The following is a 72,089-nucleotide window of genomic DNA, read 5'->3' as shown; positions in this document are numbered from 1 at the left end:
CTCTGTAGCCCTCATGTTGCTCAGAATCTTGCCACCTACACACAATACAAGTGGAATTTCAGAGATGTATTTAGTTTTTCAGGCTTTTTGCAGCCATTAGAATTTGGACATGCAATGTCTTTGATCATAGAATATAGAACTCTTTGACTTGGAAGGGACCTTAAAGATAATTTCCTTCCAATACCTCTGCCATGGGCAGGGAGAGTTTCCACTAGACCAGGTGTCTCAATCCCCAACCAACCTGGCCTTGAACACTTTCAGGAATAGAACATTCACAGCTTTTCTAGGAAATTTATTCCAGTACCCTCACAGTAAAATATTTCTTCCTAACATCTGCCTAAAACTACACTCTTTTAGTTTAAAAACATTGCCCCTTGTCTTATCACTATATGTCCTTGTGACAAGTCCCTCCAGCATTCTTGTAGATTCCCTTAAGGTGGTGGAAGGGTGCTGTAAGGTCTCCTTGGAACCTGCTCTTTTCCAGGCTGAACTACCCCAACTCCCTCAGCCTCTCCTCACAGATGAGGAGTTCCAGCCCTCTGATCATCTTTCGTGATCCTCCACTGATCTTGCTTCAGCAGGTTCACATCCTTCTTACGCTGGGCAACCCAGAGCTGGATGCAGCACTCTAGGTGGGGTCTCAGGAGAAAAGGAAAGGGAGAAGAACATCTCCCTCACTCTGCTAGCCATGCTACTTTTGATGCAGCCCAGGACATGATTGCCTTTCTAGGCTGAAAACGCACTGCCAGCTCATATTGAGCCTCTCATCAACCAACACCCACAAGTCCATCTTCTCTGGGCTTCTCTCAATCCATTCTCTACTTAGAATGTATTTGACCTTGGAATTGCTCTGACCCAGATGCAGCACTTTGCACTTTGTCTTGTTCAGCTTAATGAAGTCCATGGGCCAACTTCTGCCAGTCAAGGTCCACCTGGACGGCATCCGTTCTCTCCAGCATCTCAACCAGACCACACACTTCGGTGTCATCAGCAAACTTGCACTCAATCCCACTCTCTGTGCTGCTGAAAAAGATATTAAACAGCATTGGTCCCAATACTGATCCCTGAGAAGCAATGGCTTCAAATCACATGGAATTATGATAAGGGGAAGAACTTTGGATGTATTCTCAGTCTCGTGTCCTTAGCTACTCTGAGTGAGCACAGTTTTCTTAAATTATGTGAAACTCTACCAGTAACACTATTCTATGGATGGTTCAGTGCTTAGAGAGATGACCCAATTTGCCCCAAACTTTTCCCGATATACAAAATTATGAAGATATATTTAAAAACAGGAATCAACTTCTCCTTCAGGAACATTTCAGACCGGCCATTTTCAGATTGAAAAATTGAGCTCAGAATTGCTCTAACTCAGAATTGCTAGAATATCCACTTGATATATGGGAAAGTCTGGTATAAACTCCAGTTTTAATTGCAGTTGGAAGTTGGTACAAGACTGTGGGCTATTTTGCAGTATATGTCCTTCATTCCTTTTTGTAGCAGTTCTACTTTTAGTAAAGATATATGCCTGTGTATGTCTATTATCAAATAAAAAGGAGAGACATTATCCCAAGATATTTAGAAAATTTCCAGCATTCTGTTATGATTTTGGGTACATGCCACAATCGGTAAAATGTATTTTACTTTCTTCATCAAGCATACTTTTTTCACATGAATTCTAAGGAGAAAGAATGTCTTGAGCCTGAGGAAAAATCTTTAATTGGATTTTGTTCATTTAGTATTAAAAAAATGGACAATGGCCAAAACATTATATATAGAGAATGACCATTTTTAATGTCTGTAATTTTCAGAGACTTTGCCAAGGTATTGGCAGCAATATAGAATGCTTTGAAGCAAGGCCGCTATTAAAAATACAGTTGTTGGAAACATTTGGTAGTGATTAGATTGTTACCAGCATTTGAAGCCTAAATGAAGGAGAAAATACAGTAACAAGATGAACAACCCTGAGAAAGGATTTCTTCCTAAACTGAAATCATTAAAGTCTGAAACCTACCTTTTCAAGGTCCTTCATTGTAATCCATTATCTTTCATTCTCCTTTGTACTACAAAACTGTCAGTTTGATGATATATTACACATAACAATGTCATTACATTGGCATAACATGACAACTGGGACTCATTTGAACTTTTAGAAATTTCTAATTCCTAAAATAAATTATGAACTGAAGACATTTCAGACACAGAAAATAAGTCACTTGTTAGAAAGAATAAGGTTCTCCATACGTTTTGGAGAGTTACACTTTTCAGAGACATTTTCCTTTCTCAGTTTTTTTTTCCCCTTAATGCATATAATAAACTTATCAGGAAATATAATCCATAGATATCCTTAAACTTCTTGTCTTTAGGATTACTGAAGTAATGAGTCCTCCTGTAGACGACAACTCATCTACATCAAATCTCACCACATTTTAATTAAATTTCCTGGAACAAAAATAAAAATTTTGCCATAATTTTGATCAGAAAAATTGTTAACTGATCCCTTAACTGTTCATACTTTAATTTTTTTCTTACCTTTATAAATTTTGGGTGCTGTTTCTCTCTTCCTCCTCTGTTGAGCTGTTTTGATTCTAGATTTTGGGTATTCAGTGAGACATATAGCAGACAGGAAATAGCAGACAAAGGAGTTTGGGGTCAATTGCAACCAGATGTATGCAGCCTCATTGCTTCCAGCCTGCTCAGCAGCTGAGTATGCAAGCACAACCCTTGAAATGCTGGTGTGTAACCATAGTGCCTTCTGGTCAGTCATGACACTGGACCAACAATTTGCAGCAGTGGAAGAGGCTTATCTAGAATCTTCTAGGCATATTCCCCTACTGAAGGAGAGCCTATGCAGACAAAATATAGTTTCCAAGAAGAAAAGTCAAGGAAGGCTTATCTTTTTGTACTGTTAATGAAGAAGGAATTCTGTGGATCAGTTTCAGGAGGAAGACAGGTTAAGCTCCTCCTCTGAATTGTTTTCTGGAGCAGTATCTTCAACAAGGATATCTTGTCTCTGGAGTTATGCCTGGATGCTCTCTGACATTCAGAAGGCTGAGGGTGTTTATCAGGTTTTTGTATGCTTTGAAAGCTGCAGAACTTCTTTGGAGCTTGCTAGTTGCATGTGGTAGTCTGTTTTGGGACAACACTTGAATGTGGTTGCATAGCTTCAACCACATTTGCTCTCTTGTGAGAAAAGGTGGTCAATGGGTTTCAGAGTAGTGCCCAACTTCAAGTTATTATTCAGGTGTTTGGGTTTATAGGAGATTGAAAACTGAATGTGAAGCTGGAAGTGCAATTGTAGATATTCTTAGGGTCCTCTGCAGCTAGAATTCTGATGCAAACTGTCTGCCTGTTTCTCTTACATGCTACTTTTTAATGAAGTATGCTGTGCATGTGTCCTGTACTGGAACATAAACATCACTGATGACTCTATCAGGAAATGTGTGTTTTCTGCACATTATAATAATGTGACATAAAGGATAGCCAATTCTATTCCAAATGGTTGTGACTGTGCCTCCTACTAGGTCTGGGGTTCTTTTTTAAATTTTTTAATATTATTATTCTTGCTCTGTAGTGTATTGTAAAGTACAGCAGACAAAAGAAGATTCAGATTTTTAGTCTCTTGACTTTACGAATAAATATAAAATGTGTTTTCATTTTGCAGCTGGTATTTTAAAGCATCTCACAGACTTGCATGATGATTCAGCTCAGCTTTACCATTTTGCTGAATTAGCACAGTTAGTAAGGAAATAGTACTTTTTTCAATCAAAGCTCATAGTCTTTCAGATTTTGAGATCTTCTTGAAGTAGCTGTAACATGTATGCAAAAAAGTGAAAATGAGAGGCTTTACAGATGCCTTCAGCTTGAAATTATTTACCTGGTGCTGGAATAGCTTCAACCTACTTTGCCTATAGGCGACTTGTCCTGCAGAAATATTTCCATAGAGAAACCATATTCTGTGTAGTCTCTTCTAATGTTTTCACTTCCATGCTACTTTTTTACAGGTAGCAGCCTATATATTCTGGTAATGTGTGGTTGTATACTCCCTTTTTTGTTTTGTTTTGTTTTTATGGAAAGGGCATATGCAAAAGTTTGGCTAAAGATATTCATTTTCACTTGAGAAGGGATGATCCTAGTATCACTCTGGTGTTTAAGCATGCACTTAGTGCTGATACATTGCCCACTTCACAGTTTAAGGGATATGTGAACAGATGCTCCCGTTGATAGCCTGAAGTATAATGGAGTCTTGTCAGAGTAGGTTGTTATAGAAGTAAATGCATTATATCAAGTGTTTCTTCCATTCTATTCCATGTTACTTGAAACTGAAATAAAAAATGGTATTCCAATAGCATTCTGTTAGGATTAAATATCTTAAAAGTGGACAGAAAAGTATAAAAGACTTTTTTCTTCAAATGCCTGAACAAATATATACAGCCCTGTGGATTCTTTTTAAATGTAAAGGTTGGTACATACAAATTGGAAAGAAGGGTATGTAGAAGGAAAAACAGTGTGTAGAACATTGTGGGAGAAACTGTTCCAAATGAACATCAGGTTGCAGGAGTTTAACTGAACTAGAAGGCTATTTCCTTGTGTTGAGACACTAAAAAAAGTATATCAGTACCATTTTTCAGGGATATAAATTTAAGTTTCTGTCTTCCTAAGGGCAAAAATAAACAAATCTTATATATGTAAACCCAATATTTTTTCTTCGGGTAATTTAAATCTTAAATAGCTATTTAAAGAATATTTATTGCTTCAATTTTGTGACAGGAAAATAAAGAAAAAACAAATGAACAAACTCTCTTGTATTGTGGAAGAATCAGTAATAGTAATATTAATAGTAATAGTAATAAAGTAAATAGTATAATAGTAATAAAGTAAAATTATTAAACATGGACTTCTTTTTATCCACCACTTCCCTTTCATTTATATTCACCCTTCTACTGCTTCTTGGCTTCTTGCAGTTGACATCTTCAGTTGGACATGTAAGTTTTCAGGATCCTGAGTGCATTGACAAGAGCAATATGATGTTAATGGTAACTGCCTTCCCCTCACTGTAGGAGCTGCCTCGGGTCATTTCTTTGTTCTTCTAACACACCATGCAAACTTTGCTCTTTCTTTGCAAGTTTGTAGGTCCATGTTAAAGCTGATTTTACTATATAGAAAGTGTGTTGTACATACTGGGTACTTCGTTCTTTTCTCCTTGTTACTCTGCGTTTCTTTAATTGTCCATAGTTAAGTTTAGAGGTCTAGGCTCTCTAAAGCCAACCGTGGGTCACTTCTCTTACCATCCCACGCCTGGGTTCCTCTACATTCCACACAGTTTTTAACCTGCTTTAAAGCCTCCACTGCCGTGCCAAGCCTGTATTTCTCTGCTTTACACTACTATGTTAGAGCCATGCATATTTTGTTCTACTTGTTGCAAGAGTTTGTATAGGATTATAAACATACTTACCTCCTGATTAAGGTGACCGTTGAATTTATTAAGCTGCTATTTTTTTATATATGTTGCATGTAAAAAAAGTGTTCTGTGTAATATTTGATACCCCATAAAAGCCACGACAAGGATTGATTTTATAAGTTTTCCTTATTTGAAACATCTTAGAAAATAAATAAGGCAAAAACCATGAAGTTTTTCTTCTAAAGGATAGAATTGACCAATTTGTATTTACAAGCCTGTGTATTTACAGTGTACACACCGAAACATAATATTTCCAGTATTTGTCAAGTAACATATATATAAGAAAAAATTGTGTGATTCTTATATTGCACAATGATTCATACAGAGCTGAAATGATTTGAAGTTGAAAAGATGCATTATAATTTTCTAACTCTCTCAATACTCAGTATTGAAATATACATTATTGAAATATACAGTATTGAAATATATTCTATAATCAGGATTGAAAATTCACTATTTTGCTTGCAATTCCACCCATAAGATTAAGAGCCATTTAAGTGGTCCTGGTCATCTATCTCTTTAACAAGAGGGTATAGCCAGAATAATTGCTGTAAGGAGAGATTGTTCTCAGCCCCAAATACAAGAGCTGGAGATTTAGATGGAAATAGCCCATTATTTATACTTTCAGGTTTATCTGAAAACATATGCTGTAATTAGATACTTAAAGACAAGACTGTACTTTAAAACACCACGATCGGTACATGAGTTACTCTTGTTAGTGAGAGAGACATGTCTTAATCTTGAAAGCTTATCTAGATTTCAGTACAGTGATGTGTAACCTGCTGATTCAGAGAGCAGTTGTCTCTGAAACACACTTTCAATATCCACCTAAGTCTTTGAATTGGTTTAAGTCTCTGAACTGGGAGTGGAAGTGAAAAAAGTAAACAAATTTATACACACACACACACACACACACACACACACATATATATATATAGATACTAAACCACTGAGTATTTCCTTTAATTTTTCTGTCATCTAACAGTGGATGGATGATTCATGTGTTTTCCTCAAAAACCATATAAATATGTAGTTAAATGTTTGAGCAGCCTCACTGAATGTAGGAAATAAATTCTTGTTTGCAAAATTTCTGGTGCAGCATGAGAACATACAGACCTTGAGGTTTGAAATCAATTCAGATAAAACATCATATTGTCTTATTTAGAGCTACTGCCTCCCTTTGAAGGTAATAATTTTAAAGCATTAAACTGACTTAGCTTGCTAGCCCTGTTTTTCTGTGACTACACCTTCTTAAAAGAAAGCTTGAAAATCCATTTTTAAAATATTCTAAATGGCACTTAAGTGCACATTCTACTGAATAATTTATTAGTGTTAAGCCCCCTCTCCTAAATAATTTCAAAGACAAAATAGCAAGGACTCTTATGTAGGGGTTTTTATAAAGCTAAAGGGTTCATCATCTCTCCTTCAGCTTCCCCTGGGAATTTTTAGGTTGCAAACAAGCTGGATAAAAATGTTATTAATTACTGAACAAAATTTGAGATCTATAACTGTTTTTATAAAACATATTCAATTTGCTGCTGTATACCAGCAACCACCTGTATGCAATAAAAATAATAAATAAGAAATAACTTTTTAAAAGAGCATATGATGAAGAACTGCTGTAACTACTTATTCTGTTTGACTTTGAGAAGATGTTGAGTAGATGGCTTACATAGCTAATTCTGTTTGCCAGATTTACCAGGTAAGCTAAAGAAAAACATATATTAAAAACTGAGATTTTGGATGGTATAACCTGGTATAGCATTTTATCTTACAACACAACTTCTTGTCCAAACACCTAGATTTCTCCTTAATGCTGCTTTTATGAGTGAATTTAAATCAGTCTTTACTCTACATGCAATGAATTAAATTTTGTACTGAATGCTTGTAGCCAACTCTTTTTTCTGATTTTTGTTAACATTCTGTAGATATTCATATTATTCACATATATCCTTTTCCTTTTTTTTTCTTCTTAAAACAAACAAACAAAACATTAAGTCTCCTAGGATCATGCTTTGCAGAGTAGAAGAGTGAAGGAGGTTTTTGGGTGCTGGGGATTTGTTTTGATTTGTTTTCATTGTGGAGTGCCAGAAAGGCAGTAGGTTGCAGCCAGTCAGATTATATTCTATTACACAATTACCCTGGAAGTCTTAAGTGCCCACTGGGGACCTAAGAGCACTCAATGAAGGAATTGTGTGGAGTTGTGCTGTGGCAGCAAAAAGGAATAAAAGATGCTTTGGATGCTGTAAAGTTAAATTGATCCCCACAGTGACAAGTGCCAGCAATAGATAAGGTCATTGAAAATTTTACCCTTTTACGGGGCAATGAATCTTTGACCCAAGGTGAATCACCCTTCCTCTTTATGCAAACTATAGCTAAATTTAACCTGGGTAATGGAGACACTGACACATCTGTGGTGACAGAAGCTAGTCTTTTCACCTTTTTGCATGTGTATTTCTCAAGTAACAGCCACCTGAAATTGCAAATGCTTCTAAGAATAACTTTTTTCAGTTATGTCCAAAGCATGCTAAAATTTCCTAGGTTGCCATCTGTGAACATGTGTCAAAATCCATATTAATTTTAAATAAAGATGAAGGACTTTGTGGACTAGGCACTAGATTTTGTGAAAACTGTTCAGGAAAACTTGAAAAGTGAAAGTATTTTATCAATATATTTCTTACAAGGAATTCAACACTGCAGGTTATAATTTATATGGTAGAAAACCCCAGCTAATGCTCTTCAGGAGCTAATATTTGATTTTTGTTTAGGCTACAACTGATCTCTCTAACACTTTTGATTTTTCATAGATCAATTTACAAGACATGAACAAAGTATTAAAATCATAGTCTATTGAATGGCTGAACAGATTGCAAGAGAAGAAATAAAATTCAAAAGTCTCTGCCATTAAATATGTTGTGAAAGAAGTTTAATTAATTTTAAGCTAAAAGTACTTTAGAAAAATTAGAAATATTCTTGTTTTTCACTTAATTCATCATTATGGGCCATACTTGGTAAAATATTTTACAGCTAAACTTTATGTATATCTTCAACTCCTTATTCAGCTAAGCACTCTGGCCTTGCCAAATTGAGAGTGTTGGTACCCTGTAGTCCCCAGTCCTGGAAGCTATTTAAATTCTTTATGCTTATTGATTTTATTGAAGGTTGTTCTGTGGCTAGAGTGTGTTTTAGTGTGCTTACAGGAAAACCATGTTGTTAAATTAAAATTGCAGTCCTCTACATTTTTGTTTAAAAGCAGTGTACACAATATTTTATGTCCAGTTTAATAGGTCCAGAGACAGTTTGTGAAGCTCATAGCTGTTCATCAGCAGTTGGATTGTTTCACTTGTTAATGTATTTTGGAGTAGAGCTAAAATAAGTATAGGTGAAGATTCTTCATCTTCCTATATGAATATGTATCTTACCTTGAGCAGGTGCATTTGTGTTTTATGCATTTGAGTCTATCCTGACTTTATGTGAAAATGTCATGTGCTGAGCAATTGTAACGTTGTGCAAGCTTCTAAGAAGTACCCCTAAATAAATATATTCATTAGTATTTTATACTTTGCATTATGATTTTCAAATCTGTATTTAAAATTAGGCCACTCAACCTTCATTTTATTGAAGTAACAGACTATATGATATCATAAAAGTGGTACAAAAATGGCTACAAAAGCCTCTCATATTCTTTATCATGCTCAACATGCTTCTTCTGCCTGTTTCATGGCTTTCTAAATTAGGAGTTTCCACTAGGAAACTTTCTAAATCAGTAGTTTCCACTAGGAAATTAGGTTAAAAAGCTATATCTGACATGAAGAATTTATTTGTTAATATGAATATGCGTTTTTCTGAAAAGCATCATCATTTAAGGGTGGTTTTAATCATGTAGAAGTTTCATTACTGTTTTCATCGGTGGAGGAGATACAGGTTTGACTTTCTTTAACTTTTTCTTGTCATCATTAACAATTTAAAAGTTTCCACATTTTATTATATTTTTGAATGCATAAGTAAATAATTTATAAGTTAAAATGCAAACACAAATTTCAGATCTGCACACAATTGTTCAAAAATATTTTTAAATTACTTGTTATTTTTGCAATAGAGTAATCTAATCACTGTTTCAAAAAAATCACAATAGTCTTCAGGATTTATTGAAATTATGTAGTGAATGAAAGCGTTTGTCATGAACATATGTGCTACATATAAAATACACACTATTCTCTGTTTACATATAACACATATCCTCTGTTTTATGCACACACATATCCTGCTTATGAAGATTTTTGGGTTTTTTTGTTTGTCTATTTGCTTGGTTTTATTTGTTGTATTTGATTGTTGTTTTGTTTGGGGAGCATTGTGGCTATAGATCTGCTTAGTACTTTCTGACTGAGTGAATTAACCATATAGTTGAAAACCAAAATGTTTTTATTTATGAGTTTACATTTTTCTTTTAAACACAGTTACTTTAAACAACTCAACACATGATTTGGACAGTGTTTTAAATTACAGAATTTGATAAATACTATCAAAATCCTTTATTTATATAATATGGCACAAGTGTCAGGATCTATCTTGACTTTTTAGAGAAGGCTAATGTAGAATATATACTGAAAACAGGAAAATATTTTATTTCCTAGTGTAAACCTTATGATGTGGTGGCTGAAGGAAATGATGATTCACTTTATGACAGGGGGGATTAAATTTGTGTAAAACACTTTTGAGATAGACATTTTATATTTTGAAATTTAAAAGTGATTCTCTGTTTTGCATATGACAAATAATATGATGATAAACAGATTAATTCAATGTTGGTACACCTGTGTGTAGAAAGTTTCCTAAATAAATTAAGCTATTTAGGGAATGATCATTTGCCACTGTTCAAGTAGGGGGGGAAAAAGTCTTATGAAAATTAAGGAATGAATTTTTAAAGAATATTGTTAAATCGTGTACTAGGACTAGTATGTAGCTGTAATAAGAATACTTAATAAATTATGTTTGGAGGTTTAAGACAGAGAAAAGACTCGAGAGCACTAGCAGGAAGAGTTTATTTAAGTTTTAGCCATCTTTTTTCAGTTGCTTTCCAAGCCTGCACTTCAGTTGTATGCTGAATTCTCTATGTTCTCTTTCCATCTTTGCTTTGCATCTTCTGAATACCTCAGCTTTGTCCATCCCAAGGTTCACCTAGTCTTTTCTTCTGATTAACTTCTCTTTACAGTCATCAAAGAGAAATCCTTGCCGAGGATCCAAAGGCAAATCCTTGCCTTTTGCAGAAATTATCTGCAAAAGGAATTTTGTCACATGGGAAGTGTTGAGGTAACACTCTTTTGTCCTCAATCTCTTCAAAAGTGAAAATACAGAACCCCCTTTCTTCTGATTGAAAATGTTTTCAAAAATACCTTTGTATACATTAGAATATATTGCTTGAGTAACATTAATACTAAACTGTATGCTTACCAGGTATTACTGATGACTGTCTCTTTTACCTCATTCTCCTTTATAGCTCCTGCTTTCTTTTGCCCCAACTAAATGGGTAGGTTACACTGAACACATGCCAATTTTTCATTTCACCCTGATTTTTTAGTGGGAAATATTCTGTAGAAAACCCCTTCAGAAACCTCTTTCAAATAATGGGTTTGGACGAAACAGCTTTTTCTTTCAGGGGAGCATTCTATGAATGCAATGTAGCTAGAGTATATGGAAATTCCTGTGGAGATTAAAAAAGAAAATAGATTCTCAAGTCTGGTTATGGCCCTTTGGTTCCACTGAGACTCTGTAAATGACTTTATCCAACCATAAATAACCAGAGGAACATTTTCCTGCAGGCACATCTCTGCCACTGATGAGCCATTAGTTTTTCCCCTTCGGGTCCTGTGCTGGTAGGAGGCATGTTGAGAGAGATGTAGCTGACCTTCATGACTCCAGATGAATCCTGTAGTGGCACTGGCTTCATTAAAGACCAGCGTCGCTAGCATTACAGTGGCCATGGAGCAGATTGTCAGATGAAGAATATCTGCTCTCTAAAGACCATCATCATTTCTACTGAGTGAAAACTGTGTAGTTGAGTCGTAGCTTAATTCTGAATACTTCTCTGCACAAGAGTTTGTGGCCCAATCTGTAACTGCACTTAATTCAGTACTTACTTGCTCAGGACATTCTCAGTAAGAAAATCTGCTACTTCAATATTACTCCATGAATGCTTGAACAAAACGAGTTACATTTATTAGCAAAGACTGCTGCCTAATGGAGAGAATCAGGTTTTTTACATAAGAAATCTTTAATGAAAATGGCATTTATGCCTTTGGCTGCCTCATATGAGATTGATTCTGTCCACTTACTTTCCTAAGAGCTTTCTGTCCTTCCAAAACTGTGGTGCAGAGCAGCATATGCTGAAACACTGTGCCAAGTGGCTCACAGCCGAATTTGCTGTTGTTCCTTTTTCCTGTCACAGTACTGAAACAGTCCTCTCCCAGACAAATGAAACCATCTATCAGCATGATTGATTGTGAAGTTCCCCAAATAATAATTCTTTTGAAATATCTTTTCACTAACCAAGGAACACTTTTAATGGAGTGCTAGGTTAATCTGAAGGAGTCTGCTGATAGATTTTGCTTAGCAGTCTTCATTCTCCAGCCTTTCTGAATTTTGTCAGCTGTGCATTTTGCAATGATATTTCAGAAGCTGGACATTCAAGCTATTTTCCCTCTGCTCAAACTATTAATAACCAGTTAATAGTTTGATTTGAAATCTGTATTCCATAATACTGCCTGATCTTTTTGTCATCTGACCATTGACTATCGAAAGGGTGTTAACTTCTACACTGTCAAGACTTTCTCCAGTTAACTGAGTTTTTTCTCATGTAGGGCATCTTTGAAGATACTTAGTGAATCAGATTAGATTAGAATATGTAGTAGTCCCTCAGCAATAGTGTAGTAATAAACCTTATTTTCACCAAAAGTTTAAAGAGCCTTCAAACTGTTGTCTCTGAGAGTAAATTACCTCAGAACTAAAGCTCTGCAACTGTAGACATTTTGGCTGTTTTCTTGGGGGAAAAGATTAATCAGCCTCATAGCACTGCAAATCCATTTTTGTTTGAAGAATAGAAAAATATAAAAGTCAGATGAGCCAAGAGAATCCCTAAAACATAGTTTTGTACCAAGTCAAAGGGTGTGTGTGAAAGAGCAAGATGGTGCAGGGTTCTTTTTGGATCTTGGTAAGAAAGATCTGACAACAAATGGCTCAATAAAATAGCTGTTTTAATAAGATAGGGTAAAAAGAGGAATGCAGACAGCATGTAAATCTCGTATCCCTCCAGAGGCTGGGACTCCTGCTTTCATGCAGCATTGGATTGACCCCAAATATGTTCTTGCATTACACGCTGGGCAGATCTTATTTGTGGATGCAAATCCTCTTTTTGGTCATCCAAACAATTATATAAATCACTATTTGACATACAATGGTTTTCCAGTCTGAATCACTAGAGAGATGCTTTGTTAAGATCTACTACTCCCAGGAACAAGCTAGAAGGAAGCATATAGATCAATACACGCTGGTAGAATTAGTTTTTCTGAAACACAGGTGTTCAAGTCAAAAAGCTACAGTATACAGGAAAATAGTGATTTATTGAAGATTTTATGCATGAGGAGAAAAGCAGTTTTGAATTCCCTATGGTCTAATATTTGAGAGGTTGTGAAAGTAGGGTGTGATTTTACTTCTTTTAGAGACAATGACAAAACTCCCATGATTTATATGTGAAGTAAAATTTGTATAGAAAGGGCTGACAAGCATTCTAAAAACCTGTATTTCTTGAACTTTAAGTCCAAATTTAATTCTTAAGCTTAAAGGCTTCTAGAATTTCTTGATAAAATCCATTACAGAGTGATTCTTTGCTAATGCCTGTTCAATTAGCAAATATGCAAATATGTTCTAGAAAGCAGGTGGACATAATTTCATACTGTGTTGGTGGTTTTTAATATTTATTGTAAATGATACAAAAAATTATCGACCACTAGTTGGGAACAGCTTGTGTTCATAGCAGGTCATGAGGGTCCAGCTTTCATGACCACAGCATATGCTGCACATTGGGGAACTTGCCCAATGACCTTCCATTCCTTGGCACTCTAGTAATTGTGATTGCTGATCTAGTCAGTATCCTACTTATCTTCTGGTCCATTTTAAGCAAAGATTGCTTTGAATGATGACACTGAAAACACGTAGGAGTCTTTTTAAAATTTTTTCTCACAGGATCCTTTCTTGGAAGTGATAGCATATTTCAATAAAAATTTCATAATACTCTAAAATCTTCTGAGCCAAAACCCTTAATTTTTTTCTATAATTTATTGGCTCCCCATGATTGTATTGCATTCTTTTTGGATCCACAACTTGTTCTGCTGAATTTGAAGAAACAGTTGTGAGAGCTGTGATCCTTCTCAGTATCACTGAGTATATTGTCACTACAGGCTGTACTTGCTTGTTTACTGATGGCTATGAGTTCATTTTCATGATTTACATATGGACTCATCTGTGTTGTTTCCTTTCTATACATTCAGAGATACATCATCTCACGTATCTCATCTCAGTTTGTCATCTGCACACAAGCCCCCCTGTGCTAATTGACATGATAAGGATGTGCTACCTACAGAGGAATGACAGGGTTTTTGCTGTGCTGTGCCATATACAAAGCTGATTTTTTTGTGGGTGAAATGCACAACATCACATCTTCCCTTCACAGCTCTTAAAGCTGAAATGACTTTGTCATATATATGAAATATATAATGTATACCTTATATACACAATCATCCTGAAAACCTGAAAACTAGTTTTTACTGATAGATCATGTATGTTAATTAGACCATGGAACCATTAGATAGACACAATAATTAGGAGTCAGAGAAGATTTAGAGAAAATTTTAGATCTTTCTACCCTGTGTAAGTGCATTGAACTCTCAAGAAAAAATGCAGAATATTAATTGAAATTTGATTTGACACAATACTTGAGGCAGTGGTTACTTTTACCAGTTTGAACATCAGATTCTGGAATTGCAAAACTATTATAAATTTGTGGGCTCTTTCAACCTTGCATATATGTAATGACTATTGGTTTTTACAGAATTTCTGAATGAGGAAACACACCATCATGAGGGGTCCTGAGATATTGCAGTTGGTGTGTGATTTATCCCATGTTTGTGCAGAAACAGTTGGCTAATCATTATCTAAAAGCTAGTTCTCCTAAACATTACACAGCCTTTTTCATTTGGTCAGTGCTTGTGGTTCATATTCAGGCAGCTGTTGCTAGAAAATTTTGTTGGTATTCTAAAAAGAAAGCCACAGAATTCACAGAATGTAAGTCTGTAGGAGTGGTAATAAACACCTGAAAAAATTAATATGTTCTAGTAAAAATTTCCATATCATACCACAGCTGTTAATGGAACATCAACATGGAGTTTTCTCTCTAGAAAAACAGGCAAAATTGTCAACCACAAAAGAAATTTTTCCTTCTGTTCTACAGAATTACATGCACCACTTGAATAGATTGATGATGACAAGGGGAGTGCAAGACCTAAGAAGCAGATATTGATTTATCTACTTACCCATAACATCATGCTGACAACCACCATGGTGGCCTTTAGTGGACTCTGTATCATGGCGCTTCCTTCACACCCGTATATCCATTCAGACTGGGGGTGTCTTCTATAAAAGAGTAGAAATTCTTCCAAGAGAAGAGAATTACCAGAGTAAGAATCAGCGTTTGGGGAACCTAACTCTTGATGGGGAGATTCTTTGAGAGCTGATACTCCGATTCAAGGAGTTAATTTTTCTTCACAGTAAAAATGCAAAAGTATGTAAAAGAACCTCATATGAATAGATCATCAGAAGACTGCCAGAGCCTCTTGTCTCTAGAATTAAGAATGTTGTCACATTGAATAGAATGTGTCAGAGCTGTAATTCATAGTCAAATCATTTACAACAAAGAAAGAGGAAATGTTGTCTATGGATGTAAATGATTAGCAGAAGAGCAGTTTTAAGCAAATATATAAATTACATGCAAAGCTTTTAGAAAAAAAAGTTATGAAAACACTTTGTACTTCTGTGTCTAAACTTTTTCTTTGTCTGAAGTGTTTAAATGTCTTCAAATGCTTGCAGTTGTAAAGAGCTTGAGGAAGGGAAAAAGCAATCTAGTGAATTGTTCTATAGCCTATGTTTTGAATAAAGCTTGTTATACATTGGATATTCATTGTGACTGTACTGGATACACTGGGTACTGTCCTACTGCTCAAATAGTGGGATAAATTATTTTATATCATATATTCTTTTATATCATATATTCTAAGTCATATATTCTTGTTTTCTTTTTTAAAAGGTTATCTGCTCAGCCTTGGGGCTTCTATAACCACTATTCAAGAGTGACTGCAATGGATTTGCATATGATATCAACAGAAAATTCATCATATGTCAGTTGATCCAGAAAAATTCAATTTCATTTTCTGTCTTCCATATTTTTCATTGTTCTGCTAGAATGAGTAGAATAGATATATCAAAATTATAAAGTAGTTCTGAATTTTTAAAGACTGGGTGCAAAGAGATGTCTGTTCCCATTACAAATTCAGATAATTTAATAGGTAAATTCCATGTCAATATCAAATAACCAAATTATCTCTTTCAAGAAATTTAATCCTTTTTTCACCATCTGCTATCCGTAAGTGAAAATCTTTCACATAGACTCATGTGAGATAGTCAATAATTGCAACTAGATTGAATTTCTTTAGCTAAGTTTACTTCCAGGTTTCTGTGATTGTAGGTCCAATAGCCTAGGTCTTTCCCTCAAGACCTCCTCCAAAATGACATTGGCAGGTGCCATAGCTTATGGAAAGTGCCTCTTTTTTTGATGTATGATCTGGTCCAGCATTTCTGTGGAGGGTGATTGCCATATCAAAGTATAGAAATCAGTTGAATATTTTGCTTCCTCTATTGCAATAGAATAGAAACTCATTTAAGTTAAATGTATCTATAGATCCCAAACTCTTTATTACTAGTTAAAATGATAACTTTAGAGTTCACCTGACAGCTAAGAAAATATCTTGCTTTTTCCATTTATGCTTCTGTTCAGGAAATACCACACTGACTTTTATAATCCACTTGCATTCAATTTCTGTAGAAATTACAAGGCAATAAAAGAAGTTGTGATATCCTTCTACTGCATTATCTGTAGGCAGTTGCTTAAAATAAATAATTATTTTATTTTACCTGTGGTTCCTGGTGTTTCCTTTTTTCCATAAAGCAGGACAGAAGAGGTCTTCACAGTTTCAGAAGAAAGGCAGAAAGCTTTTGTGCAAATGCAGTGGAATTTTTTCCCTAAGAGTCTGTCTGTTGAGTGAAACTCCTGGAATGCTAGCACATTATTAGAAAGGAGCAAGAGAAGTATACCAGCTAAGTGTTGCAGTAGGACCTGTTGAAGTTCAACAACATCAGGGGAAAAATGAATATTGTTCCTGATGTGCTTGATTGTAATTGTTCAGATTTACCAGCAATATACCAGTTCAATTAATCAAAATAAAATGTGTAAATCCAAGGGAGTAAAAAAAAACACCGAAACTTTGAGCACTACGTAAATGAGAGATAAAAATCAAATGTACAAAGGAATCATTAGAGAAGATATGTTAGAGATCTGGTGGCAGAATATGCAAGATATTCACCGTTCTAAGATATAGGATGCATAGCCTAAGATGAATAATACAACTTCAGTAACATAAAAAATCAAATAGCTGTATTTGTACTGTGACATAAAGACATACATTTCATTCTTATAAAAAAGGATATGGTAGATTATGTGGAAGGTTGTAAATGCCTGCAACTCAGCAGATCTTGACCATGGTAACAGCTTCATAACATACAGTCATAGGCAGGCTTAAAAACTGGCTCAGCTGGTGCTAGCATATGCAGTCAATGGTACCAAAACCTTGAGTGTCTGCAAAATCCAAGCTATGAAAGCAAATTAGAAGAGGCTTTGCTTACAGTGATGTTGTCAACTGAACTTCTAGGTTCTGTAATCTTGCAAGCCCACAAAAAACCAAAGATGATAGAAGCAAATCAGAGCTTGAAATCAACCTGGGCCTTTCAGGAGGCAGTATCACTCTAAACTCTAAATGATTAAGAAAGAATGAAACCCTAAGGCTGTAATTTGTTATTGTTCAAATGGATTCAGAGTTCCCATGTTTATAGCTGAGAACCAGGCTTGGGACTCACAGACCACAATATCAATTTAATAATGTGATTTTGTGTAACCCACAGGAAAAAAAAAACCAACCACCCACAAAGTAGTACAGACATATTATAGAATAAGATGTAGGATATTTTTACAGGTAAAATAATTCCACCCATTGCTGTCACATATAGAAGCTACAAATCTGTTATAAGAAAATCTCTTTTCTTTGAACAAGCACTGTTGAAGTCCTTTTAATTGCAAATGGAGACTTAGGTGAGCAAACTTTGCATATTGGTAGAAGACTGTATTCTTTAAATGGAATTATATTTTTAATATGAAACTTTATAAACATCAGAACAACCATGCAGGAATGCTAGCCAAGGTAAAACACACTGGTCTTCTCAATAATTAATCTTGTTATTTAATGAATAGCACTGGTGGTGGAGTTAGAGAGTTAACCCTAAAGAAATCATAACATGGAAACAGCATGTGAATGATGATCCTTCTATCCTTCTCTCTTTCTCGTCAGTATACTGCCTATGAAATGCTAATATAATTTCAGTACAGAATTTACCAGTATTATTCAGTACAGAATCACAAGAGTGTTGGGAGTATACATAAGACAGAAAAGAAAGATTTGAAGAGGACAGAGATTATCGCCTAAATTCAAAGCTATTTCTCCTGAGTACAGTCATCTGAATATGATATGACTTCTCAAAAAGAATTCTCTGTATATTGTTTTTTATCAGTTTCATTTCCTGTATGGTGATATACAGTAGAAATATGGGAAAAGGTAGGGCTGGCTAACAAAATAAATATTATACTAGTATTTAAAATGTTACTATGATTTCTCATAGCCATTAAAAGTCAGTAAATAACTCATTTAGAGGGTAGGAAATAATGGCATGCCTCTAAGAAATGTTTTTATTAAAGAGAATGTAAAAGCCCTGGAAAATTTTGCTGACATATGCTTTCAGGAATTAACTTTATTTTATTTAACAGCTGTCTTGGCAGAAGGAAGAAAATTTTTAAGTCTGTCGAGCCAAATGACCTATGTGCCTACTTGATGCTCCTCTCTTACCAACCTCTCTGAAGCTGTTCCATTTTTCTCTAAAAGCATGCACTAATTATTATAAATTGTTCTATTAAGTGTTGCAATTTATGGCCAACAGTATTCAAAGTTGAGCTGCAGCAAACAGATACACTATGTGGACAGACAGGTTTTTCTGAGGCTCCTTGACAGGATGTTACCAGGGGAAAGGAGCAAGTGACATAGAGAGAAATGTTCCTGGGCAAATAATATAAGTTCAGTTTGCCTGAGGAAGGAGGAGGGGAGAACCACACCTTTACTACATGAGGTTGTGCAAAGCAGACATCCGCAGAAACTCTCCCACCTCGAGTAGCAGAGCTCACAGAGACTTCAAGAGTTCAATTGTTGGATTTGGATGGAATTCCCAAAGTCAGCTTTGCTACTTTCAGATCTTAAGGTGAATGATGTGACACTTCAAATGTCATCAAGTTTTTAAACATGAGAAAAAAGCTCCACAAAATTAGAAAGAATTAAAAAATAATCCCTTTATTTTCACAAGGAAAAGTAGTGGTGTTTAATTGAGCAGTCCAGTAGAAGAAATTACAACTGACCTTTTTACTTCAACAGGCCTTTGTACTTCAACATTCAATAATATGAAATAAATTAGAAGTGATTTTGAAAAGGACTAATGAGTATATGACTGATTAGGTGGAATTTTATGAATACTACAAGAAAGATAAAATATACTTTATATCCCTCTGGTGATTATAAGTTTGTTGTTTTTTGCTTGCTTTTTGGTTTTTTCCTTTTTTTTTTTCTAGTAAAAGTCCAGGAGGCAAGCATACACTGAAATGAGGAGGTAATTTTCTGAAGTGTCTGTAAGAATCATAAAGGTCATGGTTTTCTTTATTTTTACCCTGGCATTATTGAAAGGTTCACAGAAAATTAGGTATATTTTCAAGGGCTTTATGACCTTTCTTGAAACAATGCCAAATAAGTAGTAATAAAATATTTCTGTAGAACTACCTCCCTTACTATTTTAGGATTCTGTTTTTCTCCAAGTCCCTTTTTGTTGCCACTGGTGGTGCAGCAAGAGATCCATAGCATTGGAATGAATATTACATAAGATCCTTGCAAAACAGATGCCTCTAGAAGTTCTTTTCCATCCTCTCATTATCATGGAAAACAGTCTTTCAACCATCTTTGAAACGCCTCCCAAAAATGTGCTCTAAGCTCATCTACTCGTGTCTGTGAGCCACCTGCATGTACATCTGTACAGGAAATGCTGGTCATATTGGCCATCATTACCAATTGTTCTTCTGTTTTCCATTTCCAAGGACTTAATATTGCACTATTTTCTTTTTCTGTTTACATTGCAAGCAAATATTTGGCTTCGTCATGCTAAAGTGAGCAGTGAAAACCATTCCATATGATTAGTGTTGTTCCACATGGTAGCTGGAATCTATTCAATTTAATGACCTTAACTGGTTTTTCAAGTGGGATTTTTTTTTTAGTCAGGCTGCCTAATTAGATTTCTGGATTAACATTAGCAATTCCCTTCAGGGTGATAGCTGAGGGATTTTTAGTACTGCATTTTGTCTCTGACCTTGGCCACTCTCAATGTGTTTGCATTTTAAACTACCATGCCTGAATATGGGTGGCTTAAGAGATGATCCTGAGCAGCTTCAAGCAGTATTGCACTATATTGAATTACCCTATATAATATGTAGACTGTGTAATATAGCATTACACTATATCACACTAGACACTCTTTTGCCTCATATTGTTCTGTTCCATGGCTAAATTTGACATTACCTGTAAATGTCTAGGAAGCTGGTGGGTCTAAGTATGATAGCTGTTAAGGTTCTCAGGATAGAAAGAGATGAAATGGGCTTTACTGCCTCTAAATTAAAGAGAAGGAAGTGATGACATGGCTGTGAAAACACTGTTAGAAATCTGTTAACAGTAAGACTTTTGATTCCTCTGCAGCCTTTCAGGTTTTGAATGTGTTTTGTGGTGTTCTATTAGTTTTTTTTCTGTTCTGTTTAAGGAATAGGTACTTGGGAGGAAAAATTCCTATTGTTACCTCAAGTATTTACCTTTTACAGTGGATTCAGGTCTTTCTTCATTTTGTCTCACAGTCCTTTGTGTATGGAGCAATAGAGAGGGAAACGAAAATCAAACAATGTGCTAAAGGTTGAAATTGAAATCCTACTTGATAGGATTATAAAATGTGTTGCACGCTGTGTCTGAACAAAACAGGATCACAGAAAAGAAGACAGGTCAACTTGTTGCTTGCTGCAGAAAATTTAGAGGCAATGGAAAAATGTCTATGCATGTAAGTGAAAGCAAGGGACTCAGATTAAGAAGCTGGCAGAATCAGCACTGAAAGAAGCCAAGAAAAACAGATGCCAGATCTAAATACCAATTCTGTAAGGACTGAATCACTTATTCAGCAGCCATACATTGACTGCCTACAATAATTGACATGGGTACAATGCTGTTGTCTGCTTGGGGAAGAGTTTTTGCAAAGTCAGATTGAAATTATTCAGAGAGGTCAAAAATGGCTGTGAAATCATCTCTCTATTTTTTGTTCATACAGATACTATAATGATCCAGATGTTTGCCCTTCTACAAATCATTGAGCAACTCTCTGGGCTATAAACATAGTGTTCAAAACATATTTCACAACTTAGACTACACATTGCTGTCTAATAATTTTAACGTATGTGTGGGTCCAAATACTTTCAAATGTATTTACATTATCTCTTAAATTCATACTTTTTTCAACTTATGGTCTAATAATGAAAGATATTACAGACTGTAAAAACATGGATTCGAGTGATCAATGCTGTATTGCTTAATCCTGTATTGTTTGGAACTTATTGAAAAAGCTGTTGTTGATATGACAAGGCGATTGTTCATGCTCAAAAATGTCAATGTCTTCTTTCAGTTTTGAGTTTGTTGCTAAATTTTGTAAAAGCCTAGGACTTAAGATGTAGGGTCCTTGAAAGCCACCAATTTCATTTCGCTGCTCCTATACAGGACAAATTGTACAACAAAATTTCTGATCACTGTTTGTCTAATCTGTTTCTTAAAGCCTGTAATGAAAGAGACTCTCTGATCACATTCAATAAACCAGTGCTAAACAAAAGAACACTGTGGGAAATGGGCTTTAAACTATCCAAGTTCTGCAGGTAAATAATTATTTAGAGAAGCCTTCACCATACAGTACACACTCTCTTCATTGAACCATGTCTAGTCTTGCTATTTTATGTACATAGATACAGTATGGAAAAAATACATTTAGAGCAGTCAATGGATACATGCTATTAAGCCATAGTATTGCACAAATTAGGAATATAAATAAATTGTGATTGTAATATTTGTGGATTGTGGTTTTTGAAATAAGTTTTGAGGTTTTTTTTTCCTCTTAGAGTTTGACATGCTGAATAATTTTAATAAATACTCCAATGGGTTAGGTTTATTTTAATTAAAAGCTTGTCTGTTTTTTAAGATGGAGGAGCAAATTGTTATAGCTGGTTTTCCATGCGGTGAACTTCATTGATTTTTATTAACTGTATGCTGGTATAGCAACTTAATTTGTACTCTTCAGCATTTAGAAGCAAGGAGGCAGGCAACTCTGAGTTTCCATAATATATACAGTTGGTTGCTGTCAGTGAAGAGGATGTCATTTCATACTGTATAAAGCAAGCGTTGTATAAAGCAAGGCTATAGGTTATTTACTAATTTAATATTAAAGAAATGTCCTCTCATTTTGATCTTAGAATTCAGGAGACACAAATGGAAACAAGTCTTGTCTGCCAATTCAATGCTTAATGTTGAAAGCTGGATTTGTTTTGAAACTGGTGCAGTAGCTCTGTTATCAGAATGAGTATTTTCAGTTACCATAAGGCAGCATCTTAATACCATCATAATTCTCTAACATGAAAGGGGGAAATAAGTATGACATCTTATAAATGAGTGGTAAATATTTGCTCTTAAAAAATGGCTTGTTTACTGAATGTGAAGTGATAAAAGTAAAATGCCAAATAATATTAAGACTTCTGCTTATTATAGATTAATAATTTTCTCTTGGTGCTCTCCTTAAGTGTAAAGATAGCATACTGATCATTACACTAACTTAGTTACTTAGTTTGTGTATATTTGAAAACTTATCCTTGCATTTTCACCTTTATTTGTTGATCTCTTTTGCTGTGAAGGTGTTGCAGAATGCTTCTAGACAGTTATGCTTCAGCTGAGATGTGAATAAAATTCAGTGTCGGATAAGGTGCTTCTGATGTAGAATTTACAAAGTACATTAGGACTACATGAGAGAAAAAAACTGGCAAGACAGATAGCTTGATGCATATGCCCAGCAAGAGATAAATTCTTAAGCAAGGATATATTGTCTAAACAAGCCAGGTATAGCAGACTGCTTCCTGTTGGGAAATAAAACTATGGAAATAAAACTTTTGTTTTAAAAGTGAGAACTTTATTTTTAAAATTTTACTGGCAGAATTTTTCAGAGGCCATCAAATCTTTAAAATATTTCTCTAATATTTGTAGAGATGGACAAGATTCTCCTTTTAGTTACCAATCTAAAATTTATTCTACATAATTCTACATAATTTTTTTCTCTACATAAGAGAATTTGAATCCAAGAATAACTGTTCACAAATTAAAGTGCTGCCAATTTTCAGCTTACAGGTAGAAGAAGAAAAAAAACAGAGCAGAGTGTTATTTCAGCTCAATTGTAAAATTCAGTGCATGTACATCAGGCACTCTTAAAAACTGGGAGTGGTAGGAATAATAGAAAGGGAAAACTTTGTCAGAAGAAACAGAGGGAGGAAATATGGTCACAATAGAGGTTGTGGATAATACACACAAAATGCTATAAATAAATAAATATCCAGTAGGAATATAAGTAAAGCTTGCAGGTTATTAAAAGGGTTTAAAATTCTTAGATTAGTTATTTAGACTATATTATGTTCATGGAGTCAAATAAATTTGAAGACACATTTATGGTTTCACTTGGAGGCATCAGTGAGTGACAGCAGTTATAGAACCTAACACACTTTTAACAGCTGTAGTGGCTCAAGCCAAAGGCTGAGTTGTGTTCTGTATCCCTCAACATCCACAAGTGAATGGCTTGAATAAGGAAGAGCAGGACAAGGTTATAAAATGACACTTCTGTGTAATGCTAATTTCATGCTCCAGCTATTTTCACATTGAAAATCTCCTGAGTCTATGTGGTCCTATTAATTTGCAACCCACTACGAATTTCTCTTCCATAAACCTTTTCAGTCCTCCAATCAACCAACTACATGAACTTCTTGGATGTACATTATTTTTTACAAGGTCTTTGCACCTACTCTTTTCTATCCTGTAATGTATTCCTACTGGCTCAATTTGACACCTCCTCTTTCCTGCACTGGAAAAGGAAATGAACAATTTCTGTCCATCTTACTTCATGCCACTTGTAGCTTTATTATCTTCTATAATTTCTCCTTTCTTTTTTTTCTTTTCCACAAGAAAAAGTGACAAGTCACTTCATAGGTCAGTATACAGAAATCACTGAGACATTTTCTAATGAAATTAAAACATCTATAAAGTGCTGAAGTTTTCAAATGTGTAGGAAAACTTGAAATATAATTAATTGTATTGTGTGAGTACCAATTTAGCACTCACCAAATAAAATAATACAGAGATGTGATATATTCACAGAGATTTAGCTGGATCAATATACTTCTGTTGATTTTATTGGTTGTATGTAGAGTTTTATGTGATAATTTCTGTTCCTTTACCATGCAGAATTGAGCAAGTGATGAAGAGTGCTTTCTCTTTATCTCTCTTTTCCTTTGGTGTTACATAGCTTAACCAGTGCCACAGAACAGAGGCAGTTGACTGTTGAGCTATTCAAATTTCTCATCAGATAAACTGGAATACTTTGTGTTTACTATCTGTGCTCTTCTAAACCATTGTAATAGATTTGTTGTTATCAGAACTTTCTCTATTTTCTTATTTTTGTCTCTTAACTGCAGACCATCTTTTTTTTCCCTGTTTCACACAGTCTCACCTTCTTCTTTTCATACATTTTCACCCTTGTTGGTCTGAGGCTGATTAAGTGATCAGAAATCTTTAGCGATTTACCTCTATGCTATTTAAGACCATCATTATCACTGCTCAGAATGACTCTGAAGAAAAGTTGAACCTACTGTTAAAGCATTATGGGAGGCAATTTTCAAAACCTCTCATTTCTCACTACAAAATCAGATTTTGAAAAAAATCTAAGAGAAGAATTTGACACTGAAAAACCTCCTACCAGCTAAAAACTTTTGTCACTACTGAAGTCCCTTAGCTAGCTGAGAGAAAACTGTACCACAAGTAGTTCATTCAAAGACATGAGAATATGTGTTTCAAGACCAAATTCTAAATATATTCAGTTTCCTATTTCTTCTGAATGCCTGTTCTTGACTAGTGATATTTTTGGGCTTTAGTAACTATTATTTTTAAGACTAGAAACATAATTATTCTTTTTCATATCTTTCCTCTTCTCATGAAATCTAATTCAAGTATTGATTTTTATTGACAAGGTGCTCTCATTGATAAAAAGCTACAGCCTCTATCTGGTTTTGGAGCTCCCTGCTTGCCAAATCTTAGTCCTTGAGAGGTTTCTTTGATACTGCTACATTCTCATTTTTAAAAGACAGTATTCTAAAGAAAAATAGTCTTAATTTGTCTCTCTGGCCTGGCACTGACTGTTTTCTAACTCCAGATACCCATGCAAAGAACAATACTCATTTTCATCTGGGGACAAATATTTCTAGTCAAGAGACACATCAAATCTTCTTCTTCCCTTTTCCTTGTCTTCCTTCCTACAAGAGACATAAAGAACTGCAATGAAAAATAAATGCATGAATAAATAAGCATTCAGAGGATCCAGCAACAAATCACCCAGAAGGAAAGCAATGCAGAGAAGGAAGCTGAAAGAGCCATCATATTTACCAGCAGTCAGTGATCATGGAAAAAAATTACTTGTTTGAGGTAGTCACCCATGGCAAGTACATGGCAAGGACATCTGGAGAAACGTTGTTAGTTTGCTTCTGTGATGATTCCTTCTAAATGCTGAGTTTCACAGATGACCAGTGTGTTAACCAACCTTCATTCTACACCTTCTGATATTTAACCTTGTATATTTTGACACCAGCAACTCTCTTGAGGAAATTATAGAGCTTTTGTAGGAAGATGAAAAGAACTATCTTCCCCCCCACCCCAAGCTGTTGTAACTGAACGTAAGGAAACAAGAACCCAGAACCTGAGACATCTTCACTTTGTGTGGTCTAGAGCTGAGTGCTCTGAACCTCTGACCCTGTGAAGGAGGGGGTTGCCCATTTTGCTGCTGACAGAATGAGAATTAGCTCAGTCTGAGATTGCATCCTAATGCAAATTCCAGAACTGCTTAAACAATTCCTACATTTTTCTGGAATGAATCAGGCAGGGAGACATAGCTTATGAGGTGTCTTATACTTGCCTTTGAGTCACTAGCCTCCGAGATCCAACAATCCACTCCAGAAGATTAGAAATAACCAGTAAGGATTTGTTGAAATTAAAGAAAAATCAGACACATCATCCACGCAGTGTGCAACTAAGAATATGTGAGAACACTTTAATTTTTTTCTTCTCTTTTTCCACTCTCTCTATTCCAGGAAAAGGAAAGGTATGATATGTTGGTCCCAGCTGGCAGGCAATCTCACACCCAGCTACTCCCACACTCCCCCTCCTCAGTAGGACAGGGGAAGACAAGAAAAAACAGGAATGAGAAACATTTTGGATCAATATGGATTCAGGAACATCACTTACTAATCATCATTGTCAGTAAAACAGACTTTATTTGAGATTAATAAATTTATTGTCAATGAAAATAAACATGGAATTACTTATTTGGGTATTGGAAGGAAACGGACAATAAACATTTGCATACTTAGAGAAAACACCTTTCCTCCCCTTTTTTCCAGACTCAGCTTCACTCCAAATTCCTGTTTCCTCCTTATTATTGCCATGATTACACTGATTTCCTACAGTGAGGCAATGCACCATGCAAGGCTGGGGCAGTGTGTGGGTGTGTATGAGTGTTACAGTCAGTATATAGTGGTTTCCTCCAGCCACTCCTTAGTTTTCATTTTCTCTGCTCCTGTTAGGTTCTTTGCACCACTGCAGCAGAGAAAAGTACCTGAGTTTGGATTGAGATAGCTTGACTTGTTCTTTTTTTTTTAAGAAAATATGTCTTCCAGTATGTGCATACTTAGAATTCCAGCCTGGTACTTCTGTGATAAAAATCAACAGGATGTGGCTCATATAGGAACCAGCTATTTTTAGGTAAAATTCCTGAAGTGGGATATAATTTTAAGTCTTCTCTGCATTTTTATTTCTGATGCTGCTTGCTTCAGGCTTGAATGATACATGATTAATAATTGAGCACATCTTATTTATACATTCCTTTACAATAGATGCATGAGAAGAAACCAGAAAATTGCGGGGGTAGGGGAGGAAAAGGCAAAAAATATGTTTCTATGGTAGATCCTGCCAGAAAGACATGAGCCAGTAGTGATGGTAAATTTTATGCCAATCTACACGTGCTTAACTTTTATGCATTACTTTTTACACTCCTTAATTTTCATACATGTCCCACTCACTCTTGCTCAAATGAATCAGCAGAAAGATTGTTGCAACTGCATTAAGGTTAGATTCTCCCAGAATACATGCTGGTTAATGGGGATAAAAGCCAGTTTAAAAATCAATACAAGGTATGTTTCTCCTAAATGAGATTCCAGGTATTCTAATATCTTAGGCTAAGTTTATATTTTTTCTTGGCATGTGACAATTATCTGCCTGTACTTCCAACCAGAGCAAAATAATATTGTCAATTAACTTCATTACAAAATCTAATGAATTTTAAAATAAGAGTCTCACTTACTCTGCCTTAAAGAGCTAGTACTAATGCTCTGCTTGTAATACATTGAAGTAACTACCATATCTACCTTTCTTCCTACTAAGAATTGCTGTCAGTAAACTCATCATAAATAACCAGTGTCTTCCTTTTGAAGATTAAAAACTTCTACTGAGAAGACTATGAAAAAGCATATTGTATTCACTATTCTATTCAAAGGAAATAGGAACTATAGTGCAAAAAAAAAAATTGAAAATTTTGAAACAAGACTTTTTTGGGAGAGTAGTTTAAAAAGCATAGTACAGCATTACAGTCTTAGCAATTGCCATGGTAATTCTTGTGTTCCCAGTCAGAAAAATCTCTGAAATCTCTGCACTGTCCATTTTTTTTGCAGAATGTAATGACGTCCACCTTATTCAGTATCTAGTGTTCAGGGGCAGCTGTATCTATATGTTTCACAGAGATAAGCAGAACTATTCTCCTGGAATAACTTGTACATGGAATTATATGTCTAAGGGTTACTTCATTCCTCACCAGCAGTAGGTGTTTGTTATATTTAGTTTTTAAACATGAAAATTTATATACACAGAGTCATAGAATAATTTTGTTTGGAAAGTATCTGTAAGATCATTGAGTCCAGCCATTAACCTAACAAGTCAAATCTCCTACTAAATCATATCCTTAAAAGAGGAATCTAAATGTCTTTTAAATACCTCTAAGGATGGTGACTCAATCACTTCTCTGTTCCAGTGTTTGACAACCGTTTTGGTGAGGTAATTTTTTCCTATTATCAAAACTAAACCTCCTTCAGCACGAATTGAGATAATTTCCTTTCATCCTGTTGCTTGTGACTTAGTAGAAGAGACTCCCCCTCCCTCCCCCTTACTGCAGGCTCATTCAGGTGCTTGTAGAGAGCAATCAGGTTCTTCCTAAGCCTCCTTTTTTCCAAGCTAAACAAGCCCCACTCCTTTAACTGCTCGTCATCAGACTTGTGCTCCAGACCTTTCACCAGCTTTGTTGCCCTTCCCTGGACATGTTCCAGCACCTCAGCATCTTTCTTGTAGTGTGGGGCCCAAAACTGAACAGAGAGATTTGAGGTGCGGCTTCACCAGTGCCAAATACAGGGGGATGAAATGTTCCTCAGTCCTGCTTGCTACACAACCATAAGCCTTTTAATAAACTCTTCTACTAGATCTGTAGGTTTTATTATTATTTTAAGTGTACAGTTTCACTTAGAATTTTACTATTTATCTTTAGAACTCGTATAGTTAGCTCTTGGGATACAGTGCTTTCAGCCATCACAGCTTCATTTTGAGTTAGATCTTTATCTCTCTGCCACATTCTGGTATCAGTGTTGTCAGGAATAATGAGTTTAAACCTGCAGGTAGTTTTCTTCAGCAGCCTAAAACACAAACATATGTCATGTCATTTTATTACTTTCAGAGTTTATTACATAGCTTGTTTCATATATGTCATAATATATTTTCTGCTTGTTTGCCCATTAACTACTACAATGTTTTTTTCATTGATTCTGACACATTGACCACATTAGCCTTTCTCTGGAATATCTACAGTTAGTACAGAAACAAATTATTCCAATGTTAGGAACTTTGTATGATGGTTCATTAGCAGATCTTGTGTCACCCTCCTGAAAGGGTGGTCTTTTGAAATTCCCCCGGACAGCTACGATTGTTTTAAAACATTTCTGCCACGCCACTTGCTTGGTACCATTTTACAGCTGGGCAGTCAGAACCTTCAAAGATGACCTAGTGGAACAGATTGTACAAGTGTTTCACATCCACTTCAGCAAGGTTGTACAACTTAATATCCTAAATTGTTGAAACAGAATACCAACTACAATAGAGCTATCCACAAGAAAATGGGGACAAACAAAATATTTTAGAATTTTGCAACAGGATTTTTTCAAGTATATCCTCCTTTTTTGACATAGGTAAGGAGAAATCTTTCTGAATAATTCTCAAATATTAATTTTATATAAAAAATTCCTCTTACAGTACAATATGATGTCTTTCTTTTCCTAAGAAAAACCTGATTGTATTTGTCTGGTGAATATACTTGAAGGCCCACATACTTCTGTAAAACTGCCACAGTTTTATTCTGTGTTACATATTTCCAAAAACTACCAAAAGCCTAGTCTGCCGTAAAATATGAGGCTAATATGAAAAAAAAAGCACTGCATTCATATTTCCAGAATAGAATTGACATTATTGCTGACAACTACAGATCAGTAGGAAAAGTGTGAAGAAAACACAGATCTTCCATCTGCTTCATCCATCTGCTGAGAAAAGGAACTGTGTTACCATTAGCAGGTCTGTCTCTACAATTCTGTGTCTTCTATGTACATTTTCATGACAAATGTCTTAAACATCCATATTTTTTACCTCTACAGATAACTGTACTAAATAGCATTTAATTTTAGCTCTAAGTTTGCTATTTTTTCAAACAAAATGCATAATAGAGCATAATTCCCGGATTTCTCCTTAAATTTCCTGACTATAAATCAGTGATTCTTTAAAGCGTCTAATAAAAGAGTCTAGTTCAATATTATGTATACATGATAAATCACATTTAATATTTTTTGACTGAGGATTTTGGCACAGTGTGTCATTTGGCTGGTTTCTATCTGCCTACATTCTATTTCAATGTTGACATTCTTTTCAAAATTGAAAGAAATGAAGTTGGGATGTAAACTTCAGATCAAATAGTATTCTCCAAGTCCATGTATGGAGGTTATTGTTGAGGAGATCAGTTTTGTTGGACTTCTACATTAGAAGTGTCAATCACAAACACAGAGAGTGAGAGAGACTCCTGAAGAATTCTACTAAATATTAATTATTTTTCAATATGCTATATTTTATTTGTCCTATGGGTTGGGAAATTTAGAAAGGAAACAAATTTTCTAGTTACACAAATCCTGTCCAGTGGTGGCAGTAGCCTGTATCCAGCAGCTCCAGGCATTAAGATTTCTAGAATTCATACAAGGTCAGGTATTCTGCCCTTGCACCCAGTGCTCATGTGTAAACTCAGTAGGTCCTGTGGTTCACACAAGAATAACAGCAGCATTACATTCATGATTTCTGCTGCTGCACGGGCATCATAAGTTCCTTCAAAATTTACTCCCTTGCTAAGTCCAGGAAGTATATTGGAAAGGTTAAAGGTAAACTTTAGATCACTATCACTGGAATCACTCCAAGAGCTTTTCTGGTCACCTCCTTTCCTTAGCAACTCCAAATGAGGAAGGTTTTTGTTTGTGATTTTTGGGTTTTTTCCTTTTTTTTTTTTTTGTTAATGCAGGTAGTTCTGACACATAAACAGCTTTAGAATACTACTGGGAGACTTTTAAGACCTGTTATCTTGAATGCTGCGAACCATTCAGTAATAAAACTCAAAAAAACTATCTACAATGCTTATGAATTATATAAACATTGCCTTGCTTTTTAAAATAAAGTTAACTGAGACAAAAAGATTTTTCTGTTAAAAATAGTTTAAAAAGAGGTTTAAGTATAGAAAGTCATTATTCTGCAATATATATCCATCTTCTGAATGCCCTCATGATTAATAATCATAGTAGGACAGAGATGGTGAAAGGGAGACAGCTGAGTCTCTCTGGGGTTGCCATTGTGCGGTTGCAAGAGGTGGACAAACACTTTGCCTGTTCAAAGCCCAAACTGCAAGACCTTCTTTCATATCAGCAGGGAGAGTAATAGTTTTGGAAGAAAATGCTTTGCATTTTGCTGAAGAAATTGCACTCAATTTCATTGTTTTTCACCTTGTTAAAAGGTGAACTACAACTGTTATTTTTTATAGCAGTGATTTGTTTTGTTAGACTCTGTGAAGGTTCTTTGTTGTTGGCTGTTGTAGGGAAACAAAAAGAGTCACACCTCGGTTTTCTCTCTTGCACAGTATTTTACTTAGGAGGTGGAACAACTAGGAACAACTTTCTTCTGTCTTTTTTTCAGTGCTTAGCCCCATTGAGCAGATTAAATATAGGAACAAAACATATCTTGTGCATGAATCACCAAAGAAAAGACATTAAGGTGGTTTCATAAACATGTTGACATTTATTTTTAATAAAATATGGATTACTTCTTTTCTATTAGGATGAAAAAACAACATTTTTAAAACATGAACAAGTGCTGGTTAATATGCAGAAACTAAAGTGTATTGTAGATGATCAGAAAAATTGGAATCTTTTCTTTTTCCAAAGTATGGTTGCCAGTAATTTAAAGGGTCTTTTAAATCATTTGGTATTGAAGACAATCAGCAGCAATAAACATAATCTTCTATCAGAAGTAGCAAAAGAAGTTATAATCTCCTTCCTTCCCAATTTTATATACAAATATATTATATATATAACTTTTCTTAAAAATCTAAGCCCCGTATAGTTTAAAAGGTTATAGTTATACAAGTCATGTTAATAAGGAATTTGTTTCTTCAAAGATTTGAATGAAATAGTTTATTTTAAGCAGCTAGTTTTCAGATGCAATCTTCTCTCTTGTTTTTCAAGTTCATGGCATATAAAAACAAGAAAGGAATTAATAGTCTATTATGTATGTTTTGGCCTCCTTATGAGCTGTCACTCAGTAAATAGTCTCATATACACATAAGACCTCTTTCTGTGCAGTAACATCAATGTAAAGGAGCATTTCAATAACTGAAAAATTAATTTGCTCCCATTTGAAGGCCATTTCAACTATCAGCAAAATAGAGTTGGAAATCAAAATATATATCATCTATATCTATATCTATCTATCTATCTATCTATCTCTCTTTCCCTCTCTCTCTCTCTCTATATATATATTAATATATCTCAAGATATTTTGAGGTGATAGGACACTGTAAACAGTGAGAGTTTAAAATGCTATTAAATGCAAAAATTTGTTTTTTCCGCTAGATTTTTCATAACAAATGTGACATTATTTTGTCCTGTCACCTTGAAAGGAGTAATAAGATATATAGTATTGTTTTAGAAGTTGATTGAAATGTTGGCAAAAAAAAGAATGGCACAAAAAGAATTTAAGTAATGAATTGCAATTAAACTTGAATCTCAGGAAAGCACACATTTGTTTCTTTGCATGTATCTTCTCCAGTTGATTGTAATTCTTGTTACAGACGAATTAAACTTTTCTTCTTACATTTCTTTGGATGAATAACAGTAGAAAAACTATGTATAATCTTTCAGATATGTCAATGTATGTGCAAACTTTATGACTGTGAAATTAAATAGATCAATATTTAGGAAGCTCGGAACAAAAGATTGAAGGCATTTATAGTGAGTTGCATTAATCAATTTACTGTGTGCTTAGCATTGTTTAGCTGAGCTAATCATGTAAGATTAACCTTTAAAAATTTATATTACAAAGTATGATGATCCCAATCTTGGTTCCTAATGCTTTTAGCTCTATAAACAACGTTTGACATTTACCAACAGTAATGTCGTGGAAAAATGTTCCCATATCCTGCAAATGACACAGGTTTGATTATTTATTTTTTTTTAAGGAAGGAATTTAAGCTTGTTAGCTGTGTTGGTTTTGGTTTTTTGGGGGGAGGGGGATTTTGTTGGGTTTTTTTAAATAAGGATTTAAATTATGATATCACTTAAGATCATTAGACTTTAAGATCATTAGAAATGAAAGATCATTAGAAGTTAAAAAAATATCAGGCAAGCACTCAGATTTATTGCACTGGCCATTGTTTCCTCACTTTATTTGAACAAAGAGAAAGTACTTTAAAGAATGAATGTGAAAAAATCTGGTTTTAGCATATGTTCTGGTCTTGAATCACAGTAGCACTGAATTAGATGAAAAAGGATGAACTTCCAAAGAGTCCTGTCATTTTTGCAATGGTGTCTCATGTTTATACCTAGTTCTGATATTTGCCTTCAGGTAGTGCTGTACTGTAAATATTCAATATTGAGAATGAAAAGGAAATAGCAATTACTTCTGATAGATTCAGTGTTTACCATTCAAATTTTCTAGTACATTTCTTAATAGGAGCTCTGAGGAACTGTCAGTCTTAAATTAGTCTGCCAAGATTTTCTAAATCTATGGTCTGAGCCCTTCTCATGCTCCACAAATTTCTTTGCAAAGTTTACCAAATACAATTAAGAGAGAGACTTTCACATATTTTATGCAGCAACTTCTACGCACAAGGTTCCAGAGCTTAAAAGAATATTTAGTAACCATTAGAAAGGAGAATTTTTGTGACAGGCTCTGTTGCAGTACTAATCCCTGGTAGCAGTACCAAAATGCCATGGATCCTTTTTCCATGTAATACAAAGGCGGTCACTGACACCTCATGGGGCTGGAACATATTTCTTTCAGCTTGATGATACATCAGATCTCAAAGTGTGTGAGTGTAGGTGGCATATACCTTGAATACAAAAGCATTTCATACTCACCTATGTTTATTCTTCTATGAAAAGCAAAACCTGCTGGAAAGACCTGAAGAACATCACCATATGCAACGAGGCTTTGGGGACACAAATTGAGAAGCATGAGTCATGTAAAAGACCACCTCAAAACTGAGCTCATTTTGTAAAACGGGTAAGGACATTGAGTTGAGAGATGTTACAACTGCTGGATGCAAATTGCCTTTCTAGATACCCCACTCAACAGGGAGCTTTTCAGGATTTAATTAAGCTCCTTTTATAAAATCTAATTGTGTTAAGTCCAAACAAGAACTGCACCTGGCAGAAAATGGCAGTAGTTTCATTCCTATGCCAAATACTATTCATAACAGAATTCTTAGAAACAAGGGTGTCTACTGTATCTTAACTTCCATTTTGAGAAATTCTAGGAGCTCCAGGTGGATTCCTAATTTGAAGAATAGCTGTTAAGATACAGTTTAAAATTTAAAAATGTAATACCTGCTCCTGTTGCTGCTGCATCTACACAGATTGGCCGAAACTAAAGCTGTGCTCTAGATATGCAACCAGAAGGGCTCAGTCAGCCTCATCTAAAGAATTTGGGTATGTTGTTTCAAGAGGGAAAGGAGGACAATTTCTGTGTCCTATTAGCATCTCGTGAAAAATGTAAAGGCTTTTCAAAAGTCCTGTCCAAAAGACAGATTTCTTTTGTCCTTTTTTTTTTTTTGCTGACACAGTTGTACAATAGCAGATCCCAACATGGCAATGTTTTTGGGCTTGCATCACACTAATCCAAGTGATCTGGAATTCTGCTTTTAATTTCAGCTCGTTCTTTAATCTGAATTCCTAGTACATGGTGATTTATATCCAAGCAGCTAACAGCATAAAGCAAAACACAGTATCAGTTTAACATAGTAACAACTTAAGCAATGTGAGGCTAAACTGTGCTGTCAAATTCCATATGCCATGATGGGTAATCTCTATGTGCATACATGGAATATTCATACAAGATATATGGATACAGTAAGCAATACAGTAATGTGACATTAAGCATTTGGTTCCGGTTAAGACCAATGGAAACTGAAGTTTCCAAGCTCCAAGCAAGAGATTCTCACATAATCCAGTCACAGATATCCATTTCACAAAGAAAACGGAGATTTTTCTCCAGAACCCTCAAAGTTTGGTTCCACAGATGTGTTCAGAAAGCAAGACTTCAAAAAGCTCTGACCTTTGACTTTTTCTCTCCTCTTTGTGTCCTCTTTGATCCACAATATTGGCTTTGATTCAGAACATTTTAATGGGGGCAGTTTTTAATTTCTTTGTCAGTAGCCTAATAAACTGTTATAACTATGGAGAAAAGCTTTCTCAACATACAGCATTCCAAGCGGGTCATAAATTTCATGTTGAAATAAAAGAAATTTTATTTCTACTGATGGTTACACCTGATTTTTTTGTATTATGCCGAACTTCTGCTCTCTTTAATACTATTAAGACTTGTCTAAAACTGAAGAAAGACTGACTACTCCCAGTCAAGCTTATACTACAGAATTTATGGAAAATTAGATCTGCACAAATAGGTTATCCTGTTCTGAAGCATTAGGCTAAGAAAATGATGATTCTATGCCTTTATTTGTTCTTTATCCTTTGAAAGTAATGGGGGAAGACATCAGACTTATGAGCATTTTGAAATAAAATGTTAGGCCTGTAGACCACAGACTGGTGAGATAACAAACATACTTTTAAAATTTCTTCTGCAGTACTTACAAAGTGAGGAGAAATCACACAGCTGACCACACTGCAGCTACTTAATGCTGCTATAAATAGATCATAATAAGCATGTGGTGTATGTGATTGTCTGTGCTGATAAATGAAAGGGTGTGAATTTTTCAGCATCAGTGGAAAGACGGGAAAAAGCAAAAAACCTTCCTGATTGCAGCTGCAAATGGTAGCAATTTTTGCTTCCTGCATTAATGAATGTAATTCATGTAACACATATTACATCATTCAACAGCAAAATTCTCACATTCAGTTCACAGACAAAAAGTATTTTAATTAAGAATATCAATGAGTAATGACAATCCTCTTTCAGAAAAAGCAAAGAAAGACACTTCTTTGGCCATGTAGAAGGAGCTGTGATGCAAATATATTTTATCAGTGTAAGAAATTCACTTTCGTAAAACTCTTTACCAAAGGAACATCCTTAAAGACATGTTCTGGTTTATTTGTCTGTTTTCTGTTTCTAACCTTCCTTTATGTGCAGTATTTGACTGTAAACCTGCATTTTACAGTCTCTAGTGATTGAATCACTTCATCTTCTATAAACATCACAAGTTCAAAGAGCTTTCAGCATCTGAACTCCAACACAACGTACAAACTAAAATAATTCATTGTCTAGAGACCATAACAAATTTTAATGTGCATTTACAGAGTAAACAGAGAGCTGAAGGGGGTCAAACCAGTCAAAGTGAATATATGCATTACAAAATCCACACATTACTGAATTAAAAACTAAAAAGTGGTGTTTTGTCAAAAGAGGAAATAAAGATGTTTCTTGGTGGCACGACATATAGATAATATTAAAAACTGGCTTGCATGAGGACCAAAGTATGTCTACTCTGAAGTTATATCACACAGACTGTAAGCAATTTACAGAATTTAAGTTGGTTTTGCATATACAGGAGTTGCAAAATTAGAGAAAACACACTGAAATATAGAACGCACACACACAAATAAAGGGATGTATATATATAAACCTCCACATAGTCATCAGGGGTTGGCCTAAGTTGGTACTTGCCATTAATGAACAAGAAACAAACAGAAAGACAGGAAAAAAACCTCAAAGGGGGAAAAGAATAATACATTGGAAAGCAAAAAGAAAAAAATCTCAAAAGAAAAATATCTTCATATGTTTTTCAGAAACAACATCCCCTAGTCTGCTGAGCTGCTTAGTAGAATATTCCTATTCCTCATGCAAAAAAAAAAAAAAGAAAAAGAAAAAAAGGACTTTTTGATAAAGTTTGTGTGTATTCTATTTATGTTCAATCACTACAGTTTGTTTCATTATTTGGCCTCTTTTTGCTTCCAGGCTGGAACGGTTCTTTCAGCGTAGGAAACCAAATGTCATCCATGGTTAATTCTGTAAAACTGAGGACTCACAGGCCAACCCCTGAGAAGTCAAGGATGAGGCTTCTCCTTGCCGAAAGAAAAGGAAACTAGGTCTTGCTGTTACAAAACGTTTGATTACATCACACCAGTTCTCTTCAAATAAAATATCAGTGATAAGCCAAAGAAAATAAGATATATCAAGAAAACATGTGGTATCCTCTTCTTTTTTATAATATTTATTTTATTTTATTTATTTAGTAATTTTGTTTGTACTTCCTGAAGAAGGTGCTCCTTGTGTAGAGATTTAGAGTACATTGGGTGCAGAGTGGTGGTTGGAGGTTAGGGTCAACTTTGCTGTCCGCTCCGTGGATTTTACAGGCGATTTGCTCTTTGCTTTAAGAAGAGAAAGTGATATTGGAAAAAGTCAGCACTTTTAGATTAAAGCAAAGCACCCTTCACAAAGCCACAAACAAGAAGCAGGACAGAAAGTCCATGGCTTGTAGCTATCCTCGCACCTGCGGAAGAAGTTATAAGATATTCGCTCATCTTGTAGATTTCCAATGCTCCTTATAAGGCTGTTTTAAACATATACATTTATTTATTTAATTAGCTCGCCAGGTTGGCTCTGGTGCCCATGAATGTCTTGGCATGCACTGCAAACAACAACACATACAAAGTATTTCAGTCCCGGGGAGGTTTTCTTTTGTTTTGATTTGCTTCTTTTTTTTCCCCTTGCCTTTTTAAACAATATTACCCAATGAAACCATAAACAGAGAGGAACAAAACCAAACACCTTCCACCTCAGAGCGTTCTTTACGAAATCATTTCCAGCATCACATCATTGACTTCTAACAAAAAGTCATCTAGTGGCTAAAGAGTGTTTTCTTATAACCAGGGGAGATACAGGCAAATGACTGTGCTATTTACAAGGGGGAAACAGACTGGCAAAAGGTTTGAAATATTTATTTTTTTAAAAATTATATTATCCCAGACTTTGTTTTCTTTTCAAAAAGCTATGAAAACAATGGTCTGTATAATTATTTCTAAACCCACGACTTTAGTATGCTAGCAGAATGAAACCATTCAGGGCTAGACTGAATAAAGTGAAATGTTCACACACCAAGGGCAGGAGTATTTAGTTGTCTTAGATGCCAAGTCTCAGTGCTTGATAACTCCCTGCATCATTTGGAATTACATTCAGAATTTGAAACTAATTACTTGAGGTCAAAACTATAAATGTAATTTGGTAGCACTGTAAGTAGAAGTTCAGCTTATAACAGGTTGATGCATGATTAATAGATTTTATATCTGTGTTGTGTATTTGAAAAGGATAAATACTATTGATGGTTATAGGCATCAGTCCTATAACAGGGTAACAATGGTGTTATAAGCAATCCATAATGATGGACTTGAAATACATTGTTAGGTTTTTTTTAAATCTATTAATCATGTATAAGATATTTTTGTAAAGAACTTAATATTAAACTAAATTATGGATTTCATTCCAGCCTCCAAAAGCACATTTATCTTATCATAAAGAATATATACAATGAAAGCAAAAAGAAATCCAGGAAAGCGCTCAGTTTTTTAAAAGTTTTCAGATGTAACAATGTTCTATGTATCTGCTAACTATAAGAGAAGCAAGAAGTCTTTCTGTTCCTGTCTTTAGTAATTTTTTTCCTTTTTGAAATGGGGATAAAACTAAATCACAGATTTTAGATAAACACTACTTGCTTTGCTAAATATATGGTGTGAGATGTTACATATATAGCAGTTTCCATAAAACACCCCTAGTCCTCTGTCACATACACAAGAATATCTAAGCAATAGTGATATTTCAATTCTACATGTGTGAACTGAATTGCTAAATAAATATTAACTTTTAAATGAAAACTTGTCTCAAAGACATTAATAACATTTTCCAAGAGAAGCCCAAGGGAACTTTGAGCTTAGTTTCTACTGAAAGAAGGCATGATTGGGAAGCCCTACCGTTCTCTTGCCCGTCCGATAACATTACTCATAGTACACTGCCGTAGTTTGCTGTGCTTCTCAGGACACTTGTTCTGTATTACAAACAGGCAGACGCACAAGCAAATTTGCTGCAACTTTTTGCTGTGTGTTGTTCTCACACAGATAGTATTTATGATCCTGAACCCAAGAGTTCAATTTCTGGTTTTAGTTTTACTGCAGCATGACTTTGTTCAATCCCTCTGCAAGAGCTGGCAGTTGACAGGTCTTTATGAAGGCTTTTCTTTCCCTAACATGGTTAGCAAAACGGAGTTAGAATCTTTGTTAGTGTTAGATCATTTCCTGTTATATTGAATTATTTTTACTTGTTTTATTCCATTTAATTTTTTTTAAATTGAACTAAGGAAATATGTCTCAATACAACTCTAAAGAGGTTTTTTGAGACACATTTTGTCTGTACAAAATATATATAATGGAACTTGGAAGAATCTCATGAATGTATTTTAAAAGAGTTTTTATAACAATTAATGATGCTACAATTTGAGAATTTTAAAGCTGTGCAGAAAAGAAAAAGTATAATGTAAAATATGTTTAACTTAAAGTATGTCACAGTGAGAAAAGCAGCACCATATCTGCAGACCAAATATTCTCTGATTTTTGTTTTCATTTTTCTTTTTTCAATAAAACAATGTGTGGAACCCCAAATGAGGGGGTAATATATAATGCATACACATAAACTTTTTATTTAAAATCTTCAGTTTCTGAATAAATCATGACATCCCTCCAATTAATTTCACATGTTCTGCATCCATTTCTTCTCTAAACAGCAAGTTTGTTTATTTTGCAGGGAATTTAGACTAGAGTACATGCAGTAGGTGCAAGCTAAGACAGTTCTAAACATACTGGAAAAAAACTGTAACAGACAGTATCTTCTGCAAGGTTTTGGGAACTGGTTATTAGATCTTAATTTGATTTAATATTTTCTAAAATGCTGTTTAATCCAAACAGAGAAATTTTCAGTCATATATCAGCCCACACAAAATTGACTTGAAATATATAGTGACATATGTGACTATTAGGTGTGCTCTCACCTTTTCAGTGATGCTTTATAAAATAAAATTTAAGTAAAATACTCAGTTTTCATTTTTCTTTTCCAGAGAAGAAGAATTGTATTTTTTCTTTCATGAACCTAAGTATTTGCTTAGATTTTGCAAGAGTCAAAGCTGCAAAGGTAGAACAAGAACACAGCAAAACTGAAAGCAGCTTTTTCATATTTTTTCCTTTTCCTGTTCTGCCATTTTTGTTCATATTTTATTATTTTGTTTTTCATCTTGAAAAAAAAAGTGACAAAAATTATTCATAAATTTCCATTTTAACTTAGAATCTGGAGGTCATAGCATGCTTAAATCAGAGGCTCAATGGCACTGTATCCAAATTCAGGCTTCCATGCAGGTGTGTTTTTAGTCTACCATTCTGACTAGGACTTGAATGGAATCACCTGAACTGTGAGCATGTTAATGTAAGTTAAAAGCTGTCTATCTGACTCTGGAGTTGATGAACTGATTACTCATTATCCCACCTTTTCAAGCATTATTTTCTAATTAATATAATGAGAGCTAAAAGAAATTTTATTGCAGGTCAACAATACTGGGTAAAGCTGAACTGCAATTATGTAATCCTCAAAGACATTCACTCAGAAGAACTGTCATGTAATGTATGTGTGCATTATTTCTACATTATTAGTTAAACTCCACTTGATGTGTGGGTCAGAAATTCTCACCACTCTCACAGTTTCACCTGTCAACCATGGGGATTCAGTTAAATTCTTCTTGTGATATGTAAATCTCCATTAGTTGTCTTTTATTTCCTACTCCTAACATATATCCAAAAGGGCAAATGTCCCCGAAATACTTAGCTTTCTCCTGTAAACAAATGTTATACTGCCAAAGGTATGTGATGAGTTTTTGTGCAACAGCATGAAAGATTAGTTCATGACATTAAACTGTTTGAAAATGTGTTTTATTCGAATTTATTATTTACTTAAATGTTAAGAACACAAAGAAAAAAAAATAGTGATAAATAATTGTGACCCTAGTGTTTAAAATAAGTCTCTGTCACAAATGCTTGTATTTCAAGGCTCATGGTGTATGAACCCCAGAGCTAAACATCAATTTTGCTGTGTTAATGAAATGAATTTTAGAGCATCTAATTATAAAATAAAGCAACCAGAAATTATAAATTCTTAGCAAAATGCAACTCATCAAAAAGGTAGTTACTCATTCCATGCCTGAATGCAAACAGGCATGATCCCTTGCCTTCACTAAGATATTGATCAGACAAAATTTGTGTATGACACATGGGATTTGGGGATGCAAGCAGGGATGGTTGAATAATTTTGCCCATTTATTTTCACAACTGGATGAAACATTGAATTGTGAATAAAGCAGCTGCCTCAGGAACTACAATTTTAGCATCTTCTATTCTATGTAAGAATACCTTACATGGTAAACCACCCTGGGTCTCAAACAATTTGCATCTGCCAAAATTGAAGTTTAGCAAGTTTGGCATTCCTTGTGCTTTGTAAGGTTTAGGATTTCTCTGGGATGTAATAGCATCCAGCATTCTGAGCCTCAATAGCTGTCAGAGCCTCGGAAAATTGTCTCCTTACAGTTGTGTGTACAATGCACAGTGTATTCTCATACAAATAACAGAAGAAATTTGAAAGTTCAACAGCATTTCTTTAGTACTTTACTAAACTTTACTTTACTATATAGGTTTAGTTAGGGTATCCCAGAGTTTCCTTTAAGCAGTAACCCACTGATCACAACATTACTAAGACTAATGCCTTAGTAGAGTCCTGGCTTTGTGCTGACCAGTACAGGGGAAATACAGCCAGTCACACAAAAGTTCATCCCAGATTCTCTGTACAGATTACATTAGGCCAAAATATCAACACATATATTTCAGAGAAATATATTTGGGCTGTGCTGGGTATGAGCTAATTTTGTTGTTCTACTGATTTCTGAAATTACAGAGCTGTTGAAACCTTGGAAGCTTAATTTTTCAGGAATTTGCGCTGAGGTTTTCCACCTTTAAATGCCTAAATGCCTGGTTTTGCAACATTTAGCTTTGCTTAATACTGTTAGATTTGAAATTGAAGCCAGTTGAACCCAGACAAAATCATAATTTTGTATTATTTCCAGGAAAAGTAAGTAGAAGTTCATGTGATACCTGCCTTAATTTTACTGGGGACATAAATGAACCATAAGATTACTTGGAGGATATGTGCAGTTTTATTTCCATAAAGACAGGTAAAACCAAGTATAACTGATTTTATGTTTTGATGTTTTATTTGAATATGTCTCACACAGGTTTTCAACAAATAGATTCTTCCCCTCTGGCCTACGAATTGCTATCATTCTTATTCCTCTGAATTGCATAAATTGCAATTGTGTATATCTCCTCTATAGTGGTGGGATAAATATACCCACACACAGGAAGAAATTTTCTAATCCACAAATGTAAAATCCCCTTTCCTTCTTTGGGGGAATGACTTCTCAACTGTGTTTTAGGTCTCAGTCATCTGTGTTTAATTTTGGGGAGCTGAATGACTGAACAAAGATGAGCAGTAAGTATAATTCATATTCAATGGAGACCCTTTTTTTACTTTTACTCCATCTTTCTCCACTGGCTGTACAGTAATCAGCTTAAAATAATGTGATTTGCTCATCACATACTGCAGAGGGCAAATGAATTTGTCTCACATACCAGAAGAAATTTAGAACAGGTTACATATTGAATTTCCCTGAAGTCTTCTTAGACTTTGCATTCAGCATGTAGCTCTGTTTATCTATGTCTATTCCTTTTCTGTTAGTGATGCCCAGATGAGAAAGAGAAATGGGATTCTAGATGGATGCTTAATACTTAGGTTTTACTAGATAAGGCACACAGAGGTGTTCAGTCTTGTAATGGGGCAAAAAGAAGTTACAACTTTCCAACCCTAAACAGAGGAGAGAGTTCTTCCAGAAATTTGAGCCATAGTAACTTCTGGAGCCCTTTGTGGGCTAAGGTAGGTCACAGCCTTTACCTTGCTGCCAGCTACACCTCAGGTCATGTTCTATGCAAACTTGAGATGGAAATACTTAGAAGAGAAAAAAATAGAAGAGACTTCAAATATTGGCAGCATGTAGGAAAAATTTTGCTTGGCTTCAGGCAGCAGTCCAGAACAAGCCATAGCAAAACTATAAAAGGACAATAGATAGCAATATGAAAGAGGAGTGGGACTTTGAATGACTTCTTCATTTTCACAATGCCAAGATGGACAGATGTAGAATTAAGGGTATACTGGTATGCAATAAACTGAAATTTTACATTCAGATTACTTTCTACTGACATTAATTCCTGACATTAACGCCTACCTAGAGAAATATTAATTCTTGTCATTTTTGTCTTTCTACTAGAACATATCTGAGAGTCATCATTCCCTGTTTAATTCTCAAAAAAAGTGGTCTTGTTCATATCTCATTTTTAAGCCTCATGAGTAGACCCAGGCTTCCTAATTGGGCCATCATGCACTATGAAGAAGCTAAGAGAATCTCTAATGTCTTTCTCAAAGATGAAAACGAGATCACCAAAATTATTCAACCCTGTCATCTTTTTACCTTGAACAGACAGGAGGGAGGTGTAAGATCCTTAAACATATAATTAAAATGGACATTCATCAACATTTGTAAATGTTTGTACTTTTCTGATGAAAATAGGCAAAAGTGGCGGTTGAGTTTGAACACAGCTTTTCAGACAGATTAAATGGATAGTGTACTTGACTTAGCCAATTTCTCCACCTTCCCTGACTTTCTCAGGAGAATGCCTACAGTCACAAATGTCCAAACATCAGTCATTTGTAGCAGACATCCTACAAATGGATGGACTTGCAAAGTTTTAAAATCTTTTCATATGCGTAAGTAAAGCATTGACTTCAGCTGTTTCTATTTCAGTGAGAGAGTACTTTTTGGGAAAATGGTTGCTGAAAGAGGTGTTAGCATATAGTCTGTGAAATATCAGTGTTAGGTATTTAAATAAAACTTTGTGAGAAGCAGTCCAGGAAACAATGCCTATTGCACTAGTTCAAAGCTGAGGGGGAGGGTGGCAAGCTTAACCAAATGCAATTGATAATTGTTATTGTTTCAGAACAGCTGGCAGTAGTTTTTTTGACTGCTCTTATCAGCACTGGGCACTTTTCCCTCTCATTCTTCTCTTTCATCCTACCTCTCAAAGCCATGGATAAAAAATATCTTTTCTTAAGTGTGACAGAAAAAAAATAAACTGGTGCATTTGTATTTATCTGTACGAAATGGCTGATTCTAAAGCAAATGCAGTTTTTTCTGACTGGTAAGTCATCCTCATATTTTTATATCATTACTATACTTTCATATCATTATGCCCTCTACTGAATGAAGGTGGAATTTAGGCTGTTAACAAAAATGTTTGAATTGACTCATTTTTTTAGTAGCCAGCTTGTGCCATTGCAGCTAAACATGCCTCCAACACAAACTGCTCAGCATTTTTGTAATGTGTATATAAATTTGTGTATATTTGATATACGCCACATTTAATTAAACAGTAAATGGAGCCATTCTTAAAAGATACCATAAAGTTACAACAGGACTTTTATTTGAAGAAAAAGAGAATTGCACTTGTCCTTCTGCCCCTTTGTTTTTTGTATCTCATTAATTTTCTCATCTATTGGAAAAAAGTTTTAAGTGGGTGATACTTAATATTACACTGTCATCTTCAACAGCACTGTCATGAAAAACATATGCAAAGAAGGTATTATAACACAGACAGAATAAAAATTCTGATTTTTTGTCAATATTTCAATATGTGACATGCAGTTCCCCTTTTCTCATTTTCCATACCTAATACTTAGGCTTATGTTTGACATACAGTCAACCTGGTCTCCTTCTGTTTATATCATTTATATAAGAACTATTTTGATGAAATTCAGCTTTGCTTCCACTGGATGAGTGTGTTTTCCTCTGTCTGATTCCTAGATAGCAAGTGTTTTGAGGCAGGGACCATTCCTCTGATCCTTTGTTTGCCTGGTGAATAATGCAGTTGTTACAGAGATTAGAACAATGTCTCTGACTAACAGAAGGTGCCTCTGTCTAAGAGCTATGACTCACAAGTTTTTAATGGGTTTAGCTGGAGCAGTTTAAGATGATAGTGCCTCCATCTCTCTGCCTCCCCCTCTTATGGAAATTAAATCCCCATAGTAAAAGTGATACAAGCAAACCCCATGCCATCTCTTCACCTATCTCAGTTTAAGAGCCCTATTTTAGTTTTTCAGCTGTTATTGATGCCTTTATGACAATATAAAGTCTTGACACTGTGAACTAGGAAAGCTGAGAAATGGACACCTATTTCCTCCTACAATCCAGATTTGGGGCAATAACTTCTGATTGGAGCAAGACAAATACTTTGGCAACCTTATAAACTGCTAGAGCTAAATCAGTGCTCACAATCCAAAGCCTTCACCCTTGGTATTTCTGTTTTGCAAATAAAATTTAAAAAAAGCAAAATAAAATTATTAAAAAATCACCCCTACAACCACAGTAGTTTGAAAACACTATTTTGAAAATTGTGGACTGTGAGAATGAAGCTCAAAGTATTTGGCCAAATACATCTGAGATGTGGGATCAATCATAAGCCTGAAATATCATTAATAAATATTCAAAGACTCTTCAGGTAAAAGATGGTCGCTGAATAGTGAATATTGAATGTGTGGCAATAATTCAGAAAAGTACAAAATAAGTAATTGACCTGTTATTTTGTCAGCACTTCAGACAGGCACAAACCTATATAGTCATATTATCTAACATTATAATTCTGCTAAAGGGCCATGCACTCTCTGAATGTATAGCTCCCTGTGAGACCTACTGCTAGTTCTTGGCTTCATGATTGATTTATTGTTGCTCCTTGATGAAATATCTTGTCTTTTCAACTTTTTCTTTCAGTGATACAGAATGAACTCGAGATAGATACACCATCTTCTGTAGCCTTGTTAATGTCGTTTTTATAATCCTTATTGCTCCGTGGCTGTGATTTGGTGGCCAAAATCCTCAGTCAGTGTCACAGGAAACAACAGCAGCTGAGGTAATAACAGCAGTAAAAGTAGGAATGGCAGCAGAATCAGCATCCATATTTTTTCTTTGTATTTTGTTGGTTGATGAACACACAGACTGAATGTTTGAAGCACTGTAAATGGGGCTGGGCAAATAACTTTCACATTTTTATTCACTGAAAATTAGGCAGTTTTTTTCCAAGATAGTAGCATTTGTGAGTAGGTGGAGGATCAAACTTCAGTGAGGTGGATCTGACTAGAACACCCACACACAGACAAGATAACAATTTGTGCTGCCAAAAAGTACAGTGGCAACTTCCTTATGATAGGGTAAAATTGAGTTTGGAGTAGTCTTCTCAAGGAAGGCAGCAAGATCATTAGCTTCTCTTCAAATACCATCCAGCTTTATCATCAACAGAGAAGAACTGATTATTACTCTAGCATAAATATAGTAACAATCTCTGGAATATCTTTGAAACTTTAAAATGATTTAATAAAATATAAAATCCCTCTCTAGCGAATAAGAAGATACTGATATTGTTGGGCTTTCTAGCTAGTCTAGGCCAAGGTTTCAAAGAGAAACACTAGAAAAAAGTTGATCAAAGGTGAAGAATAAGCACACAAGAAAAAACTGAAGCAACAAAACCCACCATCAAGAATGCCCTCTCCCCCTGAATCTGTGAGCTGAAAAGAGCAGTTTTCAGGTGTTTTCCTTCCCTTCATTCATTTTCAGTTCTCAGAAACCTTCACTGTCCTAAACTTTATCAGGTGGTACCAGCAGAGCAAAGCTTCAATTCTTCTTGTAATTCACTCTCATGTTATGAGTAGAGGAGAATTCATCCTCATCCTTTAGCCAATTTTTTTGCTATTTTAGATGAATTACATCCTTCAGACTTCAGCAGAGTTGTATCCATTCCAGCCAGCAGATAATCGTACCCATTATTTTCCATTTTATGTGATTCAAAGGAATTTTCATAATGAAGGAGGACATCATAGAAGGGAAACTTCCTGTTTCTCATCGGAAAAAAGCAAAAATATCCTCTGCTTTGCTGTATATCTGTCGTGTAACAAATGGGTTGTGTTCTGAAGCAAGGAAATCCCATCAGTTATTTCAAGAGCAGGCCCTGTCACATATGCTGCAATCTCTGATGACCCAGTGCAATCTGTCTGATTGTGAAGCAATGAAAAGCAATTTGAGTGAGCTGACAAACAAATCAACACAGCTTCTCTCCCACCCTTTTTCTTCCTCTTCTTCCTTTATTTTCTTCTCTTTGTTTACTGAATGTGTGCTCACCTGCAATATTTCTAGTAGTATTTACCAAAGTTGTATCAGGCATGTAGAACAGAACTACTGTGATTCTGCTACTCTGGGACCTCTTGAGTGGTCTCTTAGCAGATCTTTGTATGTGAATTTTGTTCTAAACATGAGGTTAGTCTGAAAGGTTTATTTTAAGCAGCTAAAAGAAAGGAAGAGATATGATTAGGTGGATATGTAGCAATGACAGACAGTGAAACACACTGGTAATGTTACTAAAAGAATAGGAAAGATCTCAGTACACGTGCATTATATAAACTACAATGTAGATGGGTAAAGGGCAAAATTATTTTCTTAGACTTTGTACATTTAGTTTCCACTGTGTCTGTTCTCACTTCATTAACAGCTTCACAAGAAAAAAGATAACTAATGCAGCATCCAAATACCATCATTTTTACAGAAATATGAGTTACAGTGATGCTGTCATATATATAACAACAAATCCCAAATATTGTCTCAAGAAATTTCAGAAAACCATTATTTTCTCTTGTGATTCATTACTAGTGTTTAAACATGGGCATAACTAAGGTTGAAAATAATATCTCTGATTTCAGAAAGAATATGTTTGTAATGAAGCATACCCAAATACTCAGTCTGGTATGGGCATGTGGGACTGCACAACTGCTCAAACTTGTAGAACAAGGAAAAGAAACAAGTAGTGGCTGGTGATTGCTCTCTCTTCTTAATTCCCAAACCTGTGTTTTTATAAAAGGGATAGAAATGAATGGAAATTGACAGTGCTATAGTATCAGTGATTGGTAAAGGCAATGAGGGATGGCTACAAAAAGATGATAATCTTGTGCTTGTGACAGGAGGTAGAACTGCAGATACACTAAGAGTTTGTTTCTGGGTCTAGGTGAACTAAGCACTAGGAACAGGATTTTAAGTACTTGTATGCATTTTGTTCTATCAGTAAGTACACATACAAGAAATAAAGATGTGGGGTTTTTAAAAGAAACATAAGCCATTATTGAGTTGATTTTGCATTGGAAATTCTGGCCTTAAAATAACCAGAGGGTGGAGGGTCAGCTGCTGTAAAGGTGTTGCTTTGTCAATTAAATTATTCAGAGCACATTAGCACTTCTCAAAAGATGTTTACAGTTTCAAGGTCAAGAGCTAACTAGTTATTAGGGCTACATGGTTTGAATTGATTCCATTATTTTGAGAAGATAAAAGAAGTAGAGCAACATCTTTTCATGAAGAGGGAATCAAAGTGTATATTTCAAGTATAAAGAGAGGTTGCAGTCTATACAGGTGTAAATTGGAATAATGTTTTTGCAAGCATTTCTGAGAACAGCTGAATAAGGTTCAGAACAAGAAGGACAAAACTGTATTGGGTTTTTGCTTTCATGAAGTCCAAGGAAATCTGAGACATGACTGTTTGCTGTGCCACAATCACAGTAATGGTTGGTGCCTCCCAGACTTATGGGTACTCAGTTTCTAAAACAGTAACTATGAAAGCCAAAGATTCTTTTAGGGAAGAAAGCAGTAATGGTGGCTGTCACATTGGTGGAGGCTAGAGCAGACATTTTGTTCCTTTGCTTTGAGAGAGGAGATGGAACATAAATTAAAAAGAATAAAAAAAACCCAACATGGAAACTGGTTTATATCCTAAAAGATTCCAAACTGGACATAAAATTAGTGCTTAAAACAGGTTGATGACAAACGTTTCATAGATTCTCTAGATAAAAATGGAGACAGGGAGTAATGTTCTCAGTTTATCAGGATGAACAGACTGAAGAAAAAAAATTATCCTCTTTTTTTTTGCGTTCATGCCTGACAATAAGCTTCTCAGTGTGATTTAAGATGCCAAGAATCCAGGTCACTCTGCCTAGGTAAGTACCACCTTCTCCTTTGAGTTATTTTTCAAGTCATTCATTGGAACTCTGCCACCATCACAGGAAATTCTGGCATGTAGATAGCTTAATAGATGAATTTGTTACTTCATGAAAGAACAAGAAGTTGCTAGAAATGTGCAGAGTCTGTATATAAGCAGGCAGAAAATTGACCTAATTGTCACTTCTTCATTTGTAATTCTCTGAGACTGATCTTCTTGAGTCTGAAAAGCAACTAATGGCTTTGAGTGCTTTAAAAGAGCATTGGCAGAACAGGAAGAGCTTGGGGGATATACTCATTCTCAGCACAAAAAATTCTTCAGCTGGTTTTGTTGCTATAAATATTGAGTGATTTGAATGCAGACAGCAGAGTTAGTTTAGATTTGTATCCATGAAACAATGACACTTGCTGTAGCTTGGAGATTATTTAGCTTCCTTTCACCTGAATTCATTTTAGCTCTTGGACCCCATTTAATTCCTTAGAATTGCAAAGCTTTGTCATAACTCTGTACTTTTACCTTTGGACTAAGATAGATTGTTATGAATAATTCAGGAAAAAATATGTTTGTCACTCTGCCTGCATAGGACATTTTTTGGATGTAGGCAGATTACTCTGTCAAATTACTCAGATTCCTATTAAGCTATGATGGGTTACTTCATTTGCTGCAGCCCATAATTATGAAATGAAAGGGTCAAGCTGTGTTGGCTTTGACTTCTGCTTTCCTGACTTTTTTGACTTTGAGATATTTAGTGCTTCTTAGTATATTATATGAAGACTCTGTGGAAGATGTTCTTATTAGCTATTTCTTCCTGTATTGAACCTCCATTATGTTTACAGTAATTAATATATATATATTTTTTACACTCACATAATATTTTTCAGAGCGGTGCAAAATACTGAATGGGTCTTGTAGCACTTTAATTTGTCAGCTGTGGCAAGATAGCTCCCTGACAGTTATCACTGATATTCTTAGTTTTGAACAGAGTAAGAGAATAACAGAAATAACTGTTCAGTTGGGAAGTGCTGATGTTTTAAAATGGTAGTGACTGTAAAATATTTTTACAGAGCTGCATCGTAAATATCTTTTGTTAAGAAATAAACAAAATTCTGCAGTGTACTTCAGGATAGAAGAAGTCAAGTAGAGTGTTATCTTCTAAAAATAATTTTTAGGGACAAAATAGTCATATAATCAGAGCCAATTTTTCATATATTAGTAGCCAAGTTCTTCAGCAGTAGCCGAATACAGAATTCCCAATAATTCCACAGTGTCATGTTTCCCATTGTTGTAAATGTACTGCACAATAATCTGTGAGCATGGCAGTAAAATATATTGCTTGCCAATAACTACATACCAGCTCTTTATACTGGGGAATATTTGATACAGTTACCTAGGGTTAGTAGTACTTTTCTCTTCAAGCAGTAGTGCTGAAGTCAATGTTTTACTCAACATGAACAAACATCACAACCTGTACACCTTTCAAGTACAAATATGTACTTAATTATGATACATTTGTATTCAAATGTGTTTCAATGTTCTAGACTGGATGAATACATTGCTTACATATAATGTAATCACACAGCAGTCTTGCGCATGCATAAGTATGGTTAGCATGATGTTAAAGAGGAGAAGACTCTGATAAAGTGAGGAGGTTGTGTTGATTCTGTATCATAAAAAGATAGACTATTAACATATATGAAACCTCATTTCTGCTTTATTTGAGGTATCACAACTGACATATCCCCTCCCTCAACTGCAGTTGCTTCTGTAAGTTAGGTAAAGATAAAACTCCTCACTTCATTGTGCTCCTGTGGGTATTTCTATTACTGTAGAACAACTGTAAAATGGAATGAAAATCCAAATCTCACCACAGCTGGAAGAACCAGGCCAAGATATTCTCAAGTAAAGGAAAGCAAATCTTGGTTCTCAACAGTTTAACTGATGTTTAAAATCTGATGTCAAAAATATCACAAATAATTTGTGTAGCAAATGACCATTAAATCAAAATTAGGCATATGAGTAATTCCTGGTACACTTTTATTTCTTCAGTAGATAACCTACACCTCTGATGAATGTAGCATTTGTCTGTGCTTCGTCATAAAAAATGAGCTAATAAACCAAACTATATTTTATCTGTTCAATTTTTAAATTATTTTTATTAGGATTGTCTGTACTTGATCTGCGTTAATCTTTGCTCAAGTAAAAAATTAAAGATTTTTTTTTTCCTCTAACATGGACCTTTCCATGTAATAACCTAGAAGATCTCAAATAAGAAATGTCCAGTAATCAGTCAAGACATTGCTTGGACTAAGGACATAACACTATAAAGTAAATTAAATATCCAAAATGATTTAGTGGATTAGCTGTTTTGTGCACACTTAGGCTGCAATGCAGTATAGTCTGTTGCTACATATTTCATAAACCTCTGACTATTTTAATTAATTTCACATAATATGGAAATAGAAAGCAGAGTTTTCTCTTTATGGAAAAGTCTGCTGCTTTGAAGTGTATGAGTCCAATAGAAAATAAGAAGTGTATATGTTTATCTGAAAGGAAAGCCATGGTAGAATGGTGGTTTTAAATCAAGTGAAATATTTATTTTCGTCTAAGAGCTTAGATATTTTTGGAAGAGCTTAAAAATGAAAGGGGCTCCATTTCAGGGAAAGAAGACTGAATGTAACTTACATAAATTTTAAAAAGTGTATACAGAGGTAAAATATTGATAGTATACGCATCACCTTTTTTAACAACAATAAGAATTTTTATATGAATAACCATATTCATATATGGTTTGGAACCATATTCATTGGAACCATGTTCCAATCTATAAGGAAATGCATTTTCCTCATAAAAAAGTCTTTCTAACTTTTCTTGCCTGTAACTTTGAAGTGATTTCACAATAAGAGTGCTGTGAAATTTGTTGCATTCACAGTTTTTGATTTAACAACATGCTAGCAGAAAAATGATGCATCAGAGTTAATTAGCTTCTATTACATATTTTAAGGTATGCTGTGATTTTGTGCCTTACATTGGCCCTCAGTTTAAATAGAAATAACTCAGAAACCCTTAAACTTGGACAGTTTGTTTCCCAGAGGATATTTAATAATTTACAACATCTCAGTTTTTTATCTTGTCTATTTCTCTATTGCCATCATACAGAGCTGCACGTCCTGTATATCCATGTAGTTTTGCATCACTGTGAATTTTATGGTATCAATGTAGAAAATTAAAACTTATATTGATTATAGGTTATGTATGCAGTGGTGAACAAAATCCTCCCAACAAAATGTATAGAATGTTAATTTCTACATGACAGACAATGGAGGCACTGCCATTTTAATCCTTGATTCAAAGCCAATGATCAAGCACTTGAAGATGACAAACACACACTCTCTGATACACCCATGGTCTTTCTAAAGCCTACACAACAGAGAAACTATCTGGTGTCTCTAAGGTCTGCTTAGATTTAGAAGTCAAGTTCCTTATGAAAATAGTATTGTCAGTGAAAATAGATTAATTTTAACAAATGTTGAAGATATAAGTTAGGTGACTGGTGTAAAATAACTTAGGAATAAACACATCTGGATGAGTGTTTTATTTAATTTATCATGCAGAGACATCTTAAAATGAGATGAGTCATTCACTGATATGCCCCTGTCTCTCCACACACACTACAGGGAAAACTAAGCTTTGATTTGAGAGCTAGCCTTAGGTGGGTAAAACTGGTAGAGATAAAATCCACATATAGAAGTTTAAGGTTTTATCTTCTTCTGCTCAGAAACTTATTCTTCAGATTTTAGGAAGTAAAGCGATAGCAGGAAGAACAGAACCAGAGAGAAGGAGGAATAAATGAGCACCACACTCTTCCTAGTCACAATTCCTGGTTACCTTGTTGATTTAGCCTCCTTTTACATGCTGGTAAGCAATCAAATGAAAGCTCAAAATGCTTTACCATACCTGATTGAGGACTTTGTTTGGGGATTTTGGCTGCTGCTTCAGGGCTGGAGGTGGCACGTACACGCTGATTGGCAGAATTGTGGATGCTACTTGGGACAGCTGCTGAGATGTTTTTACGAGGTTTCATGTCTTGCAACCACATTGGGGATGCCTCAAAGGCTTGCATTCGCCGGGAGTGGCTGTTAGCATTGACTTTGAGAAACGCCTGGGCCTTGTATTCCTGAAGGTCTCCATAGTTGGCATCGGTCACCCGGCACTCATACAAGCCTTCATCCTTTTTTCTCACTTTTGAAATCTGCAGCTTGTGGGAGATGTCGTTCCCTTGTACTTTCACTGTCTGCAAATTTCCCAGGGAAAAAAGAAAAAAAAAACAGAGAAAAAACCATTGTCATGAATTCTTCTTTCTTAGGAAAAACTCTATGGGCATGGCACCAATTTACTCAATGGTGTGATCATGCTTACTGCAGGGAAGTTACATCCAGGATGAGTATGGCTAATTGTATCTGTGAGGATGCCTGACATCTTCTTTCCAAATCTGCTTAGATAGTTTGCTCTGAAATATAATTAGCCTCAGAAAAAAAACCCCAAACTACCATGTTCATTCCAATTAATTGCTTAAGATCATGAACATTCTTAATGAGCTTTCTTATGTAAACCTAGTATCCATGTAGTTTATTGGTTAAACCTTTCCAGTTAGTTGGCTTTATTGAATAATTCAGTTTCTAAACTAGTGCACTAACAATTTTGTTGGAGATGAAGATTTAAACCATGTAAATAACTATTTATTAGATTAGCTTGTATTCTTCACTGTATTGAAACTATATTTTACATTCAGTTTGTCTCCTTTAATTGTGTTTAAATTTTTAGTATCTTTTTCTGTTAATGATAGCAAGACATATTGTGTCAGGTTGTTTCTTTTGTCTTTTTATCTTTGTACTTATTAGAAGCACATGTTAAAAGTTGCCAGCTAAAAAAAGGCTCCTGATTTATTTTTAATTAGTTCTAATATCTGAGGGCAACATAACGTATTTTTATTTCTGATAATTAAAACACACATGAGTAAATTATACATCCAGAAATGTGTGACAGGTATTAAGATGCATTGGGAAAAGTTAACACCGATTCCTTTCTGTATGCTCATCACTTCAGAGAATTTATATTTCATTAATTTTCTATTATTCTCTATCTGAATTAATATCTTTTGCCTCACAGGAAGGTAGTTAAAAGGTATTCCATGGGATAGAAATCTTCAGCTTTGAAAAACTTGTGAACCTGGTTTACTTCCACTGTTACATAAACATGGATGCAAAGGTTGCTTTGAGTCATATCAGTGAGAGCCAATAAGGAGACATCATGATGAATACATGATGGATCACAAAAATAGAGAACCACTAGACAGAAGCTAGACACTTGTTACTGGGGACTGTACAATATATTGCTTCTGACAGCTTGGCCTACTGTAGTAACCAGTGTTGGCAAGGCAGCTATTATGCCTTCTTGATAAATTGAAGAGCAATACTCGTGAATATGTCATTGCTTTAAGGTACTGGATGGACTTAATAGCCTGTTGTGTTGTACCCAGCTCTGAATTTATACTTGGCAAACTGAGTTGAAAGTATAGATTACGTACTTACAGGCATAATGTATGCAATATTAATTGCACAGAAAGTGCTGGATAGTTATTTAAATCATATTCAATGACAATATATATCTCTACTGAACAATTCATGTTCAGCAAAAGGATTAAAGAAGATTCATATGAATGGAAAGAGTATTGGTAGGTCATATTGTGACTTCATTTGTTCCTATGCAAGAGCCACAAACTTAACAGTGCTGCGTAGCCCTGGTGAAAAACAGAATTGTTTTTGACTTTTGCATTTGAAATGTAGGAATTCTTGCAGGCAACACATATGCATGCTTTCAGTTTGTGCTGCTTTCTCATTTAGAACAGATAGAAATGATGTATTTCAGCCCACATCTATAATTTTTAAAAATATTTATTAAATGTACTTACTTTAGTTTTCTCTCCATTATGATAGTTTACATTACTACTAATGGAGCTGTGTATGCCTTTTTAAAAAAAAGGCTACATTTGTAAAAAGTAGATAAAAAGTAGATTTAGACATCTACATAATGTTGAATGTTTTTATTACAAATACAAAATAAATGTTTTATGCAAGCTTATAGGAGCACTGTAAATACCTTCTCATGAATTATTATTATACATAATGAAAGAGATTTGTAACTTCAAAGATGAGACAAGCTTTATAGTCTGTATTGCGTCTCAGTTCTTATGGATTACTCCAGGGATTTCAAATGAGACAGTATTGATAAGGAATGAATTATCTGCTAGCCCTATGTCCAGTAGAATAGTATCCAAGGACCACATGTGAGCCTCATTTGTAAGATAGTCCACAAATGCAACTGAAGATATGGTCCATGACACAAATCGTTTCTAGTCAATGGTGAGAAGTATCACAAAAATGTTTGTATGGCTAGAATATGTATTGTATTGAGCACAGCAAACCTGAGTCCTCATTTATAAATGCCCTTCAGCTATACTTAGGTGTACTTTGACCTGATGTAATTATCTGGTTTGTTATTTGTAGGCATCAAAAAACAGCTGAGTAAAGGATTTGTCAGAAATTATTCCCCTTTATTTGTTGCTGTTTTAAGCTTTGCTGGTACTTAAAGCCTTGTCTGCAGCTAAAAAACACTTCCAAAGTGATTATGCCAGAGAAAGGGAAAACCCCTCTGGGCTCAAAGGGAATATTCATGCTGCAGTATCTGCTTAGTATCTGTGTCTTTCCACTGCAGTGAGCACCACACCATCATCCCACCACCATACATTTCTTGGGATGCTGAGGGAGAGGGACCTGACCTATTCTGAGGTCAGAAGCAGCCTTCTGGCTGTGCCTGACTCAGGACATGAGTCGGCTGTGGAAGGCATCCTCTCCCTGCAGGGAACAGCAGCAGGGGAAATAGAGCAGCGCTGCTTTATAATTCTGTTGAGATAAGATTCTGGCTTAATCTCCAAGCAGCAGATTGGTAACTGGTGTCAGAATCTCACTTTTGTAAAACTGAATCTCTGTGGCAAAGAGTTGAGATTGCTCCCAATGGGGAGGTTTTGTCCAAAGCCTTTCTGAGCTCTCTTTCTGCCAGCGGGTATGGACCTGAGAAAACACCCATTTAAGCAGTTGCACACCCCACTAAAGGAAAGTGCTGCTTCATGGACAAATTTCAGCCTTAAAACCAACTTTGGAGATCTGCTAAGGAAGACTCAGCAGTCGCCCAGGTTAAATGAGAACAAGAAATGCAAGGATTGGTGCAGGCTGAATTTTTCACGGGTACAAACAGGGTCTGCCAATGGACTTTGCCTCGACCGTGCTGGTCGATGCCTCCATGTCCAAGGGTGTAGGGGCTGCATGGGGCAAGGCTGTCCTGACACCCTCTGCCAGGACCGTCAAGGAAGTAGTCACAGAATGAGAGAATCAACTATTTAGGTTGGAGAAGACCTCTAAGATCATTGAATCCAACCGCTGAGCTGCGGGCTGCCAGCCACCCGCAGTCTGCGGTGGGATGGGGAGGAGATGCGGGGCAGGAACAGCACCCCAGGAGGCCCTCACCGGGGAAGGGACCCCCGGCCGGCCGGGACCGCCCGCGCCCTGCGGTGACACTTACGCTGATCTTCGTGCCGTCGCTGTCCAGGTCCCGCTCGGGCAGGAACTCCACCTGCAGGGAAAGGAGCGCCGCCGTGGGTCTCCGGCCCTCGCCCCGCTCCGCTCCCGCTCCCGCCCCGCCGCGGAGCCCGCGGAGCGGCGCGCCGCGCCTGCCACCTGCGGGCCGCGCCGGGGACAGCCGGGAACAGCCGGGAACAGCCGGGAACAGCCGGGAACAGCCGGGGAACAGCCGGCATGGGCGGCCGAGGGACGCGGACCCGCGGACCCTCCGCCCTCCCGCCTCGCTCGGGCATCTTTTGCCGCCCCGGGTGAGAAGATAGCAATGGCTATAGGAGCGTCCCTGCATGGCCGCGTGAATGAACATAGCCCATCCTGTCCCACTCAGAAGGATGAAATCACGCTGTTGACTGATTTTGGGTTTTTACTTCTTTAGGGGCATTGGTTCCCCCCTGCCTCCCCCGCCTCCTCCTGCGTGTGCCCTCCTGTGGCAACTGCTTACGGAGTTAGGGCTGCCAACTCCACTGAGCTAGCTGGAAATTGGAAGGCACGTGTAGGATCTTGCCACATGGGAAATATAAAATTCTCACGAGGAGCAATCTTTGAACAGCTGCTTTCCAAGGGAAAAATGAAATAGGGAAAAGCAATAATAATAATAGTAATAGTAATAGTAATAATATAGAAATAAAAAAAGGGGGAGGGATGTGAGAAAATAGATTTTGGAAAACCTGTGTGGTTTTGTGAACAGCCCTAGCTGCATCGTGGAAGTGACAGACACCAAAGGCACCAACCCCTGAGGTGGGCATTTTTCTCTGCAGGTTCCTGATGTCATTTCATAGTCAAAATTAAGTCCCTAGGGAAATGCAGTACTTCTCTCTGCTCCTTCCCTCTGCTCTTCCCTTCTTTCCTTCTCATCTTTCCTCCCCATCCTTTCTGTAGCATTCTCCAGATGGTTTTAAGACCCCATGTCAGAGGATGAGTACCTGAGTGCCTGTCACCTCAGCTCCAGCCTCTTGGTCCTCAGCTGCCCGCAGAAACCACCACTGGATTTCAAGGTACACCGAAGTAGAGCCACTTTGGAAAGCACAAGACATCTCCACATTCTGCCCTTCAGTGGCCGTGACATTTCGGGGAAACTCTGTGAATTTTGCTGTAAAACAAATGCATAACATATTGCTACCTTCTAATCATTTATGCTCTGCTTCTTGTGTTTGTTTTTTTTTTTTTTTTTTATTGTTTCCTTCCACTCCCCCCCTTTTAAATTCTCTGTTTTATTTTCTTATTTCCACTATTTTCATTTTTTTATCTCTTGCGTGTGCCACACATTATCTCACCCAGTTTTTCTCACACCTGGGTATGTTTTTCCTCCCTTATGCACAAATCCACCCTCTTTATACTCTCAATTCTGCTCATGGGAAATGCTATAGATCCCCCTGCTTGCTCCCATGAGCTGGTGAAGTTTCACATAATTAGGTCCAAATACCCTTGGGCAGAATGCAATATTTCAGCAGACTCACTGAGGGATTTTGTACAAGACCACTTCAGGAGAGGAAAAAAGTCAGCCTGATTTATTGTATTTTGTAGGGCTGAGCTGTAGACCTGTAAATTGTTAAACATTCCACAGCCAGCTGAAGCAGCTGTTGGCACAGGCACCTCTGGGTACTCTTCTGAGTAAGTGTTACAATCACTCGTCAAATGTCCTTTTTAAAGGCCTTACCTGACTTAGTTACTGAGATTCTGAGAACCTCTGCTTGCATAATCAGACCAAAAGTGAATTCACCTTCTGTTTCTCAGTCCCAGCAGACACTTTCTAGCACTAACTGAGATATTTGTATCTCAGTCCTTCAACAGGATCTGTCCATTTCAGTTTACCACTGCTATGTATAAAAGCTAATACTGATAGACATTGTCCAAGACATCAGTAATTCTTTAAGTCTCAGTCTTTACTTCCTTCTCATCCTTCCTACCACTCACTTTAAAACTGTGCAACATAATGAATCATGATAGTCAAGTGAGGGGGACTGCAGACAAACAATCTAATAAATAAATGCTGTGTTTCGAGAAGAGGAAAAATTGGAAAGACTCTGCAATGTCACTTTCTGTTATGAATTGCTACAGATTGACTAGAGCACATTATGATCTGAAGGAAATGTGATGCAAAAGAAATATTGCTCATTGTCTCCTCCCCTCTTCCCCTCTCTATATACAGTCTTCCTAGCCAACCTGGAATTGGTGGGATATTTTGGTAACCAGTGTTACTTCTCTTTACCCTTACATCTGTGCCTGGCAACAAATACTTTCAAAGCTGCTAGCTTTATATCCCACGGTGCCCCTTTTTCAGACCCCCACCCCCGCCAGCCAGCCATTGCTAGTCACCGACTTAAACCGCCAAAAGGACCGTGCATTTTTTCTGTTCGGTGCTAGTAAGTTTGTTTTGGGGTTTCTTTTCCGTTTGCTCCTTCTCTCCACTCCTGGTCAGGACGCATGAGCGGCGTGGGGACACAGAGGGGAATGCTGCTGGCATCCCCTCCGGTGGCACCGTCAAGCGCGAAGACGCGGGGAGCTGCGGGCAGGGAAGGGCAGGGGACGGTGGGCAGGGGCGGTGGGGGGGGGCAGCAGGACCAGGACCAGACAGGGGCAGCGGCAGGGGAGGAAGGGGGGGGGGCAGCAGGAGGGGAGCAGGACCAGGCAGGGGCAGAGGGAAAGGGCGGTGGGAGGGAGGGGGCAGCAGGAGGGGAGCAGGACCAGGCAGGGGCAGAGGGAAAGGGCGGTGGGAGGGGGGGGGCAGCAGGAGGGGAGCAGGACCAGGCAGGGGCAGAGGGAAAGGGCGGTGGGAGGGAGGGGGCAGCAGGAGGGGAGCAGGACCAGGCAGGGGCAGGGGCGGTGGGAGGGAGGGGGCAGCAGGAGCAGGACCAGGAGGGGGCAGCGGGCAGGGGTAGGGGCGGTGGGAGGGAGGGGGCAGCAGGAACAGGACCAGGCAGGGGCAGCGGGCAGGGGCGATGGGAGGGGGCAGCAGGAACAGGACCAGGCAGGGGCAGCGGGCAGGGGCGATGGGAGGGGGCAGCAGGAACAGGACCAGGCAGGGACAGCGGGAAAGGGCGGTGGGAGGGAGCAGCAGGAACAGGACCAGGCAGGGGCAGCGGGAAAGGGCGGTGGGAGGGAGGGGGCAGCAGGAACAGGACCAGGCAGGGGCAGCGGGAAGGGGCGGTGGGAGGGGGCAGCAGGAACAGGACCAGGCAGGGGCAGCGGGAAAGGGCGGTGGGAGGGGGCAGCAGGAACAGGACCAGGCAGGGGCAGCGGGAAGGGGCGGTGGGAGGGGGCCGCAGGAACAGGCAGGGGCAGCGGCAGCCGGCGCGATCTGTCCGTGGTGCTGACGGCGGCGCCGCAGCCTCGGGGTCCCGAACAACCGGCTCCTGCAGCGCTGGGGCTGCTTGGAATGCAAGGCGCGCCTTTCGGCGGAGAGGGAGGGAGGGAGGAAGGCGACGGGGGTGGGGGAGGTATTCAAAGAAGTCGATTTTGTCTTTTCTCCCTTTTTTTCTGTTGTTTTTTTTGGTGGGGGGAGGGTGGTAGAAATGCATATAGTCACGGAATAGGAATGAAGGTCTGGTTCTGAGTGAGGATGGCAGGATAATAAGAAAGGAAAGGGAAAGCAGGAAGAAAGGAGGCAGCAATATTTTAAGAGAAGCAGTAGGTTTAGCCAGCCAGTACTTGGTCTGAATGCAATAATTATGCATGCACGGGTAGGTGTTTATTGTATGCAAACATGCCTCTATAACAACATGTACAACTCAAACACATGCATGCCCATTCCCCAGCACCTCTTCACTCTTCTGCAAGGTGCCTGCTATTTCCCTCTTTGCATATGGGCAAGGAAGCCTTTTCTATTTCTACTTTGGGGAAACTTCTCACTTCTTTTCCTATTTACAGCCAATCTTGTCTGTACAAACTAAATGTAAACCTGATGCTTGGTGTCCTCATCTCTTACACATTTTCGTTGTTTTCCTTCTTTTCCCCTTTCTTCCTTCCCCCCCATCCTGTTCTCAGTCTCTTTTAGCATAGAAAACCAGACACACACATATTTGACAATAAGTGATCTTACCTTGGGTAGAAAGTCCTTGTTGAATATACATAACTGAAAAGAAAATGAATCCAATATAAGCTAGAAAGATCCCCATCATTCCAAGATGAAGAAGTCACATCAGGAAAAAAAAAAGCCAAAGGTGTCTTCAGAAAAGAAAGAACTGATATATATGTATATATTTCAAATATCTGAACAGAAAGAAATGTGCAATGTTACAAAAAGGCTCTGTATTGTAGACCTGGCTGCGACACTGGCAGCATTCTGCTGCTCAGTGGAGTCCTTTTCTTTGAGAAGAGTGAGTATTGCAATACAGCGTGGTTCAGATGAGCTGTCTCAGGCGCTGTGTTGCTTGAAGTCCAGATACAGACTAAAAAAAACACAAACCGTTGAAAAGTGGGTATCAGCTGCCTTCTGTGCCTTTTTTCAGCTACCTGGCAGCTTCGTCCAACGTCAGCTCTTGCTGCTCAGGATGGCGTGATGACTGCCCTCCCTACACACTGATCCAGCTTGGGAAGAGAGGAGTAGGGGAAAGAAAAGGAGGGGGCAAGGGGGGGGAAGAGAAGTCTACTGTGCTTGTATTGCTACAACTTTTCCTTCTAATGGCTGTGATAATGCCTTTAACCCTTCCCTCTCCCTTCTCATACTCTACACCTCTACCTGTCTAACTTCTACTGCCTCTGATGCTGCGCTAAATCTGCGGGTTTTTTGGTGGGTTTGCTTTTTTGTTTGTTTCTTTGGGGTTTTGGGCGGGGGGTTTGAATAGTATACTGCTTATGACAGAGGGAGTTTTTATTGTACTGATGTAATCTTCAGTCTTTCATCCCAAAACACTCAGTGGCTAAGAGGCAATGCAGTGGTTTCATTTTTGGTGAGTTAAGCTGTTTCTGTTTTCTTCTTTTTCTTTCCCTCTTACAGGATCTGAGGGGGAAATAGTTACTCAGTAATCCTGTCGCACTTGCTATTGCCTGCTCCAAATAACTTAGCATCTTACATTAAATAGCATCTTACATTAAAATTACTTCATTTTGTCTTCAAAGGCAGATAAAGAGGATGATACTTAGAGTGTGTTTAGGTTGCTTTATACACATTTCTACAGAAAATATTTCACTAAATAAAAATAGATTTTCATATCTTACAGATTACTCACATTAAAGCATATATTTATGTGCACCAGAGAAGGTGTTTACAGTATATTAAAGAATGCTTCCTCCTGCAGTGAATCTTTTCTTCCTTGTTCCTGTTTTCTGCCTATGTATGTTAATATTGTTCAGATAAGAGACTAACCTTGACTGTGTTAGATATTCAAAACACCCTGAAACACATCTGCACTGAGAGAAGTTCTCTGGCTGAAATCGCCCTGCTGCTTGCAATAAGAAGCCATCTAGGAAGTGCTTGGTGCACTAAGCAATCACCAAATACCTTCTGAAGACTGAGACAAAGATTAAATAGAAACTGAAAAGAGCACCTGATAATCACTCAGCCAAATAGCTGAACTTAACTGCTAATCACAAACTAAAAAAAGCTACAAGATGTTACCAAATTAAGAGAATTTTATCTGCACAGGCAGTATGTTTTTCTGGAACAGGACAGGTTCTGTCATTTCTGGCAATGGGAGTGCAGCAGTTGCACAATGGCACAAAATTCAACTTTCACCTCACTCACTGCACTAGCCAAATTATTGCATGCATACAAAACATCTGGCATAGCTGCAGAGATCTCTTTCACAGGACTAATGATACCTGATTGGAGAACAATCTTTTTGTCTAAATTTTAGCTTTTTTCTTTTTCATAATTGCATGAGTTCCCATTTTTATTTATGAAAATAAGGGAGCCATTTCTCCATGGCACTAGCCTATTCCACTCATGTCATAACTTAAGCTTAGCAATAATTCTGAGTAAAAAATTAATACAATAAATCAAATATAATTTAAATTATTAAAATGATCCCCCAAATGGGAAAACAATTGTGTTACATGAAAGATTTCCTATTAGCACAGAGATTTAATTACTTTAAAGGAGGTCATGATGGAGGATATATTCAAAACCAAAGAAAGCCTGTCAAACAAAAGAGAAGCACCAGTCTTTAAAGGTGATAGACCTAAATTATCTGAAATAGTCAAGATTTGTCAGTTATTCAATGATTAAATACACACTGTAGAGATCTTTACAGGTTCAGATGGTGAATGTTTCAATAATTTCTATAAAAGAACTCAGTTCCTTTTCAGATGGGTAGACAAAATCCTAAGTCACTCCTGAAAATGAAGGCTGATTATAGGATTCACTTCAAACCCATGTACGTCATCAGTAATCAGTTGAAATTACAAATTAGAGACATATTATCAGCAGCCAAGTTAAATGTAAATTAGACAGGAGGAAAAAGAATCTAAGCAGTATCACCTGGTTTAGGAGGAAAGCAGAAAACAAAAACAGGTCACTTTTTTCTCTTTTATTTGTTTCTTCCAATTCAAGACACTTGATAGGTAAATTTAATTTTATCAATTTTTTATTTAAAAGGAAGAATAATTCTCCCAAAGAACTTGTAGTCAATGGAACTAATGAAATCTTAAATTAATGTCCCAGGGACATATAAAATAATATATATGGTTATTAAAATATCAGAACAGAGGATCTATTAGGAAATGGATTTAATGGAAAGAATCCTTTAACTTGATTACAAGTTTATTATGTTTATTTTTTTCATGTGCTGCAACAAGCCATATGATTCTATGAAATACCTTAAAGAGAAAGCAGAAATAATCCACCTCACATTATCAATGTTAAAATTCATCCTGGTGGGTGTGACTTCTACACAATCAACCATGCTGTATGAATCTGGGCAATGAATTTGTCTAGTTACTTTTTGTGAAATGTCTGCCTTTTGTGCTGTAGAAAGACTTTTAATATAGTCTAACTTAAGTGAGAAATACCAGTTGTGCTTTATAACAAGGATGATATGGCTCATGTGAGCTTCCTGATGCCTTTTTTCCTGCCTTTCAATGATCCTATCAGATGAGACCTCACAGGACATCCTCCCAGGTCAGAAAAAAAAATATCCATGCACAGTGGAATTACTTTTCAAACATGCCAATGAAATGTAAAAATGGGAGACCCATTTATGATGCCTTGGAGCTGAATTATGTAGATCTCTTCTGAATCTTATTATGACTGCAATACATGTTCCATATCAAATGCTCCTTCAAAATCATTAATGGCTCTGCATGTTTGCCACTCTGCCCAGCTTACAGATCCCAGGTCTATGCATCTGTTCTAACTCTTAAGGAAAAAAGTGATTATGGAAGTGGAGATTCCAAGATCAGTGAAGCTTAGAAATGAAAGTTATTGTTTGGCTAATCAGCAACAAGGTTGGAACGCTTTGGTCCGATAAAGACATGGGCTGATATGGGCTGCTTTGCCCTGCAGGAAACTGATCAGCTGATGTTTGAGACCATGACTGTGTTGCTAGCCAACAAGTTAAACTAAAAATGAAAACAAAAATGTTATTTTTTAAATTAGTTTTGTGTTGACTGTTTGATATTTTCAGCTCTTCTGTCATTATTTCAGTGATTTCTTTACAGTTTCAAGGCAAATTTTTTATTGTCTGATGAAATTTGTGACTTATAAAAGTTGAAATGGAGGCTGGTTCTCATCACTGGGGATTGCTCTTTGTTTTGTTAACCCACGTGCTCATATGAGGCTCTCCCAGCATGTCATTGTTGTCTCTTTTCAACAGTATGTGATTGTATATCAGAAGTAACACCATAACTCAGTAGTAATTATTTTTGTTAATAATTTGGAAAAAAGCTCCTAAAAGGTTGGCTATCAAACCTGAGAGTATCAGGACTTCTTATACAATTGCATATTTATGCAGTTAAAAGAGATAACACACACATAGAATTATTAGTACCCAATCAAATGAGAGCCTTGTCTATTCTCAGAGAATTTGTGATCTTTAAAGAGAGAAAATCTAAACAAATTCTTGTATCAGTTCTTTGGGTACAAGAATTTCTCATATTTATATATGTGAGATGTCACTGTGGGTTCCCTGAGATTTAATACAATTGACTGCTATTTCATGATGAAAGCAACATCCTAACCTTACTCATGATCGAGAATAAATGTAGAATCCTTCAAAACTAGTAGTATTTGAGACAATTGCCTGTTTGAAGAACACTTGCCAAGTGATGCTTTTTGTTACCTCCATGGGACTGCTTGTCCTTATTACTGTTCTGAATAAACACAAGCCATACTCATATTTTGGAGACCCATACTTTGTGAAACTATACATTTGGGTTGTAATGTTTCTATGCCAGCTTTGCCTTTCAGGGTTTCAAGTGATGGTTGTTACCTTTGGGTTTTCTCCACTTATTCAAATGTATCTCAACTATTTGTGAAACCACCAGTGGAAGAGGGGAGCATTATAAAAATGTTAGAAACTGGTTCTATTTTACTTTAAAGATCTTTTATTTTAAATACTTTTACACTCTTCCTCCTCAAATCAGAAACATGATATTTTACAAAGGTATCATTTGCATTTGGACATTTCACTCTTGTGAAAATTCCTGCTCATTTGGCCATTATCAAAAATGTGAATAAAAATGGATTGCATATGCTCAATAGCAGCTCACATCCTTAGAATCTGTATTCATTCATGGTGCCTAAATTCCTCAGAGCTCTGGATGCTGACTTAGCGTATATATGACATTTTCACAGAGTGAGCAGACATGCAAAGGATCTAGCTGCACAATCCCCCCCACCCCCTGCAATTAGTATCTGAAGAAACAGGAGAAAGGTAAGAGAAAAGAAATATTGTACAAAAAAATGAGGCATCAATGAAAGGCTTGAAAGTTAGAAAATATAATGAAGTTTGTCCGTTATCTTAATCCATTCCTTTCATTCCAGGTGAATCCCTCCTATTTTTAATGTGGATTCATACTTCACTCATTAGACAAAGTTCTGCTAGTCTACGAATGGATTCTTGCTTAGGCCTGGAAAGTAAAGGATGCTGTCATATGTGGTACTTATACTTTACATGCGTTGGAAGAGAATGAATGCCTTCCTCCCAGGGCAGTTAAGTTCTGCCTAGAAGCAGAGTCTGTCTCTGACCATCAGAGTTCCTGAGGGACTCTCCACAGTCCCTTAGATGAGATGTTTCACACAGGGTCAATAACAGTGTGCTTCTCATTTCTGAATGCCCACCTCAGGACCCTGATGGCTCAGATGAAGAAGCATTGAGCAGTCACAGTTGCAATTAAAGTGAAGAGATGCCGTGATTGAAGATGCAGATTATTATAAAATGTGACAAAATCCCACAACTTGGACCCTGGGTAGTTCAGTACTAGCTGTTGTCTATGTGTCTCTGCTGCCTGTCTGTAAAGTGGAATATATTACCTTGTCACTTCGGAGAGGTTTTGTTAAGATAAATTAACCTTCAGGAAGCTCTCAGAGCTTTGCATGATGAGCACCATAGGGAAGCCCAGAAGGGAATGAATAATTCTGTCTTCAGCTTAGTGTTTGAGTGGTGTGCTTGGTTAAGGCCTAGGGACACACACTGAAAAATAAAAATAAGCCAAATGTTGAAAACCTGCTGATTAATTTAATTCAATTTTTCACATGCCCATAATGAGGTGGCGGGAGGATCTAGAAAAAATCCCTGTGTCATGGTATATTTAAAGATTACATTGCTTTTGGATACGAAGTGAGGGAGTTAATTCTTGCTTTGCTGTCTCTTGAGTACTTGATTTGAAACTTAAAAATGGTTTTTCAGTACAGCTTTTTACATATAGTAGAACATTTTATAGCTCTCTCTGTACCATTGTCTCTCTACCATTAGGCAGCTGGGAGAAAACCTTACAGAACCTTAAAATGAGACTTCAGGCATCAATCCAAATGCTTTTTCCTGGTTTTTCTTAGCTTTTATAAGAGAAAAGCAAAAAAAAAAACAAAACAAAACTAAAGGCTGTTTTAAGGGTAGTCTGTACCCTGAGTTCATAGAAAACATGTGAAACTAAGCTTTTTACACAGAAAACCTTGGTGCTGTATTACTCTTCTTATGAACCTCCTACTTTTCCATTTTGACTTAAGAATGTTTTTGATACCTGGAGTTCCTAAGTTGTTTAAAATCATATGATTAGGACATTTCAGCAAACCAAACAACAACAAAAAAAAAGATGCAGAAGTGTTAGGGTAGAGTTTTATACTTCCTGAATTATGTGTATTAACTGCATTTTTCCTGAATTCAACCTTCACTTATATTTCAGTTTGATTTCCTCCTTTTTTAGCTCTTGGCATCCCTGAGGGTGTATCCAAACAAAATAGAAGTTGGGGGTGTTTCTTGAAAGGAAGGCACATTGGAGAGCAGGACAGAAACTAGGCTGGTTTGTCCATGCTATTAAGGGCACTGATGGTGAGGGGTGTGCTCATCATGTCTAAAAAAATGGGAGGGGCTGGAGACAACTGTCATGCTGGCCAGATAGAAAAATTCATTCCCTTCTTTGAATAGTGCTAAAGCAAACATATTTTGTCCATGAAAGAATTCTATTTTCTTTTGTGTATAGAGTTGGCTACAAATTTTGCTTGATTCCTTAAGACCTGTGTCCTGGTTTAGAGCACATTTGGGAGGAGATTTACAAATTTTTTCATTTGTTGAAAAATTACAAATTTACAACCATCAAAAATTCACCCTAGGACAACCTGTTAGTTTGATGAAGGAAAAAGTGTTGTCATAGAGCTCAAATAGCACATTTAGTTTCCTTAAAGAAGTAACAAATGGATAAATCCTGGTGTATTTTTATTTTCCACATTGTTAATTTCCCTTTCTTCTCCTGTCTTGACTAGCATGGGCATGCTGGGTATAAGTGAACACTGAAAAAACAGCAAAGAAAGCAGAATAGATGTTGCATTGAGATTGAGGTTATTGGGTTTTTGGTGCTTTGTTTTTTTGGGTTGGTTATTGGGGTTTTTGGGTTTTTTTGAGGTTTTTTTTTGTTGTTTTGTTTTGTTTTGTTTTTTGGTTATTGTTTTCTTCCAATTTTGAAGGTTTACAATAAATCATGAAAGTAGAGAGTAGCCTTAAGGAAAAAACTGCTTTCTTGCAAGACAAGCTCCTTATTTAGCACTTGAAAATACTTCTGTCGTTTCAAGGTATCTGTTATCTGATTGTTTGGTTTTGGAACAAAATCTTCGTCAAATAAGTCTTTATGAACAATGCTGCTCTGTGGTCATTTTTGCTATGTTGTAATTTTCAATTGTCAGTTAAATTTTATGATCATCCACAAGTTATACAAATTTAACATATTACTGTCTTATGAATTTCTATCTACTATAAATGTTGCATTTCAGAAAAATCCCAGTCCATATCAAGATCAAATTATGACATTGCTGTCTTCATTAAATTTTCAAGGAATTTTGTTTTGTGTTTTTAGTCTGTGCTATGCCTAGCCCTCTTGTGGACAGTTCTTAAAGGAAGGAGAAAGCTGAGGATAGGAACAGATTACTGCAGCTTTTCCCAGCAAACTGGGAAACTGGAAGCTGAGACAGTCGGTGAAACTCCTAAACAAGACAGTCTGTGAAAAGTACCATTTGATCATTATCTGTCTGTGATCAGCTAGGACAAGATTGCTATTCCTGATTATTTATCCAGGAAAACATAAGGCATGTACAAATCTTTTCAGCTAAGGAATTCAATTCCTTTTAGCTATTCTCTTAATACCTTTATGCATTTTTTTCAATTCTAGAAACAACAAAGAAAAAAAAGCATGCTTCATAAACCAATGTAGTGAAGTACCTTTAGCTTGAAAAGGGAGAGAGCTCTGATTTAATAAAACTGTAATCTTTCATTATGCTGCTGATGAGAGCAAATATAAGAATTTCAAAATAAAATAGGCTGTTTTGCCAACAATGGATATTGCATATCCCTTTGAGGTAAGCCAATGACAATGCAAAATGCCTACTATAATGCCTTTTCAATACATTGGAAAACTTCAGAGAGGAAAGGATGAAAAACATGACAAGGCTTCAGATATTTGCATACCAAATTATTCAATTTTTATAAGTAAATAAATTCACTCTCATCATTTTAACTAAAGGTATTTCCTTTGCTTTAATTTTTATATAGATCCATGAAACGGCTACCATAGCAGTTTCAGCCTGTGAAAAGAATTTCTGGAGAGGCAAAAAGCAAGTGTCAGCATTTGTCTTTGGGCATTATTTTACTGCACTTATCTGCCTATGAGACAATAGTTTTCAAGTAAATTTGATAACTGGGAGGTACTTCACAATGCAGGAAAGAGAAGCCAAAAGGGAGCTGGAAGTTCCAGAGATCATTGCAAAATGGGAAAGCTTTTCTTTCAAAGGTAGCTGGTAAGCAGAAACCCATCCAAGACTAATTTTCATCTGAGCTTTAAGAGAAAGAAACTGTCCAGTTTTAGACATACTCACCATAAAAACAATCTCTTTCTCTCTCTCTCTCTCTCTCTCTCTCTCTCTCTCTCTCTCTCCTCATTATCCAGTGAATCAGTAAGAATTTATTTCACTGTTTTTTCATACATCTACACTCTGTAAAGAAAAATACATCCTTGATATGTAGTATCAGTATGGGTGGCATAATTTGCCTCATGGTATTCACCCTGGTGCAATAAATCCATTGTACTAAGACCCAGGGAACAGTAGTCTACAGCCTAGAGAGAAGTGCCTTTTCCAATAATCATTAATTAGATATTCACTTTCTTTACCATTCAAAATCATATTTAAAATGGCAAAAAAGCCATGAAGGTTTTGAATGTTTGAACCTACTTACGGGCATGGTTTAGTAGACTTGGCAGGACTGGATTAACGGTTGGACTTGATGATCTTAAAGGCTTTTTCCAACCATAATAATTTTATAATTAAATGATTCTACTTTAAAGACAAATATTCTGTAACAACTAAATGAACTTTTGATTGGCTAGAGTACAAGTATTCATCATCTTCTGTACAGGAAAAGCCTTAAGGACTATTCATGATTCGGCATTTTGACAACACAATTATTAATTAGGAGCTTAAAGACAGAAGTGGATCCATGTTGAAGTGTGAATATGCTTGTGATTAAATGTTAGGATTTGTTGATTGGAAATGATTGACAGGTTACTTTGTTTTTCCAGGATGATTTATCAATAAGATTTAATTCGAGCTTTTGTTTTTTTGGTTGGTTGGTTTTCTTTTTTGTTTGTTTTTGAGAGGTCATGTTTTAGAATTATGACTTGGAATATTGTGGAAGAAAATAAGCCACAAACTAAAGCAAAATTAACTTTATTTGGCTAGCCTATTGAAATAGCTTTCTGTCTTTGTGACATTTCTAATATCTCCTCATTTTCAGTTTGACAAAAAAGATTATTTAAATAATGAGAGACCTTTTTTTGACTTCAGTGGCCGAGGATTTACAGCTTCTCTGGATGATATAGAGGAGTGTTTACTATATAAAAATTCCATTTGTATCACTTTCTTGGACACTGTCAGTATGTTTCTTAAGTCAAACTCTTTAAAATCATTCTCAGGAAAAACCACACTCATTTAAAAATAGCATTTCTGGGTTGGTTAGTCAAACTGTCAATGTTTAGCACTTGTGTGGTCAGTAGGTTCTTTGTTTTTGAATTATAATGAAAAGACTTTGGCGTTGTAAAAGTCTTGGTTAGAACTCTCATTCAACATTAGATGGACTGGAGGTGTTTAAGGAAAGACTGGACATGTCACTTACTACTATAGTTTAGTTGACTTGAAGGTGTTAGGTCTTAGATTAAACTCAATGATCGTAAAGTTCTTCTCCAACCTAATTGATTCTGTGATTCTATGATTCAATTTAACTGGATCAAGAACTTTGGTATCTTTTTAATCACTTTCTGTTTTTTTTTTTTTTTTTTTTTTTTTTTTTCTTAAGTATTTCCATTCTTTAAGGTAAACATTAATCTTTAAGGTTACATATCTAAGAAATGCCATTTGCAGATAAGTAGTTTTTTGAATGCTTTATGTTTCACCTTGATTACTAGCTTGTCATCTTAAGAGAGTGAGAAAAAAATTACCTGAAATAAAACTTCTGAATAGTAGATTCTTTCTTTATTTTTTTACATTCTTCTCTTTAGTTTTTTTTTTATTTCTAAATTTGTTTCTGAAAAACTGGGGAATATCTGGGATACAGAAAATACAAAATAACACACACAAACCCTAACATTTTAGAGCAAGTATGACTGTAAGTGCCCTTCTTTGAAACCTTGTAAAGGATATAATTCAGAAGATGGGAGGGGAGATCTATGAGAGGAGACTGAATTCAGAACACAGCATGCTGTGTAACCAAACAAAAGAGTGTTGCCTTTCATTGTTTAATATTCCTAGTGGTAAGGTGGTACCATTTTAGGATGTTGAAAAGTAGCACATGGTGGGGCATATAATTAACAGAAGCCTGAAGAATAATTATGCTAGTAAAGCTCAGCAAAATGAGAAACCAGGGTTGGAATTTTCAATATCATATTATGACATTAAGTACAAAATAGAAATGTGAAGCTAATGCATCTGTTGAAAATTGAAGAAAACTGCAGATACGGGTGTTTTAACAAAAAAAGGGCCACTTTTACCTTCTATAGAATACGACCAATTCATATTCCATTTAAGTAAAATAAAATTTTATCTATTAAGGGCTTAGTAAAATTTCAGAAGGATAACCTGAGAATATTAATTGATCTAAATGGAAACTGGCTCCTTCCCTCTGTTGAAATATTTATATTTTTCTCTGTAGTCATACAAATAAAATGTCACAATTACTCTGAAAACTGCAATACCAGTTTAAGCCAAGTATCTGAGCTATTAGAAGCTGTTGTAAACTGAATTTTTCATCATGAGCCTGTTCATGAGGGACAGCTCTAGGGTTGCCACAACAGCAGCTTTTTGCTGCCACTCCAGAAGATTACAAGGGAATTTAATTAATACAGCATTTGGAAGAGTGAAAAGATGTCTGTCCAAGATAATTCTCTAATTCTGGGACCT

The 72,089-nt window shown here is 36.3% G+C and overlaps 1 protein-coding gene across 3 annotated transcripts; it reads right to left on the bottom strand.

Moving 5' to 3' along the window:
* Nucleotides 1–36,046: 36,046 nt before the first annotated feature.
* Nucleotides 36,047–61,588, bottom strand: VSTM2A (V-set and transmembrane domain containing 2A). Of its 3 annotated transcripts, none has more exons than XM_030943977.1 (5): nt 61,098–61,588; nt 57,982–58,148; nt 57,003–57,053; nt 53,322–53,658; nt 36,047–37,642 (listed from the first exon to the last, which is right to left on the bottom strand). In XM_030943977.1, the coding sequence occupies exons 1-5, from the start codon at nt 61,174–61,176 to the stop codon at nt 37,566–37,568; spliced, it is 711 nt and encodes a 236-aa protein (XP_030799837.1). In that variant the 5' UTR covers nt 61,177–61,588; the 3' UTR covers nt 36,047–37,565. The 3 variants fall into 3 exon arrangements, with proteins under 3 accessions (XP_030799837.1, XP_030799836.1, XP_030799838.1); XM_030943976.1 differs by having other exon boundaries at nt 36,047–37,520; XM_030943978.1 differs by having other exon boundaries at nt 37,524–37,780.
* Nucleotides 61,589–72,089: the final 10,501 nt, after the last annotated feature.

This window comes from Camarhynchus parvulus, chromosome 2 (assembly GCF_901933205.1).
Source record: "Camarhynchus parvulus chromosome 2, STF_HiC, whole genome shotgun sequence".
Taxonomy (NCBI): domain Eukaryota; kingdom Metazoa; phylum Chordata; class Aves; order Passeriformes; family Thraupidae; genus Camarhynchus; species Camarhynchus parvulus.
Note: the sequence above shows the minus strand (reverse complement) of the source record. Positions and strands in the feature narration are given on the sequence as shown.

Excerpts from the sequence above, each read along its gene's own strand:
- VSTM2A (XM_030943976.1), bottom strand. The coding sequence starts at position 61,176 with ATGATGGGGATCTTTCTAGCTTATATTGGATTCATTTTCTTTTCAGTT. Across the intron at positions 58,149-61,097 it reads ACAAGGACTTTCTACCCAAG|CAAAATTCACAGAGTTTCCC; the intron begins GTAAGATCACTT and ends TTTGTTTTACAG. Across the intron at positions 37,521-53,321 it reads CAAACAAAGTCCTCAATCAG|CAAAGAGCAAATCGCCTGTA; the intron begins GTATGGTAAAGC and ends CTCTTCTTAAAG.